At 45.0% G+C, this 71,711-nt stretch overlaps 2 protein-coding genes across 5 annotated transcripts in view; both read left to right on the top strand.

Annotated features, from left to right (window-relative positions):
• ptpdc1a (protein tyrosine phosphatase domain containing 1a) overlaps positions 1-12,041 on the top strand; it is a 55,959-nt gene extending 43,918 nt beyond the window's left edge. For all 4 annotated transcript variants that reach the window (XM_041980773.1, XM_041980770.1, XM_041980772.1 and 1 more), the window contains 5 exons: positions 2,292-2,429; positions 2,520-3,556; positions 3,670-3,855; positions 10,818-10,928; positions 11,000-12,041. In XM_041980773.1, coding sequence (XP_041836707.1) covers positions 2,292-2,429; positions 2,520-3,556; positions 3,670-3,855; positions 10,818-10,928; positions 11,000-11,113 — 1,586 coding nt within the window. In that variant the 3' untranslated portion in view covers positions 11,114-12,041. The remainder of the gene's footprint in view (positions 1-2,291; positions 2,430-2,519; positions 3,557-3,669; positions 3,856-10,817; positions 10,929-10,999) is intronic.
• A 25,074-nt stretch (positions 12,042-37,115) lies between these two features.
• Positions 37,116-56,384, top strand: wnt7aa (wingless-type MMTV integration site family, member 7Aa). The gene is made up of 4 exons (XM_041981758.1): positions 37,116-37,356; positions 37,469-37,695; positions 40,767-41,038; positions 53,863-56,384. The coding sequence occupies exons 1-4, from the start codon at positions 37,208-37,210 to the stop codon at positions 54,340-54,342; spliced, it is 1,128 nt and encodes a 375-aa protein (XP_041837692.1). The 5' UTR covers positions 37,116-37,207; the 3' UTR covers positions 54,343-56,384.
• The last annotated feature ends 15,327 nt before the right edge of the window (positions 56,385-71,711 follow it).

Genomic DNA, 71,711 nt, shown 5'->3' with positions numbered 1-71,711 from the left:
TCTGTGTAGCCCCATTAAGCCCCCCCAAGAAATTAGATTATAAAAAATATAATTATGAATTTATATATAATAATATTATAATAAAGGAATGTATTAGTTTAAAAACAGTCTGCAACACACTGGAATTTCTGTCCATGCTTAAACCTTACAAAGACTCATTTGAGGACATCTACAAACTGTTGCGCATATCCGTTACACTGCCTGTAACCTCTGCTTCATGTGAGCGCAGTTTTTCCTGCATGCGGCGCATAAAAACCTACCTGAGAAACAGAATGGCAAACCCCCGACTCAGCAATCTTGCCTGCCTGTCCATACACGCAGAAAGAACCAAGGCCCTTGATATCCAGAAGATTATAGACTCGTTTGCACTTAACCATAACAATAGACGCATCGTCCTCCTGTAAAACAACTCTGATGAGTTTTTTTCCTGACGTTGCGATCATAGACTGATTGTGACAGATTTGATGTGATGACGTGACATTGTTACATTGTAACGAATGCGCAGAACGTGGCATGTATTTTTGTTTGCAGTATTGTTCTATAATCATCCATACTGTGATGAGCCAGTTCATTTTACGCTCTTCTTCGTGTGTGCCTAATTAACAGGTACGGAGTGTTGCACTTCTCGCTGTGGCTTTGGTATTATTATCTCCATTTTTTACCATGTTGTGGTCCGAATCATTAGATACAAATTGTTTGCACTTCTCGTTGCGCCTGCACTGTGTAGTATGTTAAATTTATCTCGCAATCAGTTTAATTTCTTAAGTTATGTTGTGATCCGAGGCAATAAAAGCAATGCATAGTTGATTTCATTAATTATGCATGTAGAATAAATGCGTTTGTTGCATTCTGTATGTGTTGCTTGTTTATCACATGGTCGCTGTCTGGTGCTGAATCTTGCACCTTTCCACGTGAAAACATTTTTGCCGTTGCTTTGTGGCTCGTTGTAGGCCTGGTTATTTTGCTGAATGTTCTTTGGCTAATTCAGTTAAATTGCTGTGTATCTTAGCCACTTTTATTGAAAAAATCGATAACCTATGTATAAAGTTACCTAAGTCATGGAAATCTGTTATTTTCTTAGCACCCCCACGTATTGGTCAAGTCCCTCATTAGCACCAGGAGAAAAAAAATCCTGGCGCCGTGCTTGTTTCCGGGTGTAGCGTCAGGTCTGTAGATGTAACTATAAACATGTGTGGTATCCACAGAAAGTCCAGAATCTCAGCTACCAGCTCAGTAAAACCATTTCTATCACCAACTCACACAGTTAAGACAACAATAGTTAAAAGACCAGGTACACAAAGTCTGGAAAACATGTAAACACAGATGATGTTTCCCCATGAACACAAACAAACGGCTCCTCTACTGAAAGCTCACATCTCACAGATTCCACAGCTGGAAGTTTCATCTTAATATGACCAAGATTCACCGAACCAGAGGCAGAAGAAGACCCGATTTATGCTGCACGCTTGTAAAAGTCAGACCTTTGCTGTCTGGCCTAAATTAAAACTGCAGTTATTTAAAAAATAAATAAATAAAGTCTTTTGAGAGCAGTTTCCCTCCCAAATCAGTTTTCTGCCCAGTTACATGGATTTGATTGGACAAAGACCTTACAGTATGATTGGTGAGATGGACGTAACCATGGTGACATCAGTGTCGTTCTGCTGGATCGCAGGATTAAAATGAGGATCAATCATGGAAAGCAACTGATGGGAGGCGGAGTTAGGAGGAGAGTTACCCTCCTAGTTGAGATACAGGAAGTATTTACTGTGTTTCCATGTTTCTGCAGGATCCTCCTGTTTGCAGAGTTTTCCTCCACTTTTTATCTCCTCCTGGATAAAATAAGGTCCCAAAAGAAACGCTCCACCACAGAAGAAGAGCTGGAGATGAGTTCAAAGAGCATAGGACAGAGTTGTGTCATCGGAGGACGAAGCCCTGACTGAAACCAGCTAGCTATCTCTTTACTAAAACCTCAGGAACTTTGTTTCACTTCAGCTGCATGAATCTTTGGCCAGATAACGTCCACATGGTGCTTCATGCTTTTATGGAGGTTTTTCTCTCCTGCAGCAGATTTTAAAACAGTTTTTTACTATAATATGCAATAAAAATGCTTCATATTTTCCTCTGTTCCATCCTCAGTTACTTTAACACAGCAGCATCTGTGGGGATGCTTCCACCTCTGATGAAGCTTTAGTTTCATACCAACATGGTTTACACACAGTTTGGAATTACTGAGAAGTAATCTCTTCTGTTTGGGGTTGTTATTAAGAAGTTAATTCTGATCTGTGTTCCAGTTTATTACTACAACTTTGGGTGGAAAGACTACGGAGTGGCATCCCTGACAACGATTCTGGATATGGTGAAAGTCATGTCGTTTGCTGTTCAGGAAGGAAAAATGGCCGTCCACTGCCATGCCGGTCTGGGAAGAACAGGTCTGTAACACCTGCTTTGAATTCCTTTTATAGAATTTCTGGTCTGGTTTTGCTTTAAAAATGTCTCCTGTTTGTGTCCCGTTGGCTCAGGCGTGTTGTTGGCATGTTACCTGATCTTTACAACCCGGATGAACGCTGACCAAGCTATCCTGTTTGTCCGAGCCAAGAGACCCAACTCCATCCAGACCCGAGGCCAGCTGCTGTGTGTCCGGGAGTTTGCGCAGTTCCTGGTCCCTCTGCGCAGCGTTTTCTGGTGCGCCGAACCCAAAGCCAGCGCCGTCACCTTGTCCCAGTACCTGACCCGGCAGCGCCACCTGCTGCACGGCTACGAGGCTCGGCAGATGAAGAACGTGCCAAAGATCGTCCAGTTGGTGTGCCGCCTTCTGGTCCAAATCGCAGCCAACAGACCATTAGTGATGGAGGAGCAGTGGCTGGAGATCCCCGACCTCACGGCCGAGGTGGAGAAGACCGTGTCCCAGCAGGCCCTGCAGCAGCTTGGGAAGGAAATGAGAGGAAAAGGGATCCTGATCCTTCCTTGTGCGTTGCCCACTCTGAGCCCCCCAGCAGTTCATGCCAGAGCATCTCGTGATCAGCCTCTCGCCAGCGATAACGAACTGGATCCTCTGTGGAGGCAGCAGAATCCAGAAAGCCCTCTCAGGTCGTCTCTTTCCAACAACAGGAGCCTCAGCGATTCACTGCTTCACAAATTTAGGAATCATGGGAGCAACGAAGCAATCAGCAGCCTGATCAAACCTTCCCTGTCCCACAGCAGCCTTGTATCCTGGAAGCGCCACAGTTATGCCCTCTCCCTGCTGGATGTCTCGAGCAACATTCAAGACCACCAAACGGGAGCAAAGCAAGACGCTGAGTTCCACGTTCTGCATAAACAGCGTCAAAGTTTGACTTCAGATGTTTCTGAGCGTGGAAGGAAATTCCTCCGTGCTGCGTCGAGGAAACCGGTCGCCGGTGAGAACAAGATGTCTGCAGATGGAGGAGATGCCCCTGACCTTCCTTCCATCACCCTCCAATCCGAGCTCTCCTCAGAGAGCAGACGCCTGCTGGTGGCCCGGGCTCTGGCCATGGATCTGACGGACGTGGAGCTCCCCTCCAAGGTCTCAGCATGGCAGGTACGGTACAGTAACTGGTCTCTAAATATACATCACTGTCTCAACCGATTAACTAATACATCAGTCGTCTTTGTTTCAGTAAATTCCTCATCAGGCTGTGTTGTGATGTGCAGACTGAGCTGAACTCCAGAGAGGGAACGTGGGAGAAGCTGTGCTCGGAGAGGGATCCTCTGGTCCTGTCCAACCTCATGTGGTCGTGGTTGGAGCAGCTCAAAGATCCGGTCATCAGCAGCCAGGATGTAAAGACCTTCTCTGAGAAGAACTTCAACCCACAAAATGCCCTCAGCTCTCTGGAAAAGGTACGTTTCCACCTCTGCAACACTTGGTTTGGAGAAGCAGCTTCTTATTTACATTAAAATCCTGATGTTTACAGCTTGACACCTTTTCAGATTTATCGATGTCAAAATTATCTTTAACCCTTTGGAGTCCAGGGTATAATTATCCATTTTTTATGTTTCAGCTGTAAAACCGTTCGTGCCTAGTTTGGTTTCATTCTTTTCAACAAAGCCTCCCGGTGCTGTTTGTAGAAGGATCCTCTATCTTTTTCATGAATTTAACCACATGAAAACATTTGCACCAGCCAGTTCATTTAGTCTGAAACCGTCTGGTAATATGTATAGAAAAGAATGACCTCGGGGTCACGCGTTCCTGAATCGTGGGCACGTTTACTAATGAACCAACAACCCAGTAGCTCAGTTATTATTCTATAATTACTATCAACGTTAAAACACACCCAGATTAAATAATAATTGCCTATAAATGTGTTCTTAACTAACATGTGGCCACAAGTTAATGATCTCTTCCACACGGTAATAATGCGCAACCACGGGAGAAATGTTTTTCTGTGGATCTCGTCAGACTGGCTCGGTGGTTTTGAGCTGTTTTTCTGTGGATCCCGTCAGACTGGCTCGGTGGTTTTGAGCTGTTTTTCTTTGGATCTCGTCAGATGGACTCGGTGGTTTTGAGCTGTTTTTCTGTGGATCTCGTCAGACGGGCTCGGTTGTTTTGAGCTGTTTTTCTGTGGATCTCGTCAGACTGGTTCGGTGGTTTTGAGCTGTTTTTCTGTGGATCTCGTCAGACTGGTTCGGTGGTTTTGAGCTGTTTTTCTGTGGATCCCGTCAGACGGGCTCGGTTGTTTTGAGCTGTTTTTCTGTGGATCTCGTCAGACTGGTTCGGTGGTTTTGAGCTGTTTTTCTTTGGATCTCATCAGACGGACTCGGTGGTTTTGAGCTGTTTTTCTGTGGATCTCGTCAGACTGGCTCGTGGTTTTGAGCTGTTTTTCTGTGGATCTCGTCAGACTGGCTCGGTGGTTTTGAGCTGTTTTTCTGTGGATCTCGTCAGACTGGTTCGGTGGTTTTGAGCTGTTTTTCTTTGGATCTCGTCAGACGGGCTCGGTGGTTTTGAGCTGTTTTTCTGTGGATCTCGTCAGACGGACTCGGTGGTTTTGAGCTGTTTTTCTTTGGATCTCGTCAGACGGGCTCGGTGGTTTTGAGCTGTTTTTCTTTGGATCTCGTCAGACTGGCTCGGTGGTTTTGAGCTGTTTTTCTTTGGATCTCGTCAGACGGGCTCGGTGGTTTTGAGCTGTTTTTCTTTGGATCTCGTCAGACGGACTCGGTGGTTTTGAGCTGTTTTTCTGTGGATCTCGTCAGACGGACTCGGTGGTTTTGAGCTGTTTTTCTGTGGATCTCGTCAGACTGGCTCGGTGGTTTTGAGCTGTTTTTCTTTGGATCTCGTCAGACGGACTCGGTGGTTTTGAGCTGTTTTTCTGTGGATCTCGTCAGACGGGCTCGGTGGTTTTGAGCTGTTTTTCTTTGGATCTCGTCAGAGTGGCTCGTGGTTTTGAGCTGTTTTTCTGTGGATCCCGTCAGACTGGCTCGGTGGTTTTGAGCTGTTTTTCTGTGGATCTCGTCAGACGGACTCGGTGGTTTTGAGCTGTTTTTCTTTGGATCTCGTCAGAGTGGCTCGTGGTTTTGAGCTGTTTTTCTGTGGATCCCGTCAGACTGGCTCGGTGGTTTTGAGCTGTTTTTCTGTGGATCCCGTCAGACTGGCTCGGTGGTTTTGAGCTGTTTTTCTGTGGATCTCGTCAGACAGACTCGGTGGTTTTGAGCTGTTTTTCTGTGGATCCCGTCAGACTGGCTCGGTGGTTTTGAGCTGTTTTTCTGTGGATCTCGTCAGACGGGTTCGGTGGTTTTGAGCTGTTTTTCTGTGGATCTCGTCAGACTGGCTCGGTGGTTTTGAGCTGTTTTTCTGTGGATCTCGTCAGACTGGCTCGGTGGTTTTGAGCTGTTTTTCTGTGGATCTCGTCAGACGGACTCGGTGGTTTTGAGCTGTTTTTCTGTGGATCCCGTCAGACTGGCTCGGTGGTTTTGAGCTGTTTTTCTGTGGATCTCGTCAGACGGGTTCGGTGGTTTTGAGCTGTTTTTCTGTGGATCTCGTCAGACGGGCTCGGTGGTTTTGAGCTGTTTTTCTGTGGATCTCGTCAGACTGGTTCGGTGGTTTTGAGCTGTTTTTATGTGGATTTAATCAGACGGGCTCGGTGGTTTTGAGCTGTTTTCCTTTGGATCTCGTCAGACGGACTCGGTGGTTTTGAGCTGTTTTTCTGTGGATCTCGTCAGACGGACTCGGTGGTTTTGAGCTGTTTTTCTGTGGATCTCGTCAGACGGACTCGGTGGTTTTGAGCTGTTTTTCTTTGGATCTCGTCAGACGGACTCGGTGGTTTTGAGCTGTTTTTCTGTGGATCTCGTCAGACTGGCTCGGTGGTTTTGAGCTGTTTTTCTTTGGATCTCGTCAGACGGGCTCGGTGGTTTTGACCTGTTTTTCTGTGGATCTCGTCAGACTGGTTCGGTGGTTTTGAGCTGTTTTTCTGTGGATCTCGTCAGACGGACTCGGTGGTTTTGAGCTGTTTTTCTGTGGATCTCGTCAGACTGGCTCGGTGGTTTTGAGCTGTTTTTCTGTGGATCTCGTCAGACGGACTCGGTGGTTTTGAGCTGTTTTTCTTTGGATCTCGTCAGAGTGGCTCGTGGTTTTGAGCTGTTTTTCTGTGGATCCCGTCAGACTGGCTCGGTGGTTTTGAGCTGTTTTTCTGTGGATCCCGTCAGACTGGCTCGGTGGTTTTGAGCTGTTTTTCTGTGGATCTCGTCAGACGGACTCGGTGGTTTTGAGCTGTTTTTCTGTGGATCCCGTCAGACTGGCTCGGTGGTTTTGAGCTGTTTTTCTTTGGATCTCATCAGACGGACTCGGTGGTTTTGAGCTGTTTTTCTGTGGATCTCGTCAGACTGGCTCGTGGTTTTGAGCTGTTTTTCTGTGGATCTCGTCAGACTGGCTCGGTGGTTTTGAGCTGTTTTTCTGTGGATCTCGTCAGACTGGTTCGGTGGTTTTGAGCTGTTTTTCTTTGGATCTCGTCAGACGGGCTCGGTGGTTTTGAGCTGTTTTTCTGTGGATCTCGTCAGACGGACTCGGTGGTTTTGAGCTGTTTTTCTGTGGATCTCGTCAGACGGGCTCGGTGGTTTTGAGCTGTTTTTCTGTGGATCTCGTCAGACTGGCTCGGTGGTTTTGAGCTGTTTTCCTTTGGATCTCGTCAGACGGACTCGGTGGTTTTGAGCTGTTTTTCTTTGGATCTCGTCAGACGGGCTCGGTGGTTTTGAGCTGTTTTTCTGTGGATCTCGTCAGACTGGTTCGGTGGTTTTGAGCTGTTTTTATGTGGATTTAATCAGACGGGCTCGGTGGTTTTGAGCTGTTTTCCTTTGGATCTCGTCAGACGGACTCGGTGGTTTTGAGCTGTTTTTCTGTGGATCTCGTCAGACGGACTCGGTGGTTTTGAGCTGTTTTTCTGTGGATCTCGTCAGACTGGCTCGGTGGTTTTGAGCTGTTTTTCTGTGGATCTCGTCAGACGGGTTCGGTGGTTTTGAGCTGTTTTTCTTTGGATCTCGTCAGACGGACTCGGTGGTTTTGAGCTGTTTTTCTGTGGATCTCGTCAGACTGGTTCGGTGGTTTTGAGCTGTTTTTCTGTGGATCTCGTCAGACGGACTCGGTGGTTTTGAGCTGTTTTTCTTTGGATCTCGTCAGAGTGGCTCGTGGTTTTGAGCTGTTTTTCTGTGGATCCCGTCAGACTGGCTCGGTGGTTTCGAGCTGTTTTTCTGTGGATCCCGTCAGACTGGCTCGGTGGTTTTGAGCTGTTTTTCTGTGGATCTCGTCAGACGGACTCGGTGGTTTTGAGCTGTTTTTCTTTGGATCTCGTCAGAGTGGCTCGTGGTTTTGAGCTGTTTTTCTGTGGATCCCGTCAGACTGGCTCGGTGGTTTTGAGCTGTTTTTCTGTGGATCCCGTCAGACTGGCTCGGTGGTTTTGAGCTGTTTTTCTGTGGATCTCGTCAGACGGACTCGGTGGTTTTGAGCTGTTTTTCTGTGGATCCCGTCAGACTGGCTCGGTGGTTTTGAGCTGTTTTTCTGTGGATCTCGTCAGACTGGCTCGGTGGTTTTGAGCTGTTTTTCTGTGGATCCCGTCAGACTGGCTCGGTGGTTTTGAGCTGTTTTTCTGTGGATCCCGTCAGACTGGCTCGGTGGTTTTGAGCTGTTTTTCTGTGGATCTCGTCAGACGGACTCGGTGGTTTTGAGCTGTTTTTCTGTGGATCCCGTCAGACTGGCTCGGTGGTTTTGAGCTGTTTTTCTTTGGATCTCGTCAGAGTGGCTCGTGGTTTTGAGCTGTTTTTCTGTGGATCCCGTCAGACTGGCTCGGTGGTTTTGAGCTGTTTTTCTGTGGATCTCGTCAGACTGGTTCGGTGGTTTTGAGCTGTTTTTCTGTTTATCTCGTCAGACGGACTCGGTGGTTTTGAGCTGTTTTTCTGTGGATCTCGTCAGACGGACTCGGTGGTTTTGAGCTGTTTTTCTGTGGATCCCGTCAGACTGGCTCGGTGGTTTTGAGCTGTTTTTCTGTGGATCTCGTCAGACGGGCTCGGTGGTTTTGAGCTGTTTTTCTTTGGATCTCGTCAGAGTGGCTCGGTGGTTTTGAGCTGTTTTTCTGTGGATCTCGTCAGACGGGCTCGGTGGTTTTGAGCTGTTTTTCTGTGGATCTCGTCAGACTGGCTCGGTGGTTTTGAGCTGTTTTTCTTTGGATCTCGTCAGAGTGGCTCGGTGGTTTTGAGCTGTTTTTCTGTGGATCTCGTCAGACGGACTCGGTGGTTTTGAGCTGTTTTTCTGTGGATCTCGTCAGACTGGCTCGGTGGTTTTGAGCTGTTTTTCTGTGGATCTCGTCAGACGGGTTCGGTGGTTTTGAGCTGTTTTTCTGTGGATCTCGTCAGACTGGCTCGGTGGTTTTGAGCTGTTTTTCTGTGGATCTCGTCAGACTGGCTCGGTGGTTTTGAGCTGTTTTTCTGTGGATCTCGTCAGACGGGCTCGGTGGTTTTGAGCTGTTTTTCTGTGGATCTCGTCAGACTGGCTCGGTGGTTTTGAGCTGTTTTTCTTTGGATCTCGTCAGAGTGGCTCGGTGGTTTTGAGCTGTTTTTCTGTGGATCTCGTCAGACGGACTCGGTGGTTTTGAGCTGTTTTTCTGTGGATCTCGTCAGACTGGCTCGGTGGTTTTGAGCTGTTTTTCTGTGGATCTCGTCAGACGGGTTCGGTGGTTTTGAGCTGTTTTTCTGTGGATCTCGTCAGACTGGCTCGGTGGTTTTGAGCTGTTTTTCTGTGGATCTCGTCAGACTGGCTCGGTGGTTTTGAGCTGTTTTTCTGTGGATCTCGTCAGACGGACTCGGTGGTTTTGAGCTGTTTTCCTTTGGATGTCGTCAGACGGACTCGGTGGTTTTGAGCTGTTTTTCTGTGGATCTCGTCAGACGGACTCGGTGGTTTTGAGCTGTTTTTCTGTGGATCCCGTCAGACTGGCTCGGTGGTTTTGAGCTGTTTTTCTGTGGATCTCGTCAGACGGGTTCGGTGGTTTTGAGCTGTTTTTCTGTGGATCTCGTCAGACGGACTCGGTGGTTTTGAGCTGTTTTTCTGTGGATCCCGTCAGACTGGCTCGGTGGTTTTGAGCTGTTTTTCTGTGGATCTCGTCAGACGGACTCGGTGGTTTTGAGCTGTTTTCCTTTGGATGTCGTCAGACGGACTCGGTGGTTTTGAGCTGTTTTTCTGTGGATCTCGTCAGACGGGTTCGGTGGTTTTGAGCTGTTTTTCTGTGGATCTCGTCAGACGGACTCGGTGGTTTTGAGCTGTTTTTCTGTGGATCCCGTCAGACTGGCTCGGTGGTTTTGAGCTGTTTTTCTGTGGATCTCGTCAGACGGACTCGGTGGTTTTGAGCTGTTTTTCTGTGGATCTCGTCAGACGGACTCGGTGGTTTTGAGCTGTTTTTCTGTGGATCCCGTCAGACTGGCTCGGTGGTTTTGAGCTGTTTTTCTGTGGATCTCGTCAGACGGGTTCGGTGGTTTTGAGCTGTTTTTCTGTGGATCTCGTCAGACGGGCTCGGTGGTTTTGAGCTGTTTTTCTGTGGATCTCGTCAGACTGGTTCGGTGGTTTTGAGCTGTTTTTATGTGGATTTAATCAGACGGGCTCGGTGGTTTTGAGCTGTTTTCCTTTGGATCTCGTCAGACGGACTCGGTGGTTTTGAGCTGTTTTCCTTTGGATCTCGTCAGACGGACTCGGTGGTTTTGAGGTGTTTTTCTGTGGATCTCGTCAGACGGACTCGGTGGTTTTGAGCTGTTTTTCTGTGGATCTCGTCAGACGGACTCGGTGGTTTTGAGCTGTTTTTCTGTGGATTTAATCAGACTGGCTCGGTGGTTTTGGTGTTTTGAGCTGTTTTTCTGTAGAACTTCTCTTTGGGCTCCGTGGTGCCGTTACCGGCGCCACGACGCCCATGACTCCAGCACCGCTACTTGCGCTGACCTTTTCTTCTGGTGTTTTCCCCTTCAGACGATGTGAGGTCAGATTTGTATTTAAAGCAGCCGTCCGTGAACGGATCATCTACCCCGGGAACGTTTGGTTTGCCAGCAGGAGCGACGCCGCGACAGCAGAGGCAGCTCAGAGCTGAGAGAGGAGGAGGGAGGGCTGCATCTGTAGTTGAAGGCCTCATCTTGCTTTTAGTTTTATGGCTCCGATGCAAACCTTCACTGCACATGATTATCACACCGCGGCAACTGTACGCAGGCATTTCCCGCATTATAAGAGCTAGGTTTTTTGGAATGGATTCCCACAGTGAATTTCATGCTCTGAATTTAGTTTGTTTTCTGTGTTATGTCTTCATGTGAAAAGTGAAATGCTGTCATGTGTTTCCTCCCATCAGGGTCACCGCCTCACGCTGCTGTGCATCCTTGACTGTGCCGCTCATCTCTTGCCGTTGCCTGAAGGAGTGCTGACTGCTTTCCTAAACCAAACAATCAGAGTGTTTACTAGGGTAAGTGTTTACCCTCCAGGTTTTTCATCACCTCAAAGCTTGGACACTCACACCGTCGCTCTTTTCTCCAGACTGATCCGGCCTCAGACAAGACCGCCTCCATGTACTCCACGCTGAAAGCAATCATCACTCCCATCCTGTACAAGCTGCGCGACAAAGCAGTGGAGGAGACCGGAGACTCCTGATCAGCCGAGACCATCAGACCCCGTTCTGCTCACAGCTGCAAGCATCCAAGGCCTCTTTGACACTGCAGAGATCTGCCAATCTGTTTTTATTTGGAGCTTTGTGACACAAATGTCTGTCATTAAGTCTTAGTTTGGCTAATTTTTCTGTCCCTGACACGACGTGCTGCCATTGTTGGTTTTAACGTGCCACTTTACTCAGTTTAAACACGTCTGTTACATGTTAGTCTGTAATGTGTTTGAGGGAATAGTTTTAACTCTTTGCTAGTAGCAAAATAAACAATAGTTTTTATTTTAATATAATGCTATTTAAAGTGAGGGAAGTTATTTAAACCAAAAGATGTTTCTACCATGTACAGATGCTGCTGAATGTCTTATTTATTCAAAGGTGTTTAAATGAAACACAACACTCGGATTAATGACAATGACCTGACATGTTGTCAAGTTGCTTTGTTCCAGTAGGATGTAAAGTGTTTTTTATTTTTCTATATATAGATTCTGATATAAAACTGTGGTAAAAGCGTTTGCAAATTCAACAGGCTACTTTCTTTCTTTTCTAATCCGTTTCTACAACCTGAGGGACATTCTACAAGTCTAACAAATGGTGTCAAACGTTTGTGCAACGTGTACGAGTCCAGACTTGAAGCTCGGCTGAAACCATCTGGACACATTCATGTTGCCTCCACGTTGCCTTACCTGAAACCGTGTGTGTGTGTCATTGGGGGTGTTGGATCATTTGTCCCCCGCTCTGCCGTACATCTGGTGTACTTCTACTGGCATGAATGTGGACCTGATGTAATAATAACGTGAAGGACATGAGATGTTACACTGTGGACAACTTGAAACACAAGTTTTTGGGTTTTTTATTTTTTTTTATTTTTCATTGTTTCAACCAGTTGCTTGTGACAGGATTAAACACACTGACTGCAAACTGTGTCGCTTGAGTCATCAGTAGTTAAACGTGCAGCTCAACAACTTAAAGCGGCATTCCATGAAGCAGGATTCAGGTAAAGATTTCCACCAAAAAGAGAGTTCTGTTCCATCATCATGGCTTAAATCCCAGCTGAGTTACCATAGTAACTACTGCTGGTAAACCTGATCCTGACAAGAATGACTCTGTAGTTCTCAAATGGTAACTAGTTGTTGAGAACTAGCTACTGTGGTAACTACTGTTAGAGAACCAGTCTGATCTGGAAAAGAATAACTGTCCAGATGAGTTGCCATGGTAACTGTTGCTGGAGTGTGTGTGTGTGTGTGTGTGTGTGTGTATGTGCCAGGATGAGTGGGAGTGGACAAGGATATAGGTGTGTATGTGGTAAATGGGGGGGGTGGTCACATGCACCTTTGGGGGAGGCCTGGGTGGGCTTGGAGGTGGTGTGTGGATCTAGGGGGAGGAGAGGGGAGGGTGTAGGAGGATGGGGGAGTAGTTGTCTATTCCTGGGCATGGTGTGGGCCTTTTGCCCCCCTGCGCTGGGTGGGCGTTCCCAGCCCAGTGCAGAGATGTAGTCCCTCCAAATTGCAAACAGGTCTCTAGAGGAGGGACCAGACAGCACAGCTTAACAGACCCCTATGATCATTAAATACAATGGATCCAGGGTTCCCTTGATGTGGGTTACCAGGACCCCTTATGGAGCCATTCCTGGAGATGGGGCACAAAGGTGAGTGCCGGGTTCTGGCTAGATATAGTTGGACTCCCCTCGAGGCATGGCTTGGGCTCTGGAACCACTGTCTTGGAGAAAGACTGGACCTCTTTTATTCTGGAGTTGCTCCCAGTGAGATACGCCTAGCAGGTATGGACATACTCACTGCCCCCCGACTTGGTGCCTGGCACGTTGGGGTTTACCCCGGTGGACAAGAGGGTAGCCTTCCTTTGCCTTCAGGTGGGAGGACAGGTCATGACTGTTGTTTGTGTTTATGCACCAAACAGCAGTTCTGAGTACCCACCCTTCTTGGAGTCCTTGGAAGCGGTGTTGGAGGGCACTCCAGCTGTGGTGGGTTGTGTCCAGAGAGGCTGTAGGCGCTGATTGGCAGCCACATTTCCATCAGCCTGTCCCAGGCCAGCTGTGGCTACACAAGTAGCTTACCATCACCAGGTATGAGTGAGGAGTGAATGAATAATGGATACAATGTAAAGCACTTTGAGTGCCTTGAAAAAGCACTATAAAGATCTAATCCATTATTATTATTATTATTACTCCTTCCGGGGACTCCCTCGTTCTGCTGGGGGACTTCAATGCTCACGTGGGCAATGACAGTGAGACCTGGAGGGGGGTGATTGGGAGGAACAGCCCACCTGATCTGAATTTGAGTGGGGTTTTGTTATTGGACTTCTGTGCTTGTCATGGATTGTTCATAATGAACACCATGTTCAGGCATAAGAGTGCCCACATGTGCACTTGGTAACAGGACACTCTGATCACCACCTGGTGGTGAATTGGCGAATATGGTGGGGGAGGATGCCGGTCAGGCCTGGCAGACCCAAATGTGTTGTGATGGTCTGCTGGGAACGTTTGATGGAGTCCTCTGTCAGAAAGAGTTTCAACTCCCATCTCTGGCAGAGCTTCAACCATGTCCCGGGTGAGGCGGGGGACATTGAGTCTGAGTGGGGTGTGTTCCGTACTCCTATTATTGAGGTGGTCATGGCGGAAATTCCCAACCACATTGGTGGACACCAGCAGCGAGGGAAGCTGTCAAACTGAAGAAAAAGTTTTTTGGCCTGTGGGACTCCACAGGCAGCTGATGGGTGTTGCCAGGCTAAACAGAATGCAGCTTTGGTGGTTGCTGAAGCAAAAACTCAGGCATGGGAGGAGTTTAGAGAAACCATGGAGAATGATTTCCTGATGGCTTCAAAGAGATTCTGGTCCAGCATCCGGCGGCTCAGGAGGGGAAGGCAGTGCTCCATCAGGCTGGAGGGCTGCTTACCTCGACTCGGGACGTTGTGGGTCGGTGGAGGGAATATTTCGAAGACCTCATCAATCCCACCGTTTTCCAATGACGAAAAAGAATCTAGGGATCCAGTCGTGGGCTCTCCTACCTCTGGAGTGAGGCTGCTGAAGTGGTTAAAAAGCTCCTCAGTGGCAGGGTCCCAAGGGTGGATGAGGTCCGCCTGGAGTTGTCAGGGACATCAGGGACAGTTCCCCAGGACTGGCAGGCTGGGATGTTGGTCCCCCTCTTCAAAAAGAGGAAATGGAGGGTGTGCTCCAACTACAGAGGAATCACACTCCTCCTGGTAAGGCCTATTCAAACATCCTGGAGAGGAGGGTTTGTCGGATAGTCGAACCTCGGACTGAGGAGGAGCAGTGTGGCATCTGGTTAGGATGCCTCCTGGACGCCTGGATAAGCTGGAGGGACTACATCTCTCGGCTGGCCTGGGAACGCCTCAGGATACCCCCAGATGAGCTGGCAAATATGGCCAGGGAGAGGGAAGTCTGGGCTTCCTTGCTTAGACAGCTGCCCCCGTGACCTGACCCGGATAAGTGGTAGAAAATGGATGGATGGATGGATGGAACAAACTTATTTAGGATTTTTTAAAATAGTGAGTTGTTGCCTATTTTATTTGCCTGCTTTTTTAGCCTGTGGTTGTTAATGTGTTGGACCTCATGTGATTGACATAATGGGAAATGTACAGAAGTATAAGCCACTTGAAGAGAACTGCGATTGCTATTGTACACCAGCATTTGCAGTTTTACAGCGGTTTTACTGCTAGAAGAGTGCAGTGGTATAAAAAAAGAACCAAGTCAATGTCCGGATAAAGTAACACCATCAATCCAATGAAAACTTTACTACATCTACGGTTTCAGTTGATCATTCAATAGCAAGTCAATTAAACAGCCCAACTGAGCAGCTAAATAATGATGGTAAAGCTAAATTAAACAGAACTTTTTCCAATGACAGACATTTATTTTTATCACTTTTACTGGTGGGAAGTGGCTTTGGCCATTTTAGAGCAACAACAGACCATTGAGGAAACGGCAACCGCTGCTGCAAGATCGGCAACTCCCATTGTAGCGAGAGCGGCAGGCTGTTTGCCGTATTTGGATCTTTCCATTGCTGCATACAGGGGGCAGGTGGCGCAGCCGTAGTTAGTAAACAGCAAACATAGAGGAAAGGGAGACAACTGAGGCCTGTACTACAAAGGGAAATTAACATACCCAGGTATCTCGTTTACCTGTGTGGACTTACCCACACAAAAGCTATCTGCTTTTAAAATGTGTCGTTTAGCTGGTGTAGAAAACTAAAACAGAACTTAAACAACAGAGAAAACATAAAAAAAAAAAACAGAGAAACTGACATTCAACACAGAAGCTGCTGCAGCAGGCGACCACCTAGCAGAGCGCCATCAGTGGCATTATCTGGAGGTCTTCCATTCTTCTGCTGCTTTGCCTTGAAGAGATGACCAGACTTTTGGAAAACAGTTCCTTCTTTTGTGTCCTTTAATTCCACACATATAACGCATCGCATTGGCATCTTCATCTTCCTTGTAGCTAGCCTGTGTCTTTGTGAAGGTTTGCGTCTGTTTTGGATGCCTTTTCATCACATTATCAGTAGACTCTGCCATGTTCATTTTCTCTGACTCCTCATAATCACTCCCAGATGGCAGAATAGCAGACGTTGAGGACAGCTACAAGTACCTTGGTATCCCACAAGCAAATGGCAGCCTCGAACAGGCCACAAGAAAAGCAGCCACAGCCAAATACCTCCAACTAGTAAGGCAAGTCCTAAGGAGTCAGCTCAAAGGCAAGAACAAGGTCCGGGCAAATTACAGCTATGCCCTGCCGGTCATCAGATACCCTGCGGGAATAATAAGCTGGCCAAAGGAAGAGATTCAGACAAAAGATGAAAGCTCCTGACCATGCACGGAAGGTTCCACCCCAAATCCAGCACCCTGAGACTGTACACTAAGCGCAAGGAAGGAGGCAGAGAACTAGTGAGTGTCAGAACCACTATCCAGGATACATCAGGAAGATGGCCTCAACGGACGAAGTGCTCGGTGAATGTCTCAGGCAGTGGAAAACAGATCATGTGGTAATAGAGGAACCATCATGGGAGGAAAAGCCCCTCCATCTACCACCAACAGATAACTGAAGTGGCTGATACAGAGAAATCCTACCAATGACTAGAAAGGGCTGGACTGAAAGACAGCACAGAGGCACTGATCATAGCTGCACAGGAGCAGGCCTTGAGCACCAGAGCAATAGAGGCCCAGATCTACCATACAAGACAAGACCCCAGGTGCAAAGAGGCCGCTGAGACAATCCAGCACATAACTGCAGGGTGTAAGATGCTGGCAGGGAAAGCTTACAAGGAGCGTCATAACCAAGTGGCTGGTATAGTGTACAGGAACATCTGTGCAGAGTACAGACTGGAAGCCCCGAGGTCAAGGTTGGAAACACCTCCGAAGGTGGTAGAGAAAAACCGAGCTAAGATCCTGTGGGACTTCCAGATCCAGACCGACAAAATGGTAATGGCAAACCAGCCGGACATTGTGGTGATGGACAAACAGCAGAGGAAAGCCGTTGTGGTTGACATCACAATACCAAGCGATTGCAACATCAGGAAAAAGGAACATGAGGAACTGGAGAAATACCAAGGCCTGAAAGAAGAACTTGAGAAGGCCTGGAAAGTGAAGGCAACAGTAGTGCCTGTGGTCATCGGAGCACTCGGGGCAGTAACCCCCAAACTGGAAGAGTGGCTACAACAGATCCCAGGACACACCTCAGACATCTCGGTTCAGAAGAGTCCTAGGAACAGCCAAGATACTGCGCAGAACCCTCAAGCTCCCAGGCCTCTGGTAGAGGCATAGTTCAAAGTGAAGGTTATGGAATCTAATATGGCAGCCTACCTGTGATGCCACAATATGAAATTAGATGAGTAATTTTACTCCCATCATAAACTCTGGGTTATGTTTAACATTTTTTCTCACAGTTTCCCTTAAAAACTTAAAAAACTCTGGCGCCTAAAGGGAGGGCAGTGGTTACAGAGGTGAGCTTGGATCTGGAGAACCTGGGTTCAAGTCCCCGGGCTGGCAACTAAGATAAACCACTGTGGGCCCCTGAGCAGCACCCCCAAACCTAACGGCTCCTTGGGCGCTAGAACCTGGCAGCCCAGTGCTCCCAGCAACTAGGATGGGTTAAATGCAGAGAAAGAATCTCCCAGTTTGGGTTAATAAAGCAGAATAAATGATAACCCTTCTACATTGTGGAGACTTAGGCTAAGTTCGGATTTAATTCGGATTTGTTTATGAAATCCGATTTTTTTGAGAGTCCGTTCACATTTCCAATTAAATACGACTTGTATGTGATCTCCTGTATGAACCTCCTGTGCACCAAAAGTGTCCCACATACGTAGAAGACTCGACTATATGACAGCGAGCGTGTGTGCTATGTTTGTGGTAACAGCGGAGGGTTTAAAGTTATTGTCCAACTGTAGCCAGCACATTTTCATTGGCCTCGTTTTAAGGAGGAGATTACAAAAAAGAAGAGCCAGATCTGTGGCCATGGCATTTTGTGGAGCAGTGGCAGCAACAGAGAACCGTGGGTATGGAGTCGCAGCCACGAGTGGTGGAGAGTGATGTGAGCATAAGATACAGATAAGAGTTTATAAACAATGTCGTGTATGACGTGTAGGTCGGATTAATGCAACCTGGCTGTTCAGACTGAAGTCACATGCCAAAAGATCAGATACGTATCAGATTTAGGACCACATATCCAGGTGGCCTGGGTCGCATTTGAAAAAATCGAATCTGTGTCGTTCAGACTGTAATGAAAAGATCAGGTACAGGCTGCTCACTGTATATGTAGCCTTAGTTTCCTGTCCAGATGCTTGTATGTGTCTTGGTGCTTCGTTTCCAAGTCTTACTTAGTTGTATTCCTTCCTTCCAGCCTGACTGTCTCCACACAGACACTCAGCTTTGTCCTTTACATCCACAAACATATTCTCTGCTTTCTAAGTCCACTTTTCATTTAGCCATTTTTTCGGGGGAGGGGTTGCTTGTTCTGCTAGAGAACAAGCGAGGTACATGCTCACGGGCCTTGGCTGACGCGCCATCCCACTGGCAGTGCATTGTGGGACTTGTAGTATTAAGGTGGTGCATGTGCTCCTTCAGCGGACCAGCTCTCATAGTGATTAGACAAGATCATGTGGGCCAAAGATTATTCATTCACAGGCCGGATGTGGCCCGCGGGCCTTGAGTTTAACACATATAGTGTAGTCTGTAAATGTGGATTTATGCTCGCACGGCATCTGCGTGTGGTTGGCGTAGCTGACGCTGGTGAGTTTGCTCTCGCACTCGAGCGTAGGGGGTGCGCATTGTTTGGTGTCTTGTTGCAGTTTCTCCTCCTAACCTGAAGGTGGCAGCAGGGGCAGTATCAGCCAGTAAACTCACCAGGTTGAAGTTCTTTTGATAGTTCACTTCAGTTCGGTGGTATTTTCTGTTTTAAAACAAAAATGGCGTCCAGTATGGTTCAGTGTCTTTATTAGCTTGTGGGAAAAAAAAGAAGAAATAATTCGATCAGCTTCTCATCAATTTGATCCACTGGTTATTGTTTTTAAAAACGGTGGTTACCACACAAATTCAGCGAGAAGATCCAGATATCCAGCAACACGTGATCCCAAACTGACCAATCACAAGGGAGAACCTTCGCGCGACCGTCTGCGTAGCAGGGGTCAACGTCAGGTCTGAAGGAGGTGCCCGTTGAGCCTCTGCAAAGCTACGCCGATACTAGGGTGGAGACGCAGATACCACCTGACCATAAATCCGCCTTAACACTTGTTTTCTGTCATGCGTATTCATTAAGGATGTGTACATGTTTATTATTTGTCGCTTGCTTTTCTACAGGAATGTTTTTTAATTATTCCCAGGGCCTTTCTGCCGTCATTGGCGGCTTCACGTCTTATCAGTGACAAGCTTTTGTCATCAGTGTTATCAGTCCAGCCAGTATACTTTCGGCTGTCTTCGTCTAATTGTTCAACATCAGCATCCAGCGGAGTGTGTAAAATTGTTTCTTTCAGCTTCTGAGAGTGCAAGTGACCAGCAATCTCATCTGATCTGTTGAAGAAAAGCCAGACTCCCAGTGTTTTGCTAAGGCGCCAACTTTTAACCGTGATCTTCAAGCTGTACTTCTTCTGTTGATCTCAAAAGTTACTTTAGTCTGTTAAGTGTGTTACGTGGCATAGAAACTGTCCCAACATTAAATGGCTGCTTTATCTGAGCTGGTCCAGAAGCTGCAGAAGCTGCAGAAGCTGCAGAAGCTGCGCGTTATCCTTCACGTCAATTTCTTTCACCAAAGCTAACTTACGTCGGACGCTGACTGGACCCATGACCTGTTAAAGTGAGTTTCTATTGTGCAGCTCTCTTCCTTCTCTTGCGTAATGGATGAAGCAAAGTATCGGGGCGGGTTTCACTTTAGCCTTCCGTAGGCATATTTGTTGAACCATTTCATTCAGGTACGTCGGCTCTGTCCATCCATCATTTTAGTTTTCACTAGCACACACTCACACACACACACTACAGAACGCAACACAATGACATCATCAAAAGGTGACGGATACAATTTATGTGTCAAAGTGTCAAACTCAGTTTATTTTTAATATTTTATTACTCTATTAATCTTTATGACACATTTTCACTATAACCATTACAGTCTTCAACCTTTTCTATCCATTTTTATGGATTATCTTTTTCTGAGTATATACTCCTGTATTTTTCTGAGTACAAGTGATGGCCTGAGAAACTCTGACCCTGGACTGGGAACCGTGTGGTTCTCATAGGAGACACTGAGTTGTATGAAGAGGGGACATCTGCAAGAAGCAGACTGTCTTATCTGGTCATTCAGGCCACCCTGACAGCGCACGGTAGGAATCAGCTTCCTTTTCTTTGCTCTTCAGAGCATCCTGCGACCACCTGCGGGTCGGATGCAACGCGCTCTTTGTACACGTCTTATTTTATTTTTCTGTAATAAACTTTGTTAAACTTCACTCATCCAGACTCTTGACAGTTTACTTTTAATACATGCCAATTAATTAAAAACAGTAATAATAGTTACACACGCATTATTAAAGTGATCAAACGTCCTCATGAAGATGTCTCTGAGAGCTCTTAAAAGAAGGAGAACATGTCCGGGTAAAAGAGGTCTGATCACCTTGTAATCCAGTGATCCCCGGCCCTGGTCATCAAGGCCGCTATCCTGCAGGTATTATATGTTTCCCTGCTGCAACACACCTGGTTCAAGTTAAATGGATGTGTGACAAGCTCTGAACTAATCTGCTATTGAGCCATTAATTGAATTCGAATGTGTTGAGGCATGGAAACATGGAAAGTCTGCAGGACGGTGGGCCTTGAGGACTGGAGCTGGGATTCTTGCTATACCCAATATCAGATATGTTTACATCATGTTTGCATGGCATCACCTCCACACTGCTTCTCATTATGAATGCTCACAGCTGGTGTCATGCCTCAGGTCCATTAGTGGTGTTGAAAAAGTTCTGGATTCTGCAGCTAACCAGCAGCTACGTGCTAAACAACGTGACTCAATAAAACATGTTGAGCTTTACAGGTATTAGGAGGATTAGCCTCATGGTGCCACCGTTTATTGTATTAAATGGTGCAAAAACAAGGTATGTGTGGTAGCTGATAACAGAAAGAAATGTAGCATAAAGGCTAAGCTACAAACAAAGTAATGCTGCAGCTGATTAGAACTTGATTCAAACAAAGATACGTCAGTAAATGTCAGACCAACCTTTCACGAACTTCAGCTCAGACTTCTTCAGGACCAGCTTCTTGCTCAGGTCCGAATGACATGTTGACATTTTGATGTGATTTTAGTTTGATGTGATTTTAGTTTCTTTTAATTATTTTATTTAATTATATTTTTAATGTTGTTTGCATGCTATGTATTTTAATAGTTTTAATGTTATGTGCACATTGCAGCACTTTGTTGTTTTTAAAGTGCGTTGTAAATAAAGTTGCAGGACTGCGGTAAAAACGACTTTGCTTAGACTTTACTTAAAAACAAAGTGGCTTACAGCAAGCGGACTGGCAACAGTGGTGCCACGTCCAGAAGATGGCAGCACTGCAGCTGCCTCACAGCCCCAGAGAGGACGAAGAAGACGGATTCCACGAAGAAGAATCCTCCGAGGCTTGGAGGGGCATTCCGACATGGCAGTCAGGTGGGTAGAGTGTAATATTTCTATATGTAATGTTTCAATGTTTAGGTTTAAAGAGGCAGATTTGTTGTAATGTGTCATATTTAAGTCGACATCCGGTGGGATTTCTGTAGAAGAAGAAGGTGCTGCATTCCAACCGCTGCGTTTCAGTATAGCCTCGTTCTAACGCGAAGCTAGCTTGACAGGGTTAGCCAGCTAGTTACTAGTAGTTAACGGAGTTAACCAAGCAAGCCTGGTGCGACCAGTAGATCATTTTACATTTCTCTGCTGTATTTGCGTTGTGTGGGAGAATTTACCTATCGTGAAAAAACAAACCAACAATATTTATTGCTTATTAAATGCAAAGTCACTTTAGCTGATCATTAGCATGCTAGCTTCTGTTGAAGGAGGGCTCCCAGTAAAAACGTTAATACAGAGGTTGGTTACGGTTTTCAAACAAAACACGGGACAGACTGCTTCTGTTTCACGTTTCTCAGCCCTTTTAAAGAGGTTTGGGTTTTGTGGGGTGAATGATTTTTAGAATGTTTAAGGAGTTTTGCATAGAAACGGGTTTGCAGCTTGCAGCAGTTTTTCTCTCAAACTACAAATGAATTCAAACATTTCTCTTAGTTTGAAATCAAAATTTACTATCAATGATCCAGACCCACATGTTCAACAAGAGTTAAGTCATCAATTTAATCGATATTATTGATTTATATTTCTAACAGGTAAATAAAAATGGTAAATAAATGAAAGTACAGAAACGAGACACAACAGTAACTATCAGACATCTAGACGTCTGTCACTAGTTGTCAACTAATCCACCTATGGACCGTTCACACTGACGTCACACTGTTTGTCCACGCCGCCATGTTGGATAGCTAGCTGGGACCTGCTCCTGATACAGTGACTATTACCTGTTCCTCATCAGGGACGGCGCTAGCGGACTGAACTCTTTCCAAACCAGTTCAGCTCTGATGTGGACAGACAGCGATATGTAGAAAAAACCTGTGCTTGTTTGTGCTGAAACACCAGATGATTTTCTAAGTTCCTGGTTCAAAAAACTCAAACATCCAGCTGACGGAGACGTTGCTGCCTGAGCTACCTTAACTTGACATTTACAGCTACCTGGTCGATGGACAGTCGCCCTCACAGGAGCAGAATTAAAAGCATAAAGTCAGATTAGAGGCTTATAAATATTTTTTGGCAGGATGGGAATCAGACCTTCAGCTGAGGAAAGTTCCCCAAACAAAGTTTTTCCTGTTCATGTCAAAGCTGAGTAGAAACCAACAGAAGCAGATAACGTTACCGCGATGTAAAGATTAGGAACGTGAGATATTTAAGAGTTAACGTTACTAACGAATACTGGAAAGAAACATCGCTGTTTAAAGACTGTTTGCTTTACTGAGACCACCAAGGAAAATCCATGTCCAACTTTTCATTAACACTGAAACCTGCCGTCACCGTGGCGATCCACGGTGGAGGCTGGAGTAGTGGAACGTCCACCCGTCACCGTGGCGATGCGCGGTGGAGGCTGGAGTAGTGGAACGTCCACCCGTCACCGTGGCGATGCGCGGTGGAGGCTGGAGTAGTGGAACGTCCACCCGTCACCGTGGCGATGCGCGGTGGAGGCTGGAATAGTGGAACGTCCGCATGTCACCGTGGCGATGCGCGGTGGAGGCTGGAATAGTGGAACGTCCGCATGTCACCGTGGCGATCCGCAGTGGAGGCTGGAGTAGTGGAACGTCCACACGTCACCGTGGCGATGCGCAGTGGAGGCTGGAATAGTGGAACGTCCACACGTCACCGTGGCGATGCGCAGTGGAGGCTGGAATAGTGGAACGTCCACACGTCACCGTGGCGATTCGCAGTGGAGGCTGGAATAGTGGAACGTCCACACGTCACCGTGGCGATTCGCAGTGGAGGCTGGAATAGTGGAACGTCCACACGTCACCGTGGCGATTCGCAGTGGAGGCTGGAATAGTGGAACGTCCACACGTCACCGTGGCGATTCGCAGTGGAGGCTGGAATAGTGGAACGTCCACACGTCACCGTGGCGATGCGCAGTGGAGGCTGGAGTAGTGGAACGTCCACACGTCACCGTGGCGATGCGCAGTGGAGGCTGGAGTAGTGGAACGTCCACACGTCATCGTGGCGATGCGCGGTGGAGGCTGGAATAGTGGAACGTCCACCCGTCACCGTGGCGATCCGCGGTGGAGGCTGGAGTAGTGGAACGTCCACCCAGTTTCACCATGGTTGTGTTTCCACTGGGAGAAACTGGAGAATGTTTGGTTCATTTGCTGCTTCACATAAAACATGACTTACGTATAAACTTATTAACTGATCGTCCTTCCGGTTAAAACAACACTTCTGGTTGGATGAACCAGAATCCATTTGAAACGAATGAACGAGACCATTTTTATCAGCTTTAATGTAATTTGTTCTCTTCTCTCCTTGCTGTCGTCTTTCTAACTTTTCCAGATCATTCTTTAGCTTCTTTTCTCAGTGCAGACAAACAGGAAGATGGACGGGACAACGGCTTGTCTTTTACTCGGGGGAAGACACAGTTAGCCTCAGTTACGTGTTCGTTAACAACAGGCTAATGTGAAGTGTCTGGTCCCAGGCGCAATAACGTTTAACCCCTGCAGTTTGCTGCATTTTAGTAACGCGTTGTCTTCCATTTTTAATAAATATATTCAAATGAGAGCAGTCCACCATAAATAGACCTGGAAAGCGTACGAAAGAAAATTATCTATAAACTCCCCTCCGACAAAGTGCTGTAACACAGCTGAGAGTCTCTGACAGTTTCTTGTTACCTGGTCTGATGGCAGCAACATGTCTAGCCGTCGTTCAGGGTCAGCAGTCTGGAAAATAAAATCCCAGCCGTGGGATGTGGATTGGAAAATTCAGCAGCACAACGTGGATGTAGCGTTAGTTTTTTGACGTGAAAAGCGCGCTGTAGAAGCCCAGCGGTTGCAGCAGGCCTAATTTGTTTATCTTTTTGCCACCAAGGAATGTTGCTGTCGTGCAAGTCACGTGATCAGTGATGAAAGCTGAGAGTGGTCAATGCCATCATTAGAGAGAAAAACTGGAAACACTGGAATGAATGAGACTGTGATGGACTGGCGACCTCTCCAGGTGTACCTGCCTCTCACCTGGGATTAATTCCTGGGATAGGCTCCAGCTGCCCCGCGACCCCCAATGAAACGAAGCGGTACAGAAAATGGATGGAATCAGTGAGATGACGATAATCACACACAGCGTGTTTGTTTACATTAGAAATCGCCTCTTCTTCTGTTTCTGGGAAGTCAGATAATTCTGAGCATATCTGTGTGAATAATTCAGACGTCATGGTGGGAATTACAGACGTGTGCTACTGAGCTGGATTTTCCCCGAGGTTCTCCATACTGCGAGACTGGTTCACTTCTTGTTGGGTAAATCACCGTGGTAACTTACGCTGAACGGCCAACCTGCTCCAGAGCAGGGTCTGTTCTGGATCAGAGATGGAGTATAAAAGCTCCGCCTCCTGACCAATCAGACCTTCTGGAAAATGTCCCGCCTATTTTTAGAAGATTCTATGGATCGTGAGAAGAGCGCTTAGAAGAGAAAAAGTTTATAGGGATGGAAATGAAGCCTGGTCACTGAGAGCTTTGAAGAATGTTTCTGTCCTTGTTCTCGAGTCCGTTTAGCTCCACCAGGGTTGATCTGAGATAATGAGCTTAATGATGATGCTCACACAAGGCAGAACTGCAGAACCAGGGATTTATGGAACCACAGTGCCGTCATGGTGAGGAGTTAATATTCCAACACAAACGCTCACACGGGGGCGGAGCCTAAAAGAACTGAATGGAAAATATAAGGGAAAGGAAGGAATTGAGAAAGCTCCGCCCCAAACATCAGGGCCGTAATAATCAGGGTGATGTCTGTTTATATTGTTTATATTGTATGATCTCACCACTTTACACGTTAAGAGTCGCAACTTTCTGTCAGCATCCCTTCCTGGCTGTTGCTACAGCAACAGTGCTGCTTCTGGCCTGGATGAGGTGTTTAATTCTTCGTATTAGTGAAGAATAACGGTGTGCTCCTCCACGGTGGAGTAGCTGCTCTGCAGGGTTTCTCTGTGTCTGTGATTGGTCAGATGCTGCAAACTCCGCCCCTATCATGTGATCAAGATGGAAAACCCTGGGTTGATGACCAGCTTAGTAGCATCCTGAATGTCCGGGTTAGTCCACCCAGGTAACAGAGATATCCGGGCACATTAATCTCACTTCCTGGTACAGGTAGGGTCCTATGAAATCCGGTTTCCCCATATTCTGTTTTTTTTTTTTGTTTTTCATTTTTGAGAATTCGGTTTTTAGCATTTTAAACAAGTTTAACCCCAAGACAGACTATAAAGTAACGACACTTCGACCGTTTATTCAGTTCTAACTGAAAACTTTAATGTTTTCACTTTTAAGCATATTTAAGGCGCAAGCAGGTGGAGGGCTGTTTAAAACACTGCAGACATAGTTAGGACTCTGTGTTGGTGGTAAAGACACTTTAAGGATCACATGTAGAAACATGCAGCTGCATGGATGTTCCATATGTTCATGTGGAAGCAGGTTGGGCTCTATGGCCTAAAACTAAAATACAATTTTTTTCTAATTGATTTTTTTCTTTGTTTAAAACATAATAAACTTAACGCTACTGCCTGCAAATGGGCCTCCTACATAAATAGGAACACAGAAAACTTTTCTACGTATAAAACGTGCAACGCTACTGCATGTATGATCTTTCCACTGGGATGTAGGCCGTGTGTGTGGACCATCATCATCAGGGTGGAACTCCGCCGTGGACACAGAGCAGCCACATCAGACTGTTTGGAACCAGTATAAACCAGTTCGGGGGGAAAGGGAACCTGGAATGACTTCTACTGGTGCTTTTTAGTAAACCAAAATAAATTAACTTGACCCCCCCCAATATAATGGTAGGGGAAACTGAAAGTTGTAACCATGGTAACAAACCACAGGAATGATGGTTCAAGGTTGAGCTGTAATAATCCAACATGGCGTTTAACGTGTGGAACCTGAGGGGTATTGCACGAAACCAAGATAAGGGATTAAGCTGGGATATGTTGGTTATCCTGGCTGAATTTAGCCCTAAGTCGGTTGCATGAAAGCAGCTCAAACTAAACCCGGCCAAGTTACTGTGGTGATTTATCCGCTGCAGCTAGCCTGCTCCAGACCAGGCTAACTGCCGGAAGATTAATCCTAGCGAGTCACCTGCATGTCCAACGTCAATTCTGTGAGGAATTAATGTGTTTTACAGCATGTCCATGGTCTTCCTAAGTATGGCGCATCATTTTAATCATCCAGTATTAAAATATTACATATACAGTCACTGTACATTTAATCCAAATCTGTTCGTAATCGCAACAGCCTTTTTATATGGATTCGAGTTGTAGTATTATTCTATTCTATTCTACAGTCATTTAGCAGACGCTTTTATCCAAAGCGACTTACATTTGAGAGTAAGAACAACACAAGCATGAATTCAAACAAGATGGGACGTCATAATTAAGTGTTAGTCAGACCGCTTTTGAGTCCAGTTGGACCCAGGTGCTGTCGTGTAGTGCTAGTGCAGTGCATATAATTTATTTATTTATTTTTTAGTCATTTTATTTAAATACAGGATCACGATTTCATCACACAATATCAACTTGGTCATAAGTGCATGATTTCATCAGGCCAAGTGTTATACTGCTATGCTAATGAAGACTGCTCGTCAAAGTGCTGTCAGAGGTTTTATAAATATGTGTTTTATTGCATTAATTGAGATTACAAAACACAGCGGATGAGATTACAAAGGTGTATTCAAAGAAATCCGTGACGAGGGCAATGTAGAATATTCAGGTCCAACTCCCCTTCACCTGTTCCCTCTTCATAATGGCTTGCCCTTTTTCGGAGGATGTGCTGGACGAGGAAGCCCGCATCCTCAGAAGAGCATTCAGACGTGAACGAGTCTTCAGGGACAGCTCACATCCCCTGGCCTTTGGAGATGACTATGTCATTGAGAGATACAGATTTTCGGTTACTGGATTTCCAGGTCCAGTTTTCAGAGTGTCCGGCGTTTAATCTCAAGATCCAGCTCCATTCCTTGGAGCTTGCTCTTTTTGAGTCAGCTTTTAACATCTGCCAGCTCTCTCTCTCTCTCCAGGTGCCCTGAATAAAGCGTCCTGACAGTTTGTGAGGTCTGTAAAGGAAATGTCATGTGCAGTAGAATTGCAGTACTTTGTGTACGTTGTATGAAGCGGACAGTTTCTACTTTGGAGTCACTTACCAGCCTGCAAAATGTTCTTATATTTAATTTTTTCTTGCTGCCAGGTCCTTTTATGGCCAGACAGGTTTGTCCTTTATGAAGGACAGAAAGATAAAATAGATAAAAACGTTACATGAGGAAAATAGATTAAATGACACATTGTGGATAATTGTTTGCTCTACATTTCCTGAGTAACATGCACCTGCTTGTCACTCTTAAAGTATACAACAGTTAGTGGATTTGAAAAGTAACTCCTTTAATTGTAGCCTAATTATGACAGTTCCAGTGGAGCACTGTTTATTAATTGTACAGTTGTTGACTACTTACGCATTGAGCCGGTCGGCTATTGTCTGCCAGGCTCTCTCGCGTTCTTTACTTATGGCATTGGTATTGCCTTTTTTCCTTATAATATCCTTAACTTCGTCAGAGAACTCCGTCAGGAGCTGTTGTTCAGCGGCCGTGACGTAGGACGCGCGACTTTTATCCATTTCCCCATCGGTGATTCTGTGAGCGATCGCGAGGTCTGCTTCAGTATGCCGTGCACACGCACTTATCCCAACTATCTTCACCTGGCTTAACCTAGCCGCACCTTCTCATCCTGGCTCAGCAAACGTGCAACCAATTAAGCCAGGATAGGCCGCGCAAGCTAGGTCAAGCTGGGCTTGTTTAATTATCCTGGATTTCTTTATTCTGGTTTCGTGCAATACCCCTCAGGTTTCTCTTCCACTTCCGGCCCTGCGGCCGCGTTTACTCCTTCTCTAAACCTTTGGGGGGGAAAACTGTTCCTGATGTCCACCACCGGGGGCGTGGTCCTCCTGTTACAGAGATGATGTTGACCCAGACTCTTTCCCTTTGACTCTTCGCAGGCCTTCCTCTGACCAGCTGATCCAGGTTCAGCCGCCATGTTTCCTGACTTCCTGCACGGTGGGGTGAGGTAGTAGGTTGTATAGTTTTAGGGTCACACCCGCACTGGGAGATAACTATTCAACCTACTGTCTTTCTCAAAGTGCTGCTCAGCGTCCTGTCCAGCAGTCCTGGTGGTCTTCCTGCTCGGCTCGTTAGTTTTACCGGGTCCAGTTCTTACCAGCGGGTTGAGTCAGCTGCTCACACAGAGTGAGGTAGTAGATTGTATAGTTTATGGGTCATGATGTTTGCCCTCTGTAGGAGATAACTATACAATCTACCGCCTTCCCTGAAGAGTGGAAGCTCTTCTCATTACACCAGCTTACTTTTAACGTCGAGCTCCACAGGGTCTGACATCAGGTCTGGAATGTCAAAGTCCAGAATCTCACTTATAAGCTCATTAAAACCATTTCTATCATCCAACCAAGATTCACTGGAAAACTCCGTTTCCCAGAGTCCTTTGACAGCAGGTTTCCCTCCAGAATCACTGCCCGGTTACATGGATCTGATTGGAGGAAAGCAGGTGTCAGTCATTCTGTGTTCCAGATGTTTAAACTTTTACATTTTTAATTTGTACCTTTCTAATTTAAGCTGAGTTTATTGTCATTTTGTCCCAGTTTAATTTAGTTATTTGTATTTCTATTTACTTCTCAAAGTTGTACAGCACTTAATGTTGTAAAATGTGGGTATAAATAAAGTTGACTTGACAGATGTTTCCCTCTTTTTTGTGATGATTGGTGAGATGGACGTAACCATGGTGACATCAGTGTCGTTCTGCTGGATGCAGGATTAAAATGAGGATCAATCATGGAAAGCAGCTGATGGGAGGCGGAGTTAGGAGGAGAGTTACCCTCCTACAGGAAGTATTTACTGTGTTTCCATGTTTCTGCAGGATCCTTCTGTTTGCAGAGTTTTCCTCCACTTTTTATCTCCTGGATAAAATAAGGTCCCAAAAGAAACGCTCCACCACAGAAGAAGAGCTGGAGATGAGTTCAAAGAGCATGGGACAGAGTTGTGTCATCGGAGGACGAAGCCCTGACTGAAACCAGCTAGCTATCTCTTGAACGTCCACATGGTGCTTCATGCTTTTATGGAGGTTTTTCTCTCCTGCAGCAGATTTTAAAGCAGTTTTTTACTAGAATATGCAATAAAAATGCTTCATATTTTCCTCTGTTCCATCCTCAGTACTTCAGCCTGTTTAATCCCAAACGAATGAGTTCATTTCATTCCTTAGACCTTCCCAACGAGATGTGTAAGAAGTTTTTATTTCACGTTGCTTATGTTAGTGAAAGTGAAAGTTTTAGCCCCAGCAAATCGGAAACTGCATATATTATTATTTACACACCTAAAACATACAAATAACACGCACATGTAACCTACACGGTTTGGCCCAAAATAAAGCATCCACCTGGGTTTAACTAAGCTGACAGGTGGGAGCCTTGTACTGATGATTCCTGCAGGGCGACCCTCTTCCAGGGATCGAGCAGCTGCTCCTGTCTTACTCCTTGTTAAGGACGTTTGTGTAGTTGTGAGGTGGATCCATGGAGATCATTTTGGCTGCGACTGTTCCGCAACTATGAAATTTGGGAGGGAAGTGTGTGTGTCAGTGATCGTCCAATAAAGTTCATAGTGTCCATAATTTTGTACAGCTGATTTAAGCCTACCTGACATGTTCCGTCTTCTTCAGAAGTGTCACTGGATGGTGTGTTATCACGTCACACAGATCAGGTGTGTTTCAGTGTTTAAGATTTTACTCATATCTAGTTGAATGCATTTCAAATGGTTTCCCACTGAGGAACAACTACGACTAATGACACATACAGGAAATGTTTCTGTTAAACTTCAGGTCTGCAGGCCACTGTGCCCAAGATCTAAAAGAAAAGGGAACATTTGGGTAAATGGTCGGTATTCATAGAGCGCCTTACATCATGCATCACATTCACACAAGCTGTCATGCAAGGCGCCAACCACAACCCATCAGGTGCAACTTGGGGTTCGGTGTCTTGCTCAAAGACACCTCGACATGAACTCGACAGGCCGAGGATCGAACCGACAACCCTCAGGCCACAAGACAAACGTTCTACCCCCTGAGCCACACCACCTGTAGTAGTAAGGACTCACACCTGCAAGTTCATACAATAAGTGTTTGTGTGTATAATGAGAGAAAAGTAAAGGCATTGCTGATGTGCAGCCCAATGATCTGCTGACATGTAGAAACACGGCCACACACTCACACACACTTGCACACACACTCATACTGCATGTATCTGATGTATCAGAACGTTGCTGATCATCAGTCATGAAAATGTTTTTAGATCAGAACTTCAGATCAAAACATTGATAAATATTTGTTTTTATTTAGGAAATATTTGTTTTTGTTCCTTTGGTCAGAAGAACCACAGATTTTTTTTCAATGAGAAAAACAGAGTATGGATAACTTCCAAAACTAAGGTGTAAAGTAGTTTATATATATATATATATATATATATATATATATATATATATATATTACAATTTATAAATAAATTGTCGTTAAAATGGGACAGAATCTGTGTCCGAGTCACATGGCTGTGTAAGTCCCACAGCCTTATCTGAACCAGAGTCCTGTCCTGTCCAGTGGCCGTGTCTGAGTCATGTGACTGGTTCACGTGTCCAAGTCCCATGTCTGAGTCCTGTCCCATGACCTTCTCTAAGTCCCGTTGCTGAGCCCAAGTTCTGTCCGGTGGCCGATTTAACTGTCCGAGTCACGTATCTGAGTTCCCGTGGCCGTGTCCAAATCCCATCTCTAAGTCCAGTGGCCGAGTCCAAGTCCTATGTCAAAGTCTTGTGGTCGTGTCCTAGTAACATGTCCAAGTTCAGCGGTTGTGTCCTAGTCCTATTTCTGAGTCCTCTACAAGTACAAGTACAAGTCCTGTGGCCGTTTCCGAGTCCTCTGGCTGATTCCCGGTGCCGGGGCATTACTTCTGCAGACATGACAGAAGGCAGGTTTTACCAGCATATAGAAACTTTGGGGTATAAAAACTCATGTTAACATCACAGGTAAAAACGTGTTTGCAGTTGAATCAAATTCAATATGTCACATTTTAGTTTGATAAGGTTGTTTATTTATCAATGCAGGGGGCCAAAGGGCACATTAACGCTGGCGTTGAACATGAACTCTTCTTTAACGACGAGTTTTGTAAAAGCAAACAATCTAAACATTAGACCAGAAGCCTTTACAACATCAAACATGATGTCTTAAAAAATGTACTCATGGTCCATCATCTCTCAGCTGGGATGGAAACAGAAAGAAGTCTTATGGAGCAGCGAAATGCAGCAGGACAACACAGTTCCTCTCTGGAAAAGAGATTTTAATTTCTATATTCGGTTCCACCTGAACAGGAACGTCTGAAAATGAAAACAGCTATTCTGATAACTCTGGTACATCTGCAGTAATATTTATTAATGTACAACATCCCTGCAGAAATACACAAAAATAAACCAGATAAAGAAAGATGAGCTGCTTTTATTTCGTAATAAATCCAGCTGGAGTTTGGTTTGACTCGATTTCCTTACTATATATACAGTATTATATATAGTACATGTTCGAGTCCTTGTTGTGCTATTAAAGGACTACAGTTTCAGAACGCTGAGTTGTGTTGTACATGAAGTGTGAAATACAGATAAACCTGGCTCGTTTTTACTTGTTTCAAACATATTGAACATGTACTTAATTGTTATTATTCATGGTTCAAATCTAAAATATTGTCTTTATTGTATAAAAGTACATTTCTAGCAAAGCTCTGTGTAAATACCTGAAAGTGCATGAATATGGTAAAACCTCCTCCAGGTTTTACTTCGTGTTCTTTGCCACTAGAGGACGCTACTGCTCTCTACCACCTCCTCTCAGGGGAAGCATGTCTCAGTTACTCTACAAAGGAAGTAATCTCTAATCCTGGTAATCTTGCTGCTGCTAGATCAAAACACAGTTCTGTTGTTATTGTAAAATGAAACAGAAATGCAGCAAACTAAAAAAATTTAATGTGTTTAAAATCAGTTTCAAGAGCTTTAAAAACTTGGAAACTGACATTTGATCCAGTATAAAACCTAAATAAAACCTGGAGTAACATGAATAAATTAGAAAAAAATCCATAAAAACCTAACGAAACTTGGAAAAAATTAAATAAACCCTGATTAAACCTGAATAAAACCCAGTAAAATCTGAATAAACCTAAAAACATTGAGAATAAATCTGAATAAACCTGAAAAAAAACTGAATAAACCTAAATGAACCTAAATAAACCTGAAAAAAATCAGAAAAATCCAAAATAAACCAAAAAAAAGAAAAAAAAAATCCTTTAAACACCCAAACAAACCTGAAAATCCTGAAAGAAAAAAAGTGAATAAACCCAAATAATCCTGAACAACATCTGAGAAGTCCCAAATAAACTTAAATAAACTTAAAAATACAGAATAAACCTGAATAAAATCGGAATAAACCAGAAAAATATCCAGAATAATACTGGAATAAACCTGAATTAAATATGAAGGAACTTAAAAAAAACCTTAATAACCCCAATAAAACCTGAAAAAACCCAAATAACCATAATTAAAACCTGAAAAACCCTAAATAAATCTAAATTAACTGGAATAAACCTGAATAAAACCTGAATAATACATGATCGTTGAAGGTAAAGTAAAATAATCACCTGTAGACCTGAAGGTAGACCCTCTAAACATGAATAAACCTGAATAAAATCCAAATAAACCAAAATAAACCAGAATACGACTATATGATTATATATGAACTGTGGCTCAAAGCACCCCTGTGATGGGAAAAAAACCAAGGACCCAGGTTTCCCTTGCTTGGACGTGGGTCACCGGGCCCCCCTCTGGAGCCAGGCTGAGGTGGGTCACGGAGGCGAGCGCTCGGTGGCCAGGTCTTTGCCCATGGGGCCCAGTCAGGTTCAGCTCGAAAGGGTGACATGGGCACCCCCTCTCGTGGGCTCACCGCCTGCAGGAGGGGCCATAGGGGTTGGGTGCAGTGTGAGCTGGGCGGCTGCCAGAGGCGGGGACCCTGGCGGTCTGATCCTCGGCTGCAAAAGCTAGCTCTACGTCGCCTCTCTGGCGGGGAAGGAGCCTGAGCTGGTGCGTGAGGTTGAGCGGTTCTGGCTAGATATAGTTGGACTCACCTCGACGCATGGCTTGGGCTCTGGAACCACTGCCCTCATAAGGGACTGGACCTTCTTCCATTCTGGAGTTGCTCCTGTTGAGAGTCGCCGAGCAGGTGTGGACATGCTCATTGCCCCCCGACTTGGCACCTGTACTGTTGTGCTTATGCACCAAGCAGCAATTCAGAGTACCCACCCTTTCTGGAGTCCTGAAGGGGTGTTGGAGAGCACTCATTCCAAGGACTCACTTGTTGTGCTGTGGGACTTCAGTGCTCATGTGGGCAATGACAGTGAGACCTGGAGGGAGGTGATAGGGAGGAACGGCCCCCCTGATCTGAATCTGAGTGTTGTTTTGTTATTGGACTTCTGTGCATAACAAAAAACCTTGTTCAGGCATAAGAGAGTCCACATGTGCACTTGGCACCAGGAAACTCTAGGCCACAGTTTAATGATCGAATTTGAAGTTGTATCATTGGACTTGTGGCTTCATGTCTTGGACACTTGTGTGACGGGAGGGGTGGAGCTGTCAACTGAGACATAGACATGAAAGCAGACCATTTGCTCTAGACATGAAGGTGGGCCCTCTGCTGTAAACATAAAGGTAGACCTTCTGCTGTACACATAGACATGAAGGTAGACCCTCTGCTGCAGACGTCGACATGAAGGTAGACTCTCTGGTTTAGACGTGAAGGTAGACCCTCTGGTTTAGACGTGAAGGTAGACCCTCTGGTTTAGACGTGAAGGTAGACTCTCTGGTTTAGACGTGAAGGTAGACCCTCTGGTTTAGACGTGAAGGTAGACTCTCTGGTTTAGACGTGAAGGTAGACCCTCTGGTTTAGATGTGAAGGTAGACCCTCTGGTTTAGACGTGAAGGTAGACTCTCTGGTTTAGACGTGAAGGTAGACCCTCTGGTTTAGACGTGAAGGTAGACTCTCTGGTTTAGACGTGAAGGTAGACTCTCTGGTTTAGACGTGAAGGTAGACCCTCTGGTTTAGACGTGAAGGTAGACTCTCTGGTTTAGACGTGAAGGTAGACCCTCTGGTTTAGATGTGAAGGTAGACCCTCTGGTTTAGACGTGAAGGTAGACTCTCTGGTTTAGACGTGAAGGTAGACCCTCTGGTTTAGACGTGAAGGTAGACCCTCTGGTTTAGATGTGAAGGTAGACCCTCTGGTTTAGACGTGAAGGTAGACCCTCTGGTTTAGACGTGAAGGTAGACCCTCTGGTTTAGACGTGAAGGTAGACTCTCTGGTTTAGACGTGAAGGTAGACCCTCTGGTTTAGACGTGAAGGTAGACCCTCTGGTTTAGACGTGAAGGTAGACTCTCTGGTTTAGACGTGAAGGTAGACCCTCTGGTTTAGACGTGAAGGTAGACCCTCTGGTTTAGACGTGAAGGTAGACTCTCTGGTTTAGACGTGAAGGTAGACCCTCTGGTTTAGACGTGAAGGTAGACCCTCTGGTTTAGACGTGAAGGTAGACCCTCTGGTTTAGACGTGAAGGTAGACCCTCTGGTTTAGACGTGAAGGTAGACCCTCTGGTTTAGACGTGAAGGTAGACTCTCTGGTTTAGACGTGAAGGTAGACCCTCTGGTTTAGACGTGAAGGTAGACCCTTAAGTTGTTTATAATGTTTTATAATGTTTCTAAAACAATAGTTTACATGTTGATAATGTTATTTTTTGTAGTAAAATATTATTTCTAGGGTACTATGTTGTTATTTTAATGGAGATCAGATTGTTTTGAATAAGAAACCAAAACTAAAATCCGTTTATTCCTGCTTTATCACATCGCATAATTTATCACATTTTATTTACTTTATGAGACATAATTACTCATTTCATTGTAAAAACTTTGCTCCAAACCCGGTTGTTTACAATCTACAACTCTTCTGCCCCCTGGTGGACACCTTTTGTCCTGCAATTTTTTTCTGACCTATTACAAGGAAATAAACTGGACACATATGCCAATTATTTATTTATCCTTGGGTGAAATAAAGATTTTAGATATAAAAACAATTTTCTGGCGTTACAGGATTTAAAAACTTTATTTATGTCAGACTGAAATAAGGAGCGTCAACTTTAATTTTATCTTTAAAACCTTTAAAAATGACTTTTAGTCCAGCATGTCCTTCAGCCCTGAGTGAGTTGTTGTCTCTGTCTTCGCTTTTACCTTTTCTTTCTAAACTTTAATTGTTTTTAAGCACCTGTGGGTTAATATCTGTTTTATTTTTCTGTTTTATCTTTATTTCATTCTAACTCCTGCTTCAAATTTCAGATTTAGTTTTTCTGACTTGTTTTTTTTTTTCTTTTCACTTGTTATGTTGTTTTTTTTAAGTCCTTTAGAAATAAAATTATTTGATTTGATGGGAGATCTTTTGAGTGAGTTTGTGAAGATTTATCATGCATCCACGTGAATTTGCTTTAAATGTAAAATAGCTTAAACATGCTTTAAGGATCAGTTTTAGGTGCAGAAATGTTTATGATGCTTATGATGTTTGAAGTTTTCTTTGTACTTTTTTGAGAAATATTTTCTGTTCAGGTGTGGATCAGCAGCAGCTTCTGGAGGTGATCACAGAAGAACTAAATAAACTAAAAGAGGTTTGATATAAGTAAATATGAATAAAACTAATTTTATGTTGTTTAGGAATCATGAGAGAATTAATCATCGACGATGTAAACAGAGAGATCTGTTGGGAAGCTTCCATCCGGGTAAAATGAGCTATTTCAGAAACTATTTTATACTTTAGGTTCATTTTATTGTACATGACTTAATGTGGAGAAATACAGCAGAAATAATGCAGCAAATGGCCAGATTGATAAAATGAAAAATGCAAACACACAATAAACTTTTCTTAATAATACAAACTCTAAAGTATTTAGAGCAAGAAATAATCTACTTCTTAATAAAATAAATTATTTTTATTGTATTATTATCATTTTTGCTGATATGAGGTCAATATGGGAGAACTGGTTTCCTCCCAGTAGGCGATGTGGAGCTGGAGATCATCAGATGATGTTTTTATTTATTATTCCTTAATAACTTATTATTAATCATCATAATAGAGAAACAAGAATAAACCAAGAAACCAAACAGAAGAAACTTTGAGACATTTTGGGTGGAAGATAGAAAATAGTTTATTTCTAATGTTTTTACCTCTTACTAAAATAATTAGAAACATTTGTGCCATTTGATTTATTGATCAGCCCAATAAATAAAATAAAAAGGTATTTAACTGTAAGTAGTAAAAGTACAAAGTATTCATGTGACTTAATAAAGACGAACAACATCTGGATTAATAATCGATTTTAAAGCAGATGTTTTCATCTTCATCATGCTTTATAACCGGATTGTTGTTGAGCTAAAAAGCTGAAAGTTGGTCTGAGCTGGGTCTTCCCGCGTGCACCTGAGGGATGGGCGCGCGCGCAGGAGGCAGACCCTCCGCTGAACACGCCCCCGATAGAAAAAGGTACCAACACGCGCGCGGAAAGAAAGACGCACATAGGGACGCAGTCTGAGCCGAGCCGAGCCGAGCCGAGCCGAGCCGTGTTACCTGGAAACATCAGCCCCAATGCCCCCCCCGCGGGCTCCCACCCCCGGACCCCCACCAGATGAAAGCAGGACGCGCCTGGAGTCTCTCCGCGTTCCCGTCCGCAGTCCGGAACACCTGGAGGCTTAACCCGCACAACATGAGCAGGAAGAGCCGCCGCTGGGTCTACCAGATCCTCCTCTGCTTCGGAGTCCTGTACCTGCAGATAGGGTGAGTCTGGGGGGTCCGGGTCTCTGCGAAGACCATCATCAGGCCTCTCAGGTGAACGTCTGCCCTGAAACACCTGCAGCAGCTCCACCTTTAACCCTCTCCTTCCCCGCAGGGGTCTGTCCTCGGTGGTCGCGCTGGGAGCGAGCATCATCTGCAATAAGATCCCCGGCTTGGCCCCCCGGCAGCGGACTATCTGTCAGAGCAGACCCGACGCCATCATAGTGGTCGGGGAGGGGGTCCAGATGGGGATCAGTGAGTGCCAGTTCCAGTTCCGACACGGACGCTGGAACTGCTCGGCCCTGGGGGAGAGGACCGTGTTCGGGAAGGAGCTGAAAGTGGGTACGTGGCTGCATAACACGCGCGGGGGGGGGCGTTCAGAGACAGAAACATGTTTTTCCATCTGTAAAATCATTCCTGCATGTTGGTGTTTGTGAGGAGAAATAGCTGGAGCAGACATTCCTCCCCTGTGCTCGACCTGTGACCCCTGGACAGATGTGTGTGTGTGTGTGTGTGTGTGTGTGTGTGTGTGTGTGTGTGTGCGTGTGGAAGGGAGGGGGAGAGGGTGTGTGTGTGTGTGTGTGTGTGTGTGTGTGTGAGGGGGGTGTAGCTGTGAGCCAAAGCTCGGTGGGAAAATTGATGGTGAGGGTGGAATAAAGCTGGAGGCGATGCTCGCTCACATACGGAAATATGATTGATAAGCCAGTGAAAGTTCATCCTGTGGTCTCAGGATTGCAGCTCCTCTGATTTCACTTGGTTGCATCTCAACAGCAGCACGAGCCACTTTTCCATCTGTCTGAATGTGATGAAGGCAAACTGACTTCATCCGCTCTGAGCTCAGCCTCCATGTATGTTCATCCCCTCCCCAAAAGCTTCAAGTTCAGACAAGTTTCACATTTACCTGCAAGTCCTGCAGCTTTGCCCAGAGACGCTCCACTACAGCGTCTGTTCCCCTCAGAGGTGAACAGCCTGCAGCATCAGCTGCAGCTCAACACCAACCATGATAATAATCAGGACTGAATTCATACCAAACGTCTTCTCATCAGTACGATGTGTAAACACCGTTAAATGTTCTGGTTCATGCTGCTGTTAGCTACCTTCGACCCACATCTCAAACATCATGTCCTGGCTGGGCTGCAGCATTATCCCCATCACACTGACGGGTTTTCCCGCCTCTGCTTTCACCTTCTCTGGTTCTAGACTCTGTTTTCAGCATCAACGCTACGATTCAACTGGTGAGTCTATTGTTTCACCGTAACAGGTGACTGACAGGTGATCTCTTCTCAGTGAGTCAGAAGTCCTGGTCTGGAGGTGACCTGCTTTTTGTATTATTAAACTGAATATAAAGTTTAGTTTATAAGCTTATATTTATATTTTATTACATGGATTACATTATTACAGGATTATTATAAATGTTACAGGACGACTATATTTGCTGTTATGTCTTCACGTCTGGTGGATGTGGACGTAGAGTCTGTCCAGCTACAATCAGCAGGAATATGGTCTCTGTGGGACCGTGGACCGGCCGAGCCGCCCGGTTGGGAGGATGTTATCAGCGTTCCAGTCCAGCGGAATAAAACAACGGGTGTGCAGGTCAGCTGGACCCGAGCGGCTCGCCATCTGGATCTCTGCCACAATGCTCCTTTAATTTAGAGTAAAAGCCATGTTTCTTTCAGAGGATGCAGGTGCAGCTCCGTCCTGGAACCAGTCCTGCAGCGTTTCTTTGCATGGAGGCAAAACAAACAAAAACAATAACAACAACAAAATAGTCTGCATGAAAAATTTATAATAATGCTGTAATATCAATAAAACTAAAATTTATATTTAGCTTAATAACAAACCAGGATTTCTGGCTCATACTGGCTCAAACCAGATAACATCACCTGTCAGTCACTAGTTGCACCTACATGGAGAACTATTGATCCGACTAAACATCCAATCAGAATAAAAAGCATCGCGTAAACACCCCAGCTGATCCAATTGGCCTGATGCTTTCTGCGCTGGATGTTTCTGATTGATCAGGTGGAGCTTCAGAGACCTGATGAAAGACCTGAAACAGAGCTGGACACAACTAATCGATCGCTTCATTTCTTGTCCATGGAAACGTGTCGGCTGGAATCTCAGATGAGTTGATTTCATGTCAGAATCTCTCCATGGAAACGGAGCTACTGATCACCTGAAACCTGAATGAATCGTAGCGTTGATGCTGAAAGCAGAGTCCAGAACCAGAGAAGGTGAAAGCAGAGGCGGGAAAACTCATCAGTGTGACGGGAAAAATGCTGCAGCCCAGCCAGGACATGATGTTTGAGATGTGGGTCGAAGGTAGCTAACAGCAGCATGAACCAGAACATCAGGCGCGAAGCCACCAGAGAAGAAACCCTGGAGGCCAGAAACACCTCGATGATGTGAAGACGTGCTCCTCCTCCTCCTCCTGCTGATGCTGCTGCTGATGTCCTGCAGAGACGATGATGGACAGAAACTAAAATCTGGGTCTGAGCACTCAGTTAGCTGCAGGACAGATAACATGGGAACAGACTGGATGAATCCACAGACGTGAGAGGAAAAATGTTGATGGTTTGGAGGGAAACATCAGGAGAGGACGTCTTTGTTGTTCACACATTCACCATGAACACAGATTTTACTGATGAGAAAAGGTTTGATATAAATTCAGTCATGATTATCATCACCCATCATGATTAAAACATGTTGTTTTAACGCTGAACTGTAACAAATCAGCTGATGGGACAGCCTTGTTTACCCGTTTCCAGGCAACCAGCTCTGCATTGATCGGGTGCATTGCTGAAAAAGGTTTGAGAAGCAGGATTTACTGGAACCTGGTAGTGAACACGGCTGCTCTGATCACATCTCGTGCTGCAGCTTCATGGCTCCGGCCTGGAGGCTTCCCCGCGCTCCAACAGGAGGCATCTCCGCTTAATAAAAGCCCTGAAGGGCTGAGATTTATGGGGTGGAAATGTGTCCATGTAGGGAGGCTGTGCATGCTTCTCAGCTTCACCTCCACAGGGTGGATCCCAGCCTGACAGCTGCTGGGAAAAAAACCAAAACTTTCCCTCTTTTGTCTCCAACTTTACTGCCTCAAACAACGACTAAACAGTCCAATCACAGAGCAGTAACACACCCAATCACAACTCAGAAGCAATACATGAAAAACTGCCCTGCTTCTACAGAAATACTTCTTTTATCAAAGCTTGTTCCTCTCTTCCATGGTTCAGAGCTTCCCCTGAAGGTTATCTGCTCAATGAGATCTTGATTAACGTATTAAAGTTGGCTTATATCATGAATCTAATGGGCTGGTTTGAATCAGCTATGCCAGGTATGTGAGGAGGCTTGACAGCGCCTGAAAGACTGAATCCTGTTGTCTGCAAGTCTGATGAGTGTTTTTTATTTCGTTTCAGGCAGCAAAGAGGCGGCATTCACCTACGCCATCATTGCTGCGGGGGTGGCCCACGCCGTCACCACAGCCTGCACCCAGGGAAGCCTGAGCGGCTGCGGCTGCGACAAGGAGAAGCAGGGTTTCTACAACCAGGAGGAGGGCTGGAAGTGGGGGGGCTGCTCTGCAGATGTCCACTATGGCCTGGGCTTCTCTAAAGTGTTCGTAGATGCACGAGAGATCAAGCAGAATGCCAGGACGCTCATGAATCTGCACAACAATGAAGTGGGACGCAAGGTATGTCCAGATCCGATACAGGAAACCGGTTCTCCTGCAGGTTGCCACCCAAACTGTTACAGGGAGAGAGCAAGTTTATGAAAAGGCTGCCAGGAAAAATAATGACACTGCAACAACTACAAGCTCATGTTCAAGAACGTCAGAGGCCTGTACGAAGAAGCGTGATTAACGTACCCGGATATCTCTACCTGGGTGGACTTACCCAGGCATTCCAGATCTGGATCAGCGGTACTACGAAGCGGGTTATCAACAGAAGCAGCACTGTTGCCGTAGCAACAGCCAGGAGGAATGCTGGCAGCTGGAATGCGTAAATCTGTCAGATATTAATTATACAATATTAATTACTTAGGCTAATTGGGCAATGTGAATATGCTTTCCACAAACTAGTTCACATCTTCATCCAGGTTTACACTTTGCCTCAGACCATTTTAAATGAGCTTTGGTCCAGAGAGACGGAAGAAGCTGGTTCTGGATCCTGTTCACATCTGGCTTCTTCTCTGCATGATGGAGCTTTAACCTGCATTTGTGGGTTTCAGGGTGAACTGTGTTCACAGACAGTGGTTTCTGGAAGTCTTCCTGAGTCCATGCAGTGGTTTACAGTAGAGAATCATGTCTGCTTTTAATGCAGAAGATCACCAGCATCCACCCTTGTCCCATGAATACAGAGATTCCTCCTGATTCTCTGAATCTTCTGATGATATTCTACACTGTAGATGGAGGATCTTCAAAGTCTGAGGAACATTTTTCTGAAATTGTTCCAGTTTTAGATCCAGTTTATCTCAGATTGGTGAGCCTCTGTCCATCTTTCCATCTGAGAGACTCTGCCTCTCTGAAATGCTCCTTTCATACCCAGTCATGTTACTGACCTGTTGCCAGTTAACCTAACGCAGGATGGCGACATCCAATGAGGATTCCAGTGTTTCCAGTGTTTTTCTTCATCCTCCACCCGATCTATGAAGACTATGGCCAAAACCATCAAGTACTGGTTCTTAATGGTTTTGGTCGTAGTCTTTGTATAAAGTATAACGCAGCATATCATCACTTCTGAGTGTGAATTGATCTTCAACCCCACTCCTAAAGTTCCAGTGGTCACATGGACCAAAGTTTCCACTCTGGGAATCTAGTTAAGATGCACGTTGTGATGAAGCCGCGACCAAGACCAAGCCACGTTTACCATGATGTTTACCAGCAAACAGAAGCAGGAAGTCTGATGACAGATCAATGCAACCTGCAGGACCTTCCTGAAACAGTTTACAGGAGATGGGGTTCCCTCCGGATTTGGGCTCGTTGTCTGGTAATGTGCACCGTGGATGAGGTTAAATTTACGTTTAAATCACTTTTTATCTGTAAGTTTCAATATTCTCATACAACTGTTTCACTACAATTTTGTATTTTTTCATTTATTTTGAAAATGAAAACAACGTATAAGTAAAAAAGTAACAAAAATAAAAGAAAGAGTTTAATGAAAGATATAACAGGTTTAGTCTGAAAAGGAGCCGAATGAAGACACTGGTTAACTGTGATGGTTTAGTTTCAAGCGTACATTAAGACGGACTAATTTAAAGAGTCCTGCTGAGGTTGTCCCCTCCCCGGCAGGCTCGTCCATCTCTGCAGACAAACTCCTAAACATCTTTAAAGATGACAGCTCTAAAAGCCAGTTTCTGGAGTCATGCCGGTCTCTTCTCCGTTAGATTCACTTACTTGCTTCGTAGCAGGAAAACTATGAACACACATTTTAATCATGCCTTTCAGCCATTTCCCAAGGAATTTTTGCTGAATATGACAAAGTGACCTTGTTGTCCTAACAGAGAACTCAGGAGTTGCTGAAAAACCAGAGGTTCCAGATTTAAGGACGGCTGCGCCCAGTACCGCCTGTAGTCCGGATGTCTCTCGGCGACTTGTTGTTTCTGAGAACTATGTTGTTCCGGTTGTTAATGAAATCTTGCGTAAACATGTGGTTTATCAACCGTCAACACCAGTATTAGCTGCTGTTCTCATGGTGAACGTTTTTACACCTGGTTTGTGATTTTCTAGTTTTATGTGGCTGTGGCTGTTTTTATTAAGTTGTTGGTGCAGCCAGAGCACAAAATATTATCCTCAAACTATCAGCATATGACAGGATAGAGCCACTCGACCAAACAACTCAACTGTGGTAAATATCAGAGTTGTTCTACATAGGCCGCATCTGTCTTGTCTAATGCTAAGCGTTTCCCAAGAGTTTCCCAATCTACAAACTGCACATTAGAGCAGAGGAATTAATATTTCCCTGCATCACTGATATGGTTTTAACTAGAATTAATTAGAGTTGGGTTAAAAACATTGGTTAATTGATCTAAATTTGTTCAAATGTCTCTCTAAGACGATGCCACATTCAAATGTTTTCATTCACAACTGAATTACATTCACCTGTAAACTGTTTAGCAGCTTATTACCTCCGACATCAGCCACTATCGCTAAGACCACAGGCTTCCGCATTAGCAGCTAATGCTAAGACAGCAGGTTCCCACATCAGCAGCTAACACTAAGGCCGTGGGCTCTCACTTTAACAGCTCATGCTAAGAACACAGGCTCCCACATCAGCAGCTAACACTAAGGCCGTGGGCTCTCACTTTAACAGCTCATGCTAAGAACACAGGCTCCCACATCAGCAGCTAACACTAAGGCCGTGGGCTCTCACTTTAACAGCTCATGCTAAGAACACAGGCTCCCACATCAGCAGCTAACACTAAGGCCGTGGGCTCTCACTTTAACAGCTCATGCTAAGAACACAGGCTCCCACATCAGCAGCTAACACTAAGGCCGTGGGCTCTCACTTTAACAGCTCATGCTAAGAACACAGGCTCCCACATCAGCAGCTAACACTAAGGCCGTGGGCTCTCACTTTAACAGCTCATGCTAAGAACACAGGCTCCCACATCAGCAGCTAACACTAAGGCCGTGGGCTCTCACTTTAACAGCTCATGCTAAGAACACAGGCTCCCACATCAGCAGCTAACACTAAGGCCGTGGGCTCTCACTTTAACAGCTCATGCTAAGAACACAGGCTCCCACATTAGCAGCTAATGCTAAGACTGCAACATCCTACATCAGCCGCTAACGCTAAGGCAGCTAATATGTTTCAACCAGTATGAGTTGCTTTTTTTTTTACTCTCATTGTTTTTTGTATTGTTTAGCTTTTATTGCTTTTTCTTTTTACTATTTTTATTTTAGTTTCTTAGCTGTTTTCTGTTGAGCACTTTGGTTCAGTAAGGTGCTTTATAAACAAAGTTGGCTTGGCAAATTGTTCAATTGACTTGAATGAAATAAGTGTTTGTGTAAATTAACTTGAAAACAACTACATTAGGATATGTTTTTTTATTATTTACATATTCATTACAATACTTTTTCCAGACTACTAAAGGAAATCTACAGCCGTTTAACAAATGCAGACCAGAGGTTCTGTTTTCTAAAAAAAAGCACAGGCAAGTTAGCAAGTACAGAATGTCATCAAATGTAGTTTAAGACACTTTCGCTTTCCAATCTATTTGCCTCGTCGATCTTCATGAACATGTCTATGTATATAATCCAGCTCCTGTCTGTCCAATTTCCATGATTTTTGGGACATTTTCTTCTCTATCAGTGCTGCTCAGTGAATCCAGGGAGGTAGCCATCTTTCTTTTCTGTTTACCAGAAGCTGGCCTCTGATTGGTGTAGAGTGATCATGTGACGGCCGTACCACCACTTCTGAAGTAAAATGTTGTTACGCTGAACAGTAGCTAGTGCTGGTTTACGGGGGTGATCACAGGACTTGTGCGAGATAATCAGCTCCGAACTTTTGGAGTTAAGGCAGAGGCGAACCTGTCTTTTTTTCAAGGAGGAATTGTGTGGTCCCCAGACTGTGGAGCGAAAATCTGTTTCTGAACGTCTTTTCTGGGTTCACCTTAGGGGATTAAATGTTTATATTTCAGAACCAGACAGAATTTATTCACTGCAAACAAACTAAAACGCAAACATTGAGACTGAAGGATATTCTGGATGGAAAAGATGGTTTCAGTTTTCTCCCGACTGGTTTTAGTAAGAGTGTGATGTAACCAGGAGGCTGCTTTTCATTGATCTGGTTGGTTAAAGGTTAACCATGATAGGTGCTGATATCCATCCGTCCGTCCATCCATCATCCATCCAGCTGTATCGTGTAAAGGTTCCTACAACTTTTCCAAACTTTTCACTAAGGAAAACCTGGAAGTTTAACAAGTCTGGATAAATTGTTTCTGTGGTATAGAATTAGAAACGAGTTCCTGAACAGCCTGTTTTTGTTTGTTTCATGAAGACAAACCCATCCTCCAGACCATCTCGTCTGCATGGATTTCAGGGCCGTGTGTAGAACTGAAGCTTCAGGTTTGAGGTCTAGCTTTAGTCACGTGATTCAGCGTGTGAATCTCTTTCTAAACCGATTCCTCTGTAATTATTGTAGTAAAGCTTTCATGTTTAATTGGAGATGATGTAAATCTGTGTGTTTTAAGCAGCAAGATTCCAGTTTCTTGAGAAGAGCAAACAGGAGTATAGAAGGTGCTGCAGAAGGCTTACGCTGGCTTTGTTAGACAAACAGCAGCAGCTTCCATGGGACTGCACTTCAGTGAGCTCTGTGAATTAACTGCTTGTCAGGTCTCTGGGGCATGACCACACTGCATCCAAGGCTTTTGACTATTACCCCTCGAGACTCCAGAAAGTCTGAGGCTACATCAGAGTGGAATAATTAAATAGCAGGGTGAGGCTTCTGCAGTGCCAGCAAGGGTTCCTGCAGGATGAAATGCTCATGCAAGGTTCCTCTCCTTCACCCTCAGTTTCACCAGAGCTAGAAATCTGCTAGCAGTCTGCTAGAAATGTACCCATCTGGTAACAAACCAAACTGTCTCTTAGTCGCCAAGGCAACTGGTAAACTGATTCTGACGTGATCATAGTTTTACCGTCTCAAAGTTTGTTTTCCATTCCTCTCCATAATTGTGTAGATCAGGGGTTGGCAAACTTTTGCTCTCATGCCACAGGTGGCGCCCCGTGGCATAAACGCTGGCACGCTGGCACCTCGCAGAGTTATGATGACCATCGCTTTATGTGTGGCCTGAGTTCTTGGGTTTAAGTGGCAGCTCCCCCCCACAATCCCCGCGGAGCTGTATGCACAGTCCCAACCACATTCCCAGAGACCCACGCTTTACAGATGTTGTCAACAAAACTAGGGCTTTCCAGTCTTCATGGAGACCAGAGTTTGGTTTTGTGTTTTTGAAAGACCTGATGTGTGTGCTTTATGTTATGAGCATACATTAGTCCAGTTTATAATACCTGTACATATTAACCAATTCATATAAATGATGACCTAGCCGAGGAAAACCTCCAAAATGACCAGGACCAGGAAAGAAAACCTCCATCGGGAGCAGTGCAGAATGGAAAACATCCATTGGGACCAGAACAGGAAGGAAAACATCCCTCAGGAGCAGAAACAGGAAGGAAAACCTCCATCAGGTCCAGAACGAGGAATGAAGACCTCCACCAGGACCAAAACCAGGAAGGAAAACCTCCATCAAGACCGGAATCAGGAAGGAAAAACTCCATCAGGACCAGAACCAGGAAAGAAAACCTCCTTCAGGACTAGAACAGGACGGAAAACCTCCTTCAGGACCAGAATCAGGAGAGAAACCTCCATCAGGACCAGAACCAGGAAAGAAAACCTCCATCAGAACCAGAACCAAGAAGGAAAACCTCTATCAGGACCAGAATCAGGAAGGAAAAACTCCATCAGGACCAGAACCAGGAAAGAAAACCTCCTTTAGGACTAGAACCAAGAAGGAAAACCTCCATCAGGACGAGGAAGGAAAACGTCCATCAGAGCTAGGACCAGGAAGGAAAACCTCCATCGGAACCAGGACCAGGAAAAAAAACCTCCTTCAGGACCAGAACCAGGAAGACAATCCTGCTTCAGGACCAGGGCCAGAAGGGAAAACCTCCATCAGAACCAGTATCAGGAAGGAAAACCCGCATCAGGACCAGGAAGGAAAACCTCCATCAGAACCAGAACCAGGAATAAAAACCTCCTTCAGGACCAGAACCAGGAAAGAAAACCTCCTTCAAGACTAGAACCAAGAAGGAATACCTCTATCAGGACGAGGAGGGAAAACCTCCATCAGAGCTAGGACTAGGAAGGAAAACCTCCATCAGAACCAGGACCAGGAAGGAAAACCTCCACCAGGACCAGAACCAGGAAAGAAAATCTCCTTCAGGACTAGAATCAAGAAGGAAAACCTCTACCAGGACGAGGAGGGAAAACCTCCATCAGAGCTAGAACCAGAAAGGAAAACCTCCATCAGAACCAGGACCAGGAAGGAAAACCTCCATCATGACCAGGACCGGGAAGGAAAACCGCCATCATGACCAGGACCAGGAAAGAAAACCTCCATCATGACCAGGACCGGGAAGGAAAACCGCCATCATGACCATAATCAGGAATAAAAACATCCATTGGGACCAGAACAGGAAGGAAAACATCCCTCAGGAGCAGAAACAGGAAGGAAAACCTCCATCAGGTCCAGAACGAGGAATGAAGACCTCCACCAGGACCAAAACCAGGAAGGAAAACCTCCATCAAGACCGGAATCAGGAAGGAAAAACTCCATCAGGACCAGAACCAGGAAAGAAAACCTCCTTCAGGACTAGAACAGGACGGAAAACCTCCTTCAGGACCAGAATCAGGAGAGAAACCTCCATCAGGACCAGAACCAGGAAAGAAAACCTCCATCAGAACCAGAACCAAGAAGGAAAACCTCTATCAGGACCAGAATCAGGAAGGAAAAACTCCATCAGGACCAGAACCAGGAAAGAAAACCTCCTTTAGGACTAGAACCAAGAAGGAAAACCTCCATCAGGACGAGGAAGGAAAACGTCCATCAGAGCTAGGACCAGGAAGGAAAACCTCCATCGGAACCAGGACCAGGAAAAAAAACCTCCTTCAGGACCAGAACCAGGAAGACAATCCTGCTTCAGGACCAGGGCCAGAAGGGAAAACCTCCATCAGAACCAGTATCAGGAAGGAAAACCCGCATCAGGACCAGGAAGGAAAACCTCCATCAGAACCAGAACCAGGAATAAAAACCTCCTTCAGGACCAGAACCAGGAAAGAAAACCTCCTTCAAGACTAGAACCAAGAAGGAATACCTCTATCAGGACGAGGAGGGAAAACCTCCATCAGAGCTAGGACTAGGAAGGAAAACCTCCATCAGAACCAGGACCAGGAAGGAAAACCTCCACCAGGACCAGAACCAGGAAAGAAAATCTCCTTCAGGACTAGAATCAAGAAGGAAAACCTCTACCAGGACGAGGAGGGAAAACCTCCATCAGAGCTAGAACCAGAAAGGAAAACCTCCATCAGAACCAGGACCAGGAAGGAAAACCTCCATCATGACCAGGACCGGGAAGGAAAACCGCCATCATGACCAGGACCAGGAAAGAAAACCTCCATCATGACCAGGACCGGGAAGGAAAACCGCCATCATGACCATAATCAGGAATAAAAACCTCCATCAGGACCAGAACCAGGAAAGAACACCTCCTTCAGGACCAGAACCAGGAGGGAAAACCTCCATCATGACCAGGACCGGGAAGGAAAACCGCCATCATGACCAGAACCAGGAAGGAAAACCTCCATCAGAACCAGGACCAGGAAAGAAAACCTCCATCATGACCAGGACCGGGAAGGAAAACCGCCATCAGAACCAGGACCAGGAAGGAAAACCTCCACCAGGACCAGAACCAGGAAAGAAAATCTCCTTCAGGACTAGAATCAAGAAGGAAAACCTCTACCAGGACGAGGAGGGAAAACCTCCATCAGAGCTAGAACCAGAAAGGAAAACCTCCATCAGAACCAGGACCAGGAAGGAAAACCTCCATCATGACCAGGACCGGGAAGGAAAACCGCCATCATGACCAGAACCAGGAAGGAAAACCTCCATCAGAACCAGGACCAGGAAAGAAAACCTCCATCATGACCAGGACCAGGAAGGAAAACCGCCATCATGACCATAATCAGAAATAAAAACCTCCATCAGGACCAGAACCAGGAAAGAAAACCTCCTTCAGGACCAGAACCAGGAGGGAAAACCTCAATTAGGACAAGAACCAGAAAGGAAAACCTCCATCAGGATCAGAAGCAGGAAAGATGGCCATCTTCCAGGACCATTTGGGGGTGGAGAGGACAGAAATGTGGGGTCAGCAACTGGTACCACTGATAACTGGAGGGGTGGAGGCCGGATATGGGGCTTGCTGTCCTCTGATCCGCTGGGGACGTCCCCATGGGACATGGTGGGAAGTTTATGCGTAATGTGGTTGTGTGAAAGTGATTGTTTATGGGTATGGCACAGGGGAGGTTGTAAGTGAGGGGTTATATGGGGTGGAGGTTGGAGTGGGTGGAGGGTGCGGGGTTGTCAATGGTGCCCTGGTTTTCGGGGTGTGCGGCTGTAACATTGGGGTGAGTGCTGGCCCACGCCGGGTGGTTGTCTGGGGGGGTCGGCAGCTGCCGATCTTGGCCCACTGGGGCCTGTGCCCCATGACCGTGGGGGCTCTCCTCCATCCCCTCTGGGTGGTACTGGGGTCGTCTTTGATGTGGGGGGCTTGGGTTCTTGGTCTGGGATTGCTGCTGATGGCCCGGGTCTCTGGGTGGCCCTGGTCTGCCTCTGACCTCCATAGAGGCGTGGTCGCATTTGCATGATCTCACTCACCACTTCTCATCACTAATCACTCCTCATCCTCTGCATGCTGACAGTTACTGAGTTGTCCAGTGTGATTGTATACTAGGATAATTTTGTTATTTCTCTGTGAGTGTGTATCTAGTACTTCAATTGTTGTTGTGATATGTTTCTTTTGGGGGGGGGGGGGGGGGGGTATTATTTAGGAACTTGATTACTGTCAGCTCTGTGTTTCTGTAAAAGCCGTATGAAATTTTCTGGTCTGTTTGTTTATGGTGATAGTGTGGATTGAAGGATCGTTGCTTCTGTCTGTGGTGTTTTTGTCTCCTCTTTTTTCTTTCTGCTTTATCTTTTGCTATCTTACTTCTTTTTCTGTCCCCTCCGGTCAGGTCCAGCAAGATTACATAGGTCCAATAATTCAAAGTAAATAAATAAATGAATGAGATTATCAAGAGGAGCCTTGTATCCATAAACCTCCCCTTGGCAGAAAAAAATTGTCACACTATCATTCTGCTGGACAGGTTAAAAAAATTAACAAAAAAACCCAAAACATTTGCACATCGACTGAATCGCCCACTTCTGCATCGCCAAGCATCTAAAAAACAACTTTTCCCACCACCAGTGCAGAGACATAAGTTCTTGAAGTTACAGTTTTGTTTCATGGTGATAATTTTGTCTTGGTCATGCTGATCAAGGAATGACAGAAACACAATCTGTCGTGGGATTTATGGCTGGGCTATAATTATTTGCAATTATTTGTTACACATATATATTTATATTATCATTTATCACAGGTTGCAGCTATATATACCAACAATCTGATGCATTCATCAGCTAATGTGGCCTGGACTGCGTTAAGTGCCAGAACAGCTTGTAGTAACGGCTGCGTTTGCTCAGGTCTGATCGCTGACTGACATCCAACAGGATCATGGAATAAATCAGGCGATTTATTCCATGATGGCGTTTTGAAGCACATCCTGTCTTGTAAAAGAATGGCCCAAGCATCGCTGCTAGCCATAGGATGACATACTGTAGCAGTTCGGAGATCTCAGGAATGCTTACATTCATCCGGAATGCCAGGAAAACGTCTGTCCCAACCTGTTGAAGTATTCCTGCAATATGTCAGACTGTTCAGCAGAACCTGCACGCCTCCTTCATGTTTATTATGGAAAATTTCTACACACCTACCAGAATAAATTATAAACTGGGTTTAAAGTTTGTTATCTTGCTACATTGTTATTCAGTCAGAATTTAATCATCTGATGAGGTGAGTTTTAGTCAGTTGAAAAAATTAGTTGACTAAATCTGCATCAGATTTATGTGATATAAACTGGTGCTGGGAAGTATGACCAAAATGATAAATCATGGTACTACGGAGTTAAACCACTTTCACTGTTTTTGTCATTTCTGTGTTTTAATCCTTGGCTGGGTGTTTACCAGATTTCCACAGACTAAGAGAACAATTAATTCAGTAGATCATTTAAGAATAGTTGATTCTGTTGTCATGACAACTGTACGTTGTAGAAGAGAAAACATTATAACATTCAGTGACTCTGGATCTTCACCCTGAATCCATTTTTCTCCTCAGAAATGATCAGAACGAGGTCTTTGGCTGGATTGTGATGGTGCTGGCTTTCTCTATCCACCTCCTCCTCTTTCTGTCATCTAGCAAACCAGTGAAATCTGACTCCAGCGGCCTCCATCTTTTACAGTTTTGTCTGAGGATTAAGGGGCTCTGATCTTAGTTTCTTCTGTCCTACTCTAATTTTTTTTTATTTTATTTGGTTATTTTTCTGCTGTTCACGGTAATAACAATTTTTAGTCTTACGTTGCAGTAACTCTTCTTTAAGTCAGTTTTTTAAAATCCAGTTTTTTTTTTTATGCATGTGTTTTATACTTCTTGATGCATTTTTGTCCCTCTGGAACTTTGTGGACAAACATGTCCCACTGACTTCCATTAAAACTACATTTTTTTTAAATCTCACTTTCATTCCAGTTTAAAACCAGGCATTCTTCAAAGTCAGTATTTCATTTGGAAGAAAAGTGGTGATATTTGGCATTTTTACTGGATTCCATCAGTTTCAGCTGTTTCCCATTGTAGGCAGATGCAGGGAAATGCACTTTTTTTCTTATATTCTCAGACTCAGATTAATGGATAATTAAATGATTCAATGTTTGGTACTTTTGAACTGGTCTGAAGTTGTTTTAGGTGATTTATGAAAAGAACAACAAAAAACCTGGTGGTGAGTTGGCTCATATGGTGGGGGAGGATGCTGGTCAGGCCTGACCAAGGGTCTGCTTGGAAGGTCTAGCAGAGTCCCCTGTTAGAAAGAGTTTCAACTCCCATCTACAGCAGAGCTTCAACCATGTCTCGGGTGAGGTGGGGGGCATTGAGTCTGAGTGGGCCTCTATTGTTGAGGCGGCTAACTGGAGCTGTGGCCATAAGGTCGTCGGTGCCTGTTGCATCAGAAAGCCTCGAACTCATTGGTGGACACCAGCGGTGAGGGATACCATCAAGCTGAAGAAGGAGTCCTATCAGGCCTTTTTGGCCTGTGGTTGAAACGCCTCTGCAGCATCACATGGACAGTTCCCTGGACTGTCAGACTGGGTGGAGGTCCCCCTCTTCAAAAAGAGGATCGGAGGGTGTCTCCCTGTAAAGGTCTATTTAGTGGTTCTGGAGAGGAGGGTCCGTTGGATAGTCGAACCTCGGATTGAGGAGGAGCAGTGTGGTTTTCGTCCCCGTCTTAGAACCGTGGACCAGCTCTACACTCTCTTCAGGGTCTTGGAGGGGGCATGAAAATTTGCTCAACATGTCTACATGTGCTTTGTGGACTTGGAGAAGGCATTCGACCATGTCCCCTAGGGGTTGAATGTCCGGTCTCTGTATGACCGGTGTCAGAGCTTGGTCCGCATTGCTAGCAGTAAACCAGGGTTGGACTCTGCCAAGGCTGCCCTTTGTCACAGATTATGTTCATAACTTTTATGGACAGAATTTCTAGGTGCAGTCGAGGTGTTGAGGGGATCCGGTTCGGTGGTCTCAGGATTGGGTCTCTGCTCTTTGCGGATGATGTGGTTCTGGTGGCTTCATCGGGCCGTGATCTTCAGCTCTCACTGGAGCGATTCGCAGCTGAGTGTGAAGCGGCTGGGATGAGAATCAGCACCTCCAAGTCCAAGACCATGGTCCTCAGCCGGAAAAAGGTGGAGTGCTCTCTCCGGGTCTGTAATAGGGTCCTGCCCCAAGTGGAGAAGTTCACGTATCTTGGGGTCTTGTTCACGAGTGAGGGAAGGATGGAGCGGGTGATCAACAGGTGGAGCGGTGCGGCGTCTGCAGTGATGCGGACTCTGCATCGGTCTGTCGTGGTGAAGAAGGAGCTGAGCCAAAAGGCAAAGCTCTCGATTTACCGGTCGATCTACGTTCCTACCCTCACCTATGGCCATGAGTTGTGGGTGGTGACCGAAAGAACAAGATCGCGAATACAAGCGGCTGAAATGACTTTTCTCCGCAGGGTGGCCGGGCTCTCCCTTAGAGATAGGGTGAGAAGCTCGGTGATCCAGGAGGGGCTCAGAGTAGAGCCGCTGTTCCTCCACATCGAGAGAAGCCAGATGAGGTGGCTCGGGCATCTGGTCAGGATGCCTCCTGGACGTCTCCCTGGTGAGGTGTTCTGGGCACGTCCCACCAGGAGGAGGTTCCAGGGAAGACCCAGGACACGCTGGAGGGACTACATCTCTCAGCTGGCCTGGGAACTGGATGGATGGATGGATTGATGGATAAATCATAAAAACTAGTGTATGATGCTCAGCACTAATATAAAGTACAAGAGTAATTCTTCCAGAGTCATACTTTACATCTAGTTGTAATTACACTTCTAAGAACTTGTTATGGACTGAACTTTATGCCTGGCCTACATTTCTCAATGTTGTGCTAGTCAAATGTCCATCTCAGCTTAATGATTAGTTTATTTATCCAACATGACAACTGGGGACATGATATTATTTATTTGCTTGTGCATTAGTTTTCACTTGCCAATCATCTTTTTTTTTTAGAATAAAGTATTCATTAACAAAAATGATGAAAGGTATTAGTCCATGAAATAAACAAGGGTGTCCTCCATGTTGCAGGTTTTGGAGAAAGGGATGCGCCTCGAGTGCAAGTGTCATGGCGTTTCTGGATCGTGCACCACCAAGACATGCTGGACAACTCTTCCTAAATTTCGGCAGTTGGGATACATCCTCAAAGACAAATACAACCATGCAGTTCATGTGGAGCCGGTGCGCGCTAGCCGAAACAAGCGCCCCACCTTCTTGAAGACCAAGAAGCCCCACTCCTACCACAAGCCCAAAGACACAGAACTGGTTTACATTGAGAGGTCACCGAACTACTGTGAGGCGGACCTCCTGACGGGCAGCATGGGGACGCAGGGACGCCTCTGCAACCGGACAGCTCAACAGCCCAACAGCTGCGACCTGATGTGCTGCGGTCGGGGGTACAACACGCACCAGTACTCCCGTGTTTGGCAGTGCAACTGCAAGTTCCTGTGGTGCTGCTACGTCAAGTGCAACACCTGCAGCGAGAGGACAGAGGTGTACACCTGTAAATAGAGATATTTATTAATGATTATTTGGATGCACAGTTAGACTGAACACATGTGTGATTAATATATTACAGAGCATGGGTTTTCTGCCGCTGTGGGGGTGACTTGGCATTACAACACTCACTCTTGGCGGATGCCTGTGGACACTGGACTCAACCTGTAGGCTCATATATAGATTATTTTCATTTTTAGACTACCATTTCATGCTGCAAATTTTACCTCTTTTTCATTTTCTTGTCTACAGGTAAAATATGATTCACCTCTAACCCTTCTTTTTTGTTTTTTTTATAGATTAATAACTTATTGACTGATTTAAAAAGAACTACTGATCATACTGAAACTTCACTGTTGACTGAATCTAGTTATTTTTAGTTTTACTCACTTAAAGTGCACTTACGAGCAAAAAGATTCTTGATAATTTTTTAAACTTCTTATAATAGAAGATCATTTTCTTCAACTTAAACACTGGAGCTAAAAAAATGAAATGATCAGACCTAAACCGGACTGAATGGTAGGCTGTATTTGATGCCCGGACAGCATTAAGCCGGTCAGAAGAACTACTGATTATGAACTTGGTTTAACATTATTACTTTCTACATGTTTCTGTCCCACCTCCCTTCCACTTCGTTGCTAGTTGTCTGGAAAGTTGTGGAGTTTGTGACCAAGCAGCCATGTTGATTTCAAGCTAACTGTATGCAAGCCTCCAGACAAAAATTCCCCTCAATGTTGATCAACAGAATATATTTTGTAAGAGATTATTTTTATATAAATATTTTTTATTTATTTTCTATTTCTACTTTGTACTTTTTATTTTCTCTAAGCATTTCCTACTGTGCAGTAACTGAGACAGAAAATGACTCACTGAAACACTGTTTTTAAATTGTGCCTTTCTCCGTTGCTTCACATTATTGACACATTTCCAGTATTGCTTACTAAAAAAGTAGAGAAGAAAACCTAGGGAGCCAAAGTTTTAACCTCACCTCCCAGCTGTTCTAGAACTTAACTTCTAGGACTCAGCACTGCTCCCTAAGATCATCTTTCCTTATAAAACAATGAAACATTTTAGAGACTGTAAAAGGCTGTATTGGGAATGTAATCCTGCAGGAGGAGCCGATGCTATTCTCACAGAAGCAAGTGGTTTCAATGTTATGACAACTCTTGTACTTTGCTAGCTTGAGATACGAACTAGCTTGTAGTTTCTGATTCAGACTGGCTACTTGTTAGCATGTAATCTGTTGTTCATACTAGCTACTTTGTTAGCATGTAATCTGTTGTTCATACTAGCTACTTTGCTAGCTTTAACCACATTGTTGGAACCAAGTTGAGAGGAAGATAAAAGCAGGACTTTGCTGTATAAAGCAAAGATTCTTCTGCAGCGGTTAAAGCATGTTGTTTCTAGCTATTCATATTTTAGAAACTAGACAGTTGCATTAAAGTTCTTATGCTTCAAACAACGCACATTTTGCAGCAGCAGCTCTCTATAAGCATCCCCTAAAACGACCTGGGATTCCCATCATATGGACATTTTTAAGACATATTGTGTATTTTATTAGACAGTAGATGTAGGGGGATGAAAGAAAATTGCAGTGTTGTGACGGTAGAAGCAGGAATACCTGACCAGGTGTTCAGTCCTAACTCCTGTTACTTGATCCATCTTGAAGCCTGGTCCTTACAGTACTCAAAGACTGGTTCCTGATTTTCAAACACATGCTTAAACTCAAAACAATGAAAGGAATAGTTTTCTCAACATGTTCATCTGACAACATAATTGGCAACCTTTCTGAGGTAGAAAGCATGGATTAATCTGCAGTATCTAGTCCTAACAGTTATATTTAAAACAAGGATGATGGGGTTCATGGCAGGTTGATGGTAGAAAGAACCAGAAAAAGGCTTCATCACAGGAGGGAGGGTAGAATCAAAAGATCATGATTGCATAAATCATGCTGTTTTTCGGTTTTAATGCCGAGTCCACATTAAAGATCTGGTTGTAATTTAACTGATTGTTTGCCTGTACCACGTAAAACCACATTGCCATTTCATTTTTTGCTCTTAGTTAATAAATGTCTCAGAATAAATGTGAGTGGGCTGCTTTGTGTTTGATAAACATATTTCAAGCTTTTTGTGATAATGTGGACAGATGGGAGTGAAATGGGTGTGACGGAGCCGTGTTCAGTGTCGAGGATGTCGCTGTTCCTCAGCAAGCAGTGGGAGTCTGGAGCTGATGGATTACTCCGACATCTGCTTCATTCACTCCTCAACAATGTTGCTACAACAACCACACTCAGGGCCTCAAAAATGCTCCTCGCCTCATTGAAAGGCCAGACATCCCATTAACAAAATGGTTACCCTGCAAAAGCCAGATAATATTTGGATTCTATTTATTTTTGTGGGGATGGTCAAAGGGAAGAAGTTGGGAAGGAGGCTTTACAATTGCAAGGGTGAGATGTGAAAAAGGATTTCTATCCTAGCAGCAGAATAGGACTTAACTCCCAGAATAATAAACATTTCTTGTATAACCTTTGCCTCAATAGCGTGACACTGAAAAGGCAGCTGGCCAGCGAGCTTTGGTCAGACAGTTTCTCCCACAGCTCAGTCACAGGCCTCACATTGCTAATGGTGAGACAACTAACTCTCTAAACATGAAATAGATGCCCAGCATGTAACAGATGGAGAAATTATATCTAAACACCTTTACCTTATGTCAACTCCTCGTTTTCAATTCCAATATCATCCATGTCTATCACATCACTTCTAAAACAGTAACTGAAACTTTACATTTGATTTAGAAAAAACAACTAAAATAAGACCATAAAATTACTTGTCTTGTTCAGGATAAAAATTTAGTAAGATGAATATACTCTTCTGAAGTCTCTCCCCTCATAAGGCAATAGACCTCCAGATGTACAACATCATGCCATAAAACATACGTCCTCTTCATCGGGTCCTCCTTCTAGTACCGGGTCGTCCTCTTCATCAGGTCCACCTTCTAGTACCGGGTCGTCCTCTTCATCAGGTCCACCTTCTAGTACCGGGTCGTCCTCTTCATCAGGTCCACCTTCTAGAACCGGGTCGTCCTCTTCATCAGGTCCACCTTCTAGTACCGGGTCGTCCTCTTCATCAGGTCCACCTTCTAGTACCGGGTCGTCCTCTTCATCAGGTCCACCTTCTAGAACCGGGTCGTCCTCTTCATCAGGTCCACCTTCTAGTACCGGGTCGTCCTCTTCATCAGGTCCACCTTCTAGTACCGGGTCGGACCTTTTTAATCCTGGTGTGATAGATGAAGCAGGTGGTGGAAACCTTCCTCAGAGGTTTTCTCCATATTAACATGACAGCATCACACAGTTGCTGCAGGTTTGTCGGCTGCATCCATGATGAGAATCTCCCGTTCCACCACATCCCAAAGCTGCTCTACTGGACTGAGATCTGGTGGCTGTGGAGGCCGTTGGAGTCCAGTGAACTCATCGTCATGTTCTAGAAAGCAGGTGGAGATGATCTGAGCTTTGTGACATGGTGCATTATCCTGCTGGAAGTAGCATCAGAAGATGCTCCACTGTGGTCATAAAGGGATGGACATGGTCAGCAACAATACTCAGGTAGGCTGTGCTGGTTAAACCAGGCCACGTTGGTACTAAGGGGCCCAAAGTGGACCAAGAAAATCTCCCCCCACCATGACACCAGCAGCTGCCTGAAGCGTTGATCCAAGGCAGGATGGATCCATGTTTTCATGATGTTTCCAGCAGATTCTGAGCCGAGCATCTGAATGTGGAGCTGAAATGGAGACTCATCAGACCAGCAACGTTTCTCCATCTTCTATTGTCCAGTGTTGGTGAGTGTGTGTGAATTGTAGCCTCAGTTTCCTGTTCTTAGCTGGCAGGAGGCAGGGTTCTTCCTGTGTTCTACTTTAATGAATCATTTCTATCTGAATTTAACCCACCAATTTAATATGTAATACATTTATGCACCATTCAGAACGGCAACCAGATGCATTGTTAAAAAAATTAATCTTTTTATCATTATGGAAATGACATAATTTAGCTACTCAGACAGGTTGGTGGTTTGAATCCTGCTTCATCCCAGTCAATCTGTTGATGTGTCCTTTGGCAAGACCCTTCAGACACATTGACTCCAATGGTGTGACTGGTGTATGGATGTTTGGTGGTAGTCGGAGAGACCGTGGCACAGACTGATGGCTATTTTTCCGTCAATCTGCTCCAGAACAGCTGTGGCCTGCATCTGCAACTTCCAGAATGAAAGTTTTTGTTTATACATAAACAAAAACTCTTCCCTCACCCATCCTCCCGTCTCCCCTGGGTAGACTAGGTGGCTGTTCATCTCCAGCTCAGGTCCTCTACCAGAGTCCTGGGAGCTTGAGGGTCCTCCAGTATCTTAGCTGTTCCTAGGACTGCTCTCTTCTGGATTGAGATGTCTGATGGTTCTCCAGGTATCTGGTGGAGCCGCTTCTCCAGTGTGGGGGACACGGCCCCCGGTGCTCCAATGAGCACTGGTACTACCGTTGCCTTCACCTTCCAGGCTTTCTCAAGTTCTTCCTTGAGCCCTTGGTATTTCTCCAGGTTCTTGTGTTCCATTTTCCTGATATTTCCATAGTTGGGGATGCTACATCCATCACTACGGCTTTCCTTTGCTGCTTATCCATGATCACAATGTCTGGTTGGTTGGCCTCCGAAGCATTAATGAACTGTTTCAGTGTAGAATAAGAATAAACTGTGGTGCATCTCTGCCAAGGTTCCAGGAATGTAATGTTTCTGTTGTTGGGTGGTGTGGATCAGCTGGTGCCAGTCTTTCTATGTGAAGCACACCTGCATGAAGGTGGTAGGCTGCTAGTCTATGCTAGCTGGTCCTGCTGCGGCTGTTTGTGCAGATGGCAGGTAGGTTGTTATTCAGAACTTATACAGAGATAAATTTGTTTGTGAAGAGTTTAGTTTGACTGATTATATTTGTTAAGGATATAATAAGGATAAGGATCATCCAGAGTTACAGACTGGTGCTCCAAGGCAAACACCACTGGAAACTGTGAGGCATGGCTTGTGCAGCAGAGTCGTTGTCAGAAAGCTGATTATTTAAGACAGGAGTTTCTTAAAAACTATCATTACAGCAGTATCTTAAAAGCGTCTAAACAGCAACTTCAATCAGCGTGAATGACAACACAACTCAGGAATGAAGAAACAAGGTGCACATTCTGTGTAAAAGCAAAGGCTGTAATGAAGATTTTAATTGAAGGATGCATAAATCACACGTCTCACATCAGGCACTCTACAACTACAATAAATCAGAAGTTGGCTCGGAACTGATTGAATGGCAGCTGCGAAAAGTTATTCATCGGTTAAAAAAGGCCAAGGTTGGAGCATGCCAGATAATGATAACTCTGTAGCCCTGAGCTAAATCTCTGCTGTCTGGCAAACTACCTCACTAAGACCGCATGGCTGAGGAAATTCAGGAGTTTTAGATTCAATCATGATTCTTTTGATGAGAAAAATCAAACTAAAACTTTTACAACTACAAATTCAACAAATTTTGACCTCGACTCAGGACGTCGTGAGGTGGTGGAGGGAATACTTCGAAGACCTTCTCAATCCCACCAACACGATGAGGAAGCAGAGTCTGGGGTAGCTGGTGTTGGCTCATCCATCTCTGGGGCTGAGGTCGCTGAGGTGGTTAAAAAGCTCCTCAGTGGCAGGGTGCCGTGTGTGGATGAGGTCCGCCCAGAGTTCCTTAAGGCTCTGGATGCTGTAGGGCTGTCTTGGCTGACACGCCTGTGCAGCATCGCATGGCCATCGAGGACAGCTCCCCTGGACTGGCTCTACACCCTCTTCAGGGTCTTAGAGGGGGCATGGGAGTTTGCTGAACCCGTCTACATGTGTTTTGTGGACTTGGAGAAGGCATTCGACCGTGTCTCCTGGGGACTCCTGTGGGGGGTACTCTGGGAGTATGGAGTGCCGGACCCACTTGTACGAGCTGTCCGGTCCCTGTACGACCAGTGTGGGGTTGGACTCCGCCAAGGCTGCCCTTTGTCACTGATTTAACTTTTATGGACAGAATTTCTAGGTGCAGCCGAGGTGTTGAGGGGATCCGGTGGTGAAGCAGGAGCTGAGCCAAAGACAAAGCTCTCGATTTACCGGTCGAGCTACGTTCCTACCCTCACCTATGGTCATGAGCTGTGGGTGGACGCCGCGGACTCCTGCACAAATCTGTCCCTTATGTCTCTGATCAGGTTATTTCTGACTCAAACGGCAGATACGTTATTGTTACTGGTATAATTCAAGGTTTCCGCATTACATTAGCTAATGTATATGCCCCCAGTTGTGATGATGAATCTTTTTTTAAACGATTTCTTTCACTCCTCCCAGATATGTCAACACATCATTTAATATTAGGGGGAAATTTTATTTGTTGGCTGGACCCCAAATAGGATCGATCTTCGCCAAAGTCAGCTGTACCCTCACGGTCAGCCAAAATAATTCAGTCCTTTATGGAGGAGCTTTCAGTGTCAGATGTGTGGCATTTTGTTTACCCATTAAAAAGAGAATATTCTTTTTTTTCGCCTGTACACCTCACATTCACCCGCATTGATCTTTTCTTAATTTATAACAGATTACTGTCGGCTGTGTCCATGTGCAGGTATGATGCAATTGTTCTTTCTGATCATGCTCCGCTTTTAATGAACATTAAATTGGGTACTTCACTACCTGAACGTCCACTCTGGCGGCTAAACACACGCCTACTTTCTAGTGATAGTTTTGTTACCTTTATCTCAAAGCAGATTGACTTTTTCTTTAGTGTCAATAGAAACCCTGAGGTTCAAACAATGATTTTGACACATTCTTTGCCAAATTAACTATTCCCACTATTGGCCAGGAAATTTCTGCCAGTTTGGGACGGCCTATTACTTTACTGGAGCTTAATTCAGGTATTCTGAGCCTTCAGAGTGGAAAGGCCCTGATGGGTACCCATCAGAATTTTATAAAAAATTTAAAGACAGACTTGCACCATTACTATTAGATATGTATAATGAATCGTTTACCTTGGGAGTATTACCTCAAACACTTAATCAAGCCACAATTTCACTTCTTTTTAAAAAAGGGAAAGCTCCCCTCTGTTGTTCGTCATACCGCCCTATAAGTCTTTTGAATGTAGACTTTAAACTGTTGTCTAAAGTTCTAGCTTTGCGTCTGAAGTCTGTCCTGCCTAGTATAATTAATCCGGACCAAACTGGGTTTATAAAAAATAGACACTCCTTCTCTAATCTTAGAAGACTGTTAAACATTATTGATAATAACTCCTCACACAATACACAGGAAGCCTTAATATCCTTAGATGCCGAAAAGGCTTTTGACCAAGTAGAGTGGTCCTACCTGTTTTACACAATTAATAAGTTTGGCTTTAGTGATACTTTTTTAACTTGGATTAAATTGCTCTACTCTAATCCACAGGCCTCGGTGAGGACCAACAATACTTGCTCAGACTACTTCCGCCTCCATCGTTCAACAAGACAAGGATGCCCGCTAAGTCCCCTTTTATTTGCACTAGCCATTGAGCCACTGGGTGTTGCAATCCCTTCTAATCCATCTATTATAGGCATACATAGACAGGGTCTAGAGGCAAAGGTTTCTCTGTATGCCGACGATTTACTTTTGTACGTCTCTGATCTAAACACATCTGTCCCGGAGGCTCTGCTCCTGCTTTCAGACGGTTGTCGGGGTATAAGCTTAATTTAAGCAAAAGTGAGTTGTTGCCCATTAATCCCACAGCTCCCTCCTTGCGTGATCTACCTTTTAAAATAGCTCATGACAGTTTTATACATCTTGGAATCCAAGTTCCACATAAACCGGAGGATCTATTTAAAGCTAACTTCTCTTCTTTATTGTTAAAAGTGAAAGAGGATTTTGAACGCTGGTCACTGCTTAAGTTATCCTTAGTAGCGCGCATTAATTGTGTCAAGATGAATGTTCTCCCTCGCTTTTTGTATCTATTCCAATCTGTCCCACTTTTCCTGCCCAGCTCTTTCATCCGTCAGGTGGATACTCTTATTTCAGATTTTCTTTGGGAAAAAAAGGTTCTGAGGTTATCTAGGAATCATTTACAAAGACCTAAATCATTGGGAGGGATGGCCTTACCAAATTTTAGATATTATTACTGGGCCTCCAATATTAGAATTTTTTTTTTTTTTTTTATTTTTTTTTTTTATTAGAATTTTTAAATAATGGCTTCAATCGGGAACACCCTCTTCCCCAGACTGGTTGGTCATGGAGAGAAGGTCTACAAGGCCTGTGTCTCTCACAGCTTTATTATATTCACCTATTCAATGTTCCCTATCTCCTTCTCAAAGTAACTCTCTGGCCTTTATGACCCTTCTTGCAAGAAGGGTTATTTTGTTGAAATGGAAATCGCCTCAGTCTCCCTCCTTCACACATTGGCTCAGGGAGGTTTTATATTTTCTTAAACTTGAAAAGATTAGGATGTCACTCTATGGCTCATCAGATAAATTTATGCAAATATGGAATCCACTGTTCCAGTTAATTGCACAAATTGATTTCCCCTCTGCTCCAAACTAGCTTCTCAGGGTAACTCTTCTGGAGGTCCTCTCTGCTTTCTTTCTCTCTCTTTTTTTTTCCTCTTTCTTTTTTCTTTTTCTTATATTTCTCTGGCTGCTTGATACATTGTAAATATTTTTGTGTATATCTCTGACACTCTTCTGGGCACAGGGTTGAATCCCTTTCTCTTTTTGAGATTATATTATACTATAATCTTTTCACATGGTTGGAGGCTGTTGTGTGTGTGTGTGTGTGTGTGTGTGTGTGTGTGTGTGTGTGTGTGTGTGTGTGTGTGTTTTCTTTTCTGTTCTTTTCGTTTATGTAACTGTTAGAGATTGTACAAGTTTTTTATTTTTGCAACATGGTATTGTGACATCGTACAATTTCCATATTAAAAAACCAAATAAACAAAGTTTGGAAAAAAAAGAAAAATAATCTGATAATCAATGATGTTCTAAAATCCTAGTAGATGAAGTGGAAGGATGGATTTATTATTTCCCAGATGTTATAATGTTCTAATCAGACCAGACAGCGGATAACTCAGACTGGTGTGGTGACTAACCTTCAATGGACGACCATGCAGTCAACCTGAGACCGTTACAGGCTTATCTATCGTCTCCTGGGTGGCTGATGGACCCCTGTCGGTTTCTATGAATTATGCTTGCCTAGCTCTCAGCTCCAACCACTCTGACCATTCGGAAGTTGGCACTGCATTTAAATGAATAAGGCAGATGACATTTCAGATATCTGCATGCAGAAATATCACTGGGTGTCTTGGATGCTGCCCAGCTACAGGAGTTATTCTGGACCAGGAACTGTCTTTGACTCCTTCCACCAACATAATATTCCCAGAATGAGGAGCATCCTGTCACAGGGTAATGCAGGAAAATGGATGTGTTACTTCCAGACTGGACTACTCTGTGTGTGCCGGACCATTTTATTGTTTCGGTAATTAATAGTCCAACATGAATCAGTAAATGAGGTTGATTCATTTTCAGCATGTAGCATCAGAATGTGTGCAGTAGAGTGTTGAGTAAAGGTTTGATTCCAGCAGTCTTTAAAGATTGAGGTACAAATCCTGCCAATAGAGATATATTGGTCAGATCCAGTACAAATGTATTAATTACAAGAAATAATTCCTTAAACAGTCTGGTTGGGATGGGGCAAGGTTTCTTCTGATTAACTCAGAGAGCTGTACAGGACAAAAATGGTCCAATCAGAAACCAGCTTCTACAGAAAGCTACTGCAAATGAGACACCATCTGTAGTGGGAAGGATTTCATGGATTTTCTCTCTAATAGAAACAATTTTGTTTATGAAGAAGCTTGTGAAGTCATCACAGCTGAGAGTTAAAGGAATCGTTTTGGCATCGTCATGCCAACCATAAGCTTTTTTCCAGCCCAGTCCAACCAGAGATGTGCTACGCTGGGCTCTGAGGCGTCATGCTGTTGTTCTGTGGTTTTGCTCTGAGACACGAGGCCATGCTGGAGGTCCCCGGCCCCCTTTGTTTCCTGCTGTGATTGACAGGCAGTCTAATCCCAGAGAAGCCAAAGGAAATAACATCTAAATTCACATAATAATACTTTTTTCTCCTGCAGGCTTTTCTACCACATGTGTGGCATGTATCTGAAATTACACTCCATGTATTAAAAGAACTTCACATCCTTCTTGTGCTTGTGTTAACTTGCAGTTTCTACCAGACTTGTGGTGCAGATGGAAGAGTGTCATGTTGCTGTTGGAGCGTACAGCACTGGAAGAGGGGGACTAAATTATGAGTTGGGTTTATATCAGAAATACACTCTGGCCTCCTTTGACTGTAAAAAGGTGTGAAGAATGCAGCAATGACACATGGTGCAGTGGGAGGTGTGTGTCCCTGTGGCCATGCTGATATGAACACAAACAACTTCCTGTTATAATTTCACTTTAAATAAAAGGACATGGGAAGTTCTAAAAACACACTGAGCCATGTTTACATCTGAGGCAAGAGAGGTTGAATCACAGCCATTTACTGCTCTGATAAAAAAAAAAAAAAAAAAAACACTTGTCAGTGGGGAGACCAGGCATGTTTTTCGAGACACATGTGTAGAATTCCCTCATTTGTGCAGGTTTCATCACCTCACAGCATTCACAGTTGATGTGGGGGAAGGAATGTGACGGATCATCCTGCAGCAGTCGCAGGAAGCTGGAAACAGTTAAGCTGGAAACAGTTGTGACAGTCAAGCTAAAATAAGTTGGAGTAATAAACAGGCTGATGACAGAATAACATCACGTCAGGGAGTCAGAAGCTAACACTCCGTAGATGAATGAGTGCTTCTGCTGAAGGAAATGTTCTCTGGTTGGTGCAACATGACGTATTTCTACAGTCCACCTCACAAAGCTTAATAGTTCTTAATAAATCCTTATAAATAAATGATGAATAAAACTAGATATTTTCAATAATTTTATTAAAAATAATACATTTATTTATAACGTTTTGTTACTTTTAAAGGTCTTTGTATTTCCTGTAATCTCTGCATTCACATATGGAGTTGAACTGGACTGGGACTCTCCAGGATGTAGCCTTGGGTGGACCATCCATCCATCCATTGTCAGCCGCTTATTCGGAGTCGGGTCACAGGGGCAGCCGCCTAAGCAGGGAAACCCAGACTTCCCTCTCCCTGGCCAGATCATCCGGGGGGATCCCTAGGTGTTCTCAGACCAGCCGAGAGATGTAATCCGTCCAGCATGTCCTGGGTCTTCCCCGGGGCCTCTTTCCGGTGGGACGTGCCCAGAACACCTCACCAGGGAGGTGTCCAGGTGGCATCCTAACCAGATGCTCGAGCCACCTCATCTGGCTCCTCTCGATGTGGAGAAGCAGCGGTTCTACTCTGAGCCCCTCCTGGATCACCGAGCTTCTCACCCTATCTCTAAGGGAGAGCCCGGCCACCCTGCGGAGAAAACTCATTTCAACTGCTTGTATTCACGATCTTGTTCTTTCGGTCACCACCCACAGCTCGTGACCATAGATGAGGGTAGGAACGTAGATCGACCGGTAAATCGAGAGCTTTGTCTTTGGCTCAGCTCCTTCTTCACCACAACAGACAGATACAGAGTCCGCATCACTACAGACACGGCACCAATCCGCCTGTCGATCTCCCGCTCCATCCTTCCCTCACTCGTAAACAAGACCCCGAGATACGTGAACTCCTCTATTTGGGGCAGGACCTCATTGCCAACCCAGAGAAAACACTCCACCCTTTTCCGGCTGAGGACCATGGTCTCGGATTTGGAGGTGCTGATTCTCATCCCAGCTGCTTTACAGTCGGCTGCGAATCGCTCCAGTGAGAGCTGAAGATCACGGCCCGATAAAGCCAACAGAACCACATCATCCGCAAAGAGCAGAGACCAAATCCTGAGGCCACCAAACCAGATGCCCTCAACACCTCGGCTGCGCCTACAAATTCTGTCTATAAAATTTATGAACAGTAGTGGTGACAGAGGGCAGCCTTGATGGAGTCCAACCGGCACTGGAAACGATTCTGATTTACTGCTGGCAATGCAGATCAAGCTCTGACACCGGTCGTACAGGGACCAGACAGTTCGTACTCCCGGAGTACCCCCCACAGGAGTCCCTGGGGGACATGGTCGAACGCCTTACCCACAAAGCACATGTAGACTCGTTCAGCAAACTCCCATGCCCACTCCAAGACCCTGAAGAGAGTGTAGAGCTGGTCCACTGTTCTAAGACCGGGACGAAAACCACACTCCTCCTCAATCCAAGGTTCGACTATCCAACTGACCCTCCTTTCCAGAACCACTGAATAGACCATACCAGGGAGGCTGATGAATGTGATCCCCCTGATGTTGGAGAACAACCTCCCGTCCCCCTTTTTGAAGAGGGGGACCACCACCCCAGTCTGCCAGTCCAGGGGAACTGTCCCCAATGTTCATGTGATGCTGCAGAGGCATGTCAGCTAAGACAGCCCAACAGCATCCACAGCCTCATGGAACTCTGGACGAACCTCATCCACCCCCGGGGCCCTGCCACCGAGGAGCTTTTTAACCACCTCAGCCCCAGAGATGGAGGAGCCAACACCAGCTACCCCAGACTCTGCTCCTCATCAGAAGACGTGTTGATAGGATTGAGAAAGTCTTCAAAGTATTCCCTCCACTGCCTCAGAACGTCCCGAGTCGAGGTCAGCAGCCCCCCATCCCCACCGTTCACAGTGTTGATGGAGCACTGCTTTCTCCTCCTGACCTGCTGGATGGTCAGGAAAGCCATCCTGAAGTCATTCTCCATGGCCTCTCCAAACTCCTCCCATACCCGAGTTTTTGCCTTAGCAACTGCTGAAGCTGCGTTATGCTTAGCTTGCCGATACCCATCAGCTGCCTCTGGAGTCCCACAGGTCAAAAAGGCCAGAAAGGACTCCTTCAGCTTGACGGCATCCCTTACTGCAGGAGTCCACCAACGAGTTCGGGGGTTACCGCCATGACAGGCACCGATGACCTTGCGGCCACAGCTGCGGCTGGCTGCCTGAGCAAGACCGCCAGGGTCCCTGCCTCTGGCAGCTGCCCAGCTCACACTGCATCCGATCCCTATGGCCCGTGCAGGTGGTGAGCCCACGGGATGGAGGGCCCATGTCACCCTTTTGGGCTGAGCTAGACCAAGCCCTAAGGGCAAAGGCAGTCATCCAAGTGCTTGCCTCTTTGCCCCACCTCCAGACCTGGTTCCAGAGGGGGGCCCCGGTGACCCACATCTAGGCAAGTGAAACCTGGGTCCATGGTTTGTCATCATCATAGGAGTGTTTTGAGCCGTGCTTTGTCGGGTACCTCCTCTAGATACCTGTTTGCCATTGGTGACCCTACCACGGGCATAAAGCCCCCAGACAACATGGAAATGGTGGATTAATTCTTAACCTTGGGTTCCTCTATGGTTTAACTTTTAAGCAAAGAATGAGGGAGAGCTTTGTTCTGTGGTGAAATGGCATTCTGACTGGTCAGATTCCTGGAGGCTATCATCGCAGAGCTGTTGCCTCTTGGTTTCTGTCAACATGACATTTCCATGCAAAACGCCAAATTTTTCCTTTTGAATATTGTAAAGAAATCTGCATTTACACAACAAAGTTGCTTTGACAAGGGGAGCTTTATGGGTATAAATATGGTGTGTTGTTATCTAATTCATGTAATCTCTGCGTCTTTGCTGACAGCTGAAATATTCCATAAAAAGCGGGTTTTGCTTTAAGAGACTAACACTAAGAAGTTCAGCAGCACAAGCAAAAGACGGCAGCCGGCCATGGTTGTTGTTTAGCTGTTTGCAGGTGTAAACAGAGCCTGAGTGCACAAATGCAAGATGACGTGGCCACGTCAATGTCACCAGAAGATTCCAGTTTATGTCAATCGGACTTGACTCAAAACTCTGTTACCGTAGAAATGAGAGGCCAAACCTTAAAACACTGTTGCGTTTTACTGTCTCTGCGTGGTCTTGTTTACGGGGCCATTAAAACTCATGATTCATGACCAAACCTCTAATCCAGAAGCTAATAAAGAATGAAAGGTGAAGATCTCCCTGGTCAGCTTTCACTCAGTGTCCCCATGATGTTTGCACCCATTCTGATTCCGTCACAACGCAGGTGCCTGAAACAGCTTCACTTTCATGTTTTTTTTTTATATTTCAGCTCTGGGCTCCCTGTAAAACCAGCGTTGTACTGGGACTCTCTCGTGGCCAGGTGAAAACCACTGGATCAGACATCACTGGAAGCCTGAAAAGGTCAAACAACAACAAAGTTCTGTAAGCTCAGGAGCGGGAATGCATGACGGCCTTAACATTTCCACCATTTAAAAATGGTGGAAGACACGTGCTTGGAGAATTTGACCATAAAAGGAAATCCGGGAAACATGGCGTGATTGTGACCATGGTTGTAGAAAAAGTGAGTTTGAGACCATATTATTTTTTTAAAGACGTTTAAAAAGTGATGTTTAAAGCTGCAGCGTGTAATAAAATCAGATCAAAGACAGAAAAATGTCATCTATTAATAAAAATGGTTTCAAAGACATGAGGTCAGGTTAACTGGTCTCGCTAGACTCTCAGGGACTGAGTGTGAGGTTGTCTGTGTTGGTCCTGTGATGGACAGGTGACATCTCCAGGTGTACTCTCACCAGGTAGCTGCTGCAGTAGGCTCCAGCTCCTCGCGCTCCTGCATGGGAATAAGCAGGTTTAGAAAATAGATGGTTGAAGTTTATAATAAGTAGAATTACACAGTTCCATTACAAGTCCAATTTAAGTTAATTTAGGTTTAGCTGAAGAAAATGTAAATATATTGCATATTTTTATTTATATTGCACAGACTTGTTAAGTGGACAGTAACATCAGAGACACATGTATTGTCCCATGTTTGCTCTAACAAACATTCTAGCAAACAAAATAACTCCCATAATTCCTCGGTTTTTCATTTTACATCTTTATAGTTCACTATAGAAACACTGTACATTCTTATCTCATATTCAGCCAAAAATATATGTTTTCAGAGAGGTAAACTCAGCAAGAGCAGAATGTGTGAGATTATTTATGTTTCAAGAGGAAGCACCTTTTATTTCTCACTTTATAACTGAATCTTAAAACTAGTAATTTTACATGCACATGAAGTTAAATTTTCTGACTGAGACTCTGTTTGAGCTCACACTTCACACCCAGTTCTAGCTGTAAGAACTTGTTTCAAGACCTCCCAGCACCAACTCACACACACATTTCCTGAAATAAGAAAACGTGTCTAGACTTTAGACACCGGAGAAATATCTGAAAGCTTCTGGTGAAACACTCATTTCAAGTCCTTGATTAGGTAAAAACAACATGTTAGAGCTTCTTTCAGTGTTGTTTCTTCCTCATTTTGAGAGAACTGGTAGCAGAGCTTTTTAAAAAGGATGTTGATAGCAATTCTCAAATGAAGAAGAATCATCTTGCTTCATGATCTTTTCTCAAAGTGAAAAAGAAACACTGAAAAGAATCTTTAACGGGCTGTTTTGATGGTTTTTTTCGCTTATTAAAGGGCTTGAAATGAATGTTTCACAACTTGTTTTAAGATGTTTCTCACTTGTCTAAATCCTTTTTGTCTTATTTCAGTTAATCTGACTAAGTGTTATAGTCTTCCTGCGCTGGCTGATAATTTCACTGGATTAAAGTCAGAATCTTCTCAAAGTGTTTTTGACTCATGTTCAGACAGCGTATTGTTGCTGAAGGATCAGTGGCCCACAGCAGAATAAAGTGTGTCAGTCTGCACACAGACAACAGACAAGACTCAGGTTTGAACATAATTCTCCTGAAGCCTGCAAGGCTTCTCTGACCTCCTGAGAATCAGGCATGAAACCTGAGCGATGTTTTCCTCTGAGTTCTGGGTGTGCTTACATTACCTGTGCAGGACCTCGCCACCTTATCTTTACGTCCAATCAACTGTCTGTTCTTTTGTATGCATTGCTCCAGTTAGGAAACTATTCTGCCAGCATTCATCATGCACATATCTTTATGAGCTTTATGATGAATTACTGAGATAAGACATATTGTAAATGTGCATGACTCTGGAGTTTGCACCAAAACTGCATGCTCCAGAGCCTCAGCTGTTAATCACTATGAAAGGAAGTCATTTTCTGCCCAGATGTTAACTGTAGAGAAATCTTTTATTCACATTCAGAAGACCACTCCATTAGAATTTCCCTTTCTGAGGGTCAGGGGGAGGTCATGCTGATGGCACAGGCTTACAGGCTGTGGAAAGTCAGAGGTGGGTTAGGTAATGATGACTGCGAGGCGTAGTCAGCTGTGCTGGCAACATTAGCTCTACGTTGGATCAGTGAGCTCTCCACTGAGCTGCTTTACAACAAGTTTCAACAAGTGAAAAGACACAGGTTCTACAGGAGGGAAGAACTCGTCTCATTTCTATTAAAAATGTTGTGAAGGAACCTCAAGTAGTTCCTACAGCAGACTGCATGTCAGCTGTCGGGCTGAGACTGCAGAGAAAATAAGGCGACTATAACTTTGGGTTTGGCGACCTCCGATGCTGCTGCAGCTTGTTGATGTGCAAAGTCTGGCTGAGGGAAATCTCACAACCCTCTGAAGATTATTTGGGCCTTAGAGCAAAACCTGCATCTAATGCTGATGGGTCTTATTGTTGTTTAACCTCGTCTTGACTAGACTCCCTGCATAGGGTTCAGCATGAGATCAGATCAGAAGATGTTAGCAGCCACCAGGAAGCAGCAATGCTAGCATGTAGCATAGCAACATGGCAGGAGAAACTCAGCTAAAAGACTCCACCAAGCATCGGCATCCAAACCAAACACAGTTCAAAACCCAGCAGTTCTATAAGAAAACCAGGAGAACATCTCTGTCCACTTTAGAGCTTCTGCTAATTTTCCCCCACAAACCAGGAGTCACATGACAGCAGAGACTCTGCTGGTTCCTGAGACGTCTGTCTCATCACGGTGGGACAGAAACTCTGGAGCTAAAAGCCAGAACCAGAAACCAGGTCTTACTGTTGCTGTTTGTGGTGAAAAGTTTGATTCCAGCTCTAAAAACTCTGCTAACGTGTTCTCCAGTGACTGCCTTTGTTTAACATGAACCATGAAGGTCCTGCTGGTTTCCATGGAGATGAAGGAGGTTTATAGTGAAGGATTCTCTCCTCCTATCAGAGACTATCCTGTGCTCCACTTCTGTCTGGACCCTCATGGTGTTTCTAAGGTGAATGTGGGACTCTCCCTGGATCCTCCTCACTCTGACCATTGATAGAGGTGTCCATCATCATCATCATCATCATCATCATCATCATCATCATCATTGGCTGATGGCTTCCTGAGATATTTATCTG

The sequence above is a fragment of the Melanotaenia boesemani genome, chromosome 3 (assembly GCF_017639745.1).
Source record: "Melanotaenia boesemani isolate fMelBoe1 chromosome 3, fMelBoe1.pri, whole genome shotgun sequence".
Lineage (NCBI taxonomy): Eukaryota > Metazoa > Chordata > Actinopteri > Atheriniformes > Melanotaeniidae > Melanotaenia > Melanotaenia boesemani.
This window is presented reverse-complemented; position numbering and strand designations above follow the sequence as displayed.

Coding starts and splice junctions, on each gene's coding strand:
- wnt7aa (XM_041981758.1), top strand. CDS start 37,208: ATGAAAGCAGGACGCGCCTGGAGTCTCTCCGCGTTCCCGTCCGCAGTC. Junction 37,357..37,468: donor GTCCTGTACCTGCAGATAGG/GTGAGTCTGGGG, acceptor CCTTCCCCGCAG/GGGTCTGTCCTCGGTGGTCG. Junction 37,696..40,766: donor CGGGAAGGAGCTGAAAGTGG/GTACGTGGCTGC, acceptor ATTTCGTTTCAG/GCAGCAAAGAGGCGGCATTC.